The 71857-nt window shown below is 41.8% G+C and overlaps 3 protein-coding genes across 4 annotated transcripts in view; 1 reads left to right on the plus strand and 2 right to left on the minus strand.

Moving 5' to 3' along the window:
• Positions 1 to 1483, minus strand: part of NOP16 (NOP16 nucleolar protein) — an 8863-nt gene extending 7380 nt beyond the window's left edge. The window contains exons 1-2 of the mRNA XM_036748832.1: positions 1249 to 1483; positions 1044 to 1149 (exon numbers count right to left, since the gene is read on the minus strand). Of these exons, the coding sequence (XP_036604727.1) occupies positions 1044 to 1149; positions 1249 to 1355 (213 nt within the window). The 5' untranslated portion in view covers positions 1356 to 1483. The remainder of the gene's footprint in view (positions 1 to 1043; positions 1150 to 1248) is intronic.
• Positions 1484 to 1496: 13 nt separating this feature from the next.
• HIGD2A (HIG1 hypoxia inducible domain family member 2A) lies at positions 1497 to 3139 on the plus strand. Its single transcript, XM_036748833.1, has 2 exons — positions 1497 to 1883; positions 2756 to 3139. The coding sequence occupies exons 1-2, from the start codon at positions 1727 to 1729 to the stop codon at positions 2926 to 2928; spliced, it is 330 nt and encodes a 109-aa protein (XP_036604728.1). The 5' UTR covers positions 1497 to 1726; the 3' UTR covers positions 2929 to 3139.
• Positions 3140 to 5149: 2010 nt separating this feature from the next.
• Positions 5150 to 51740, minus strand: CLTB (clathrin light chain B). Of its 2 annotated transcripts, XM_036749472.1 has the most exons (6): positions 51275 to 51740; positions 35023 to 35069; positions 14806 to 14923; positions 14458 to 14569; positions 13461 to 13514; positions 5150 to 9491 (listed from the first exon to the last, which is right to left on the minus strand). In XM_036749472.1, exons 1-6 carry the CDS (start codon positions 51450 to 51452, stop codon positions 9320 to 9322), a joined length of 681 nt encoding a protein of 226 aa, XP_036605367.1. In that variant the 5' UTR covers positions 51453 to 51740; the 3' UTR covers positions 5150 to 9319. The 2 variants fall into 2 exon arrangements, with proteins under 2 accessions (XP_036605367.1, XP_036605368.1); XM_036749473.1 differs by lacking the exon at positions 13461 to 13514 and having other exon boundaries at positions 51275 to 51704.
• Positions 51741 to 71857: the final 20117 nt, after the last annotated feature.

Genomic DNA, 71857 nt, shown 5'->3' on the forward strand with positions numbered 1-71857 from the left:
CAACCTGATATTAGAGTTCAGCACTCAAGTCAATAAATAAGCAATTACTGAGTACCCACTATATGCTAGGCTCCCAGCTACAGTCCCTGCCCTCAAGGAACTTAACTTAGGAAATGACATATAGAAATAAGTAGGTACAAACAATACACAAAGTAAATACAAGATAATGGGGGGAGGCGATGACAGATGAGATGGACAGGAAAAGGCACTAGCAAATGGGGGAATCAGGAATGGCATTATGTATAGGTGATGGCATCTGAGTTACATTTTGAAAGAAATAATGGGTTCTAAGAAGCAAAGGTGAATAAACAGTTACAGGCATGGGGAATTGTGAAAAGGCTAGAAGATGGGAGATAGAATACCCTGTTTGAAGGACAGCAAATAGGTTAACTTGGCTGGAACTTAGGAGACTGCGAAGGGGATTAATGTGTAATAAATCTGAAATGCTAGACTGCAGCCAGACTGCAAAAGATTTCAAATAACAAAGGAGTTTGTATTTGATTCTATGGGGAAAAGGGAACCACTGAAGCTTCCTGAACAAGGGAGTGACATGATGACCAGACCTACGTTTTTAGAGTATCACTTTGGCAACTATTCAAGTAATGGGCTGGAAAGCGTAGAGAATGGAGTGGAGACTGGAAATAGGACACAAGTTAAGGAGGCTAACAGTCAAGGTCAGAGATGATGAGAGCCTGAACAAGGATAGTAGCTGTGTGAATAAAAAGGACACTCATTTGAAATATGCGGCGAAGGCAGACCAGAGAGCAGGAGACATTTTTGCCTTTCTCTCTATCTCCAGCCCTTAACACCATGCCTGGCACTTAATGAATGTTTGATGAATGACTGACTGGAAGGCTGGTATGGGAGAGGGACGGGGTCGATGACTCCTGGGTGGGTTGGGAATCTGGGTGGCCCACCAGCGGCGTCCTCGACAGGAGGAGGAAGAAAGGTGAGTTCTCCGCTGGGCTCCCGGCGCCTGAAGGATCTACCTGCTAGAGGCTCAGTTTTGGGGCCACGCGTGAGTGCCGGGGGCCGGGACATACCTTTCTCCGGAAGGGCACGGCCCTGTTGGGGTCCATGGCCAGGCCCATTTCCGCCAGGTTCTGCTGCACCGACTTGGAGCGGTCCCAGGCATGACGGATGTGAGAGCTGCGGAAGCAGAAGCAGGGCCATGAGCGGAGCCCGCCTCGCCTAGCCTCCCTCACGGCCCCACACGCCCTTACCCCAGCCCCCGGCCCTCGCGCTCACCACTCGATCTTCGGCGCGGCTTTCCTCCGCGCGTTACGGTTCAGCCGCTTCCGGTTAACATTATAACCGAATTTCCGCCGTCGATTCTTTCCCTTCGCCTTAGGCATCTTGGCGACTCCGGGCCCACCGGTTCCAACAGCTCACACGCGCCCAACAGAAGACACCGCTGGTCCGCGTGGAAACTGTCAGCTTCTTCCGCAGCCACCGACGCAGACGTAGACGTCACCGCCCTTTCTACGCATGTTCTTGCGCACGCTCAGTGGAGCGCCCCGGCCAGCCTCTTGGGAAAGGTAGTCCTCCGGGCCGGTGGGATCCTCCCCGCAATTTTCCACCGCGCATGTGCCGTCGAGGGCTCAGGTTTCCTCCCTCCGTTGCGGTGATTTGACCGCAAGCTTTTGGCAGCGGAAGGGGAAAGGGCGGGCAAAAGAGGTCCTGAGTGTGGAGCAATCTTCGGGCCGAAAGGTCGGCGTGAGCCGCGATGTCATCTCCGGGGTCGGTGGCTCAGGAGATGGCCTTTGACCCCGCGACGCCCCCAGTCATTGAGGGCTTCACCCCCAGCCCGCAGCGTTTGCGAGATGAGAGCGTCAAGGACAAATTTCAACGCAAGATCCGTGAGAACCCGGTGGTGCCCATAGGTGAGGGGGTACAAGGGGGGCGGCATTGGAGAACCAGGCCCAAGGAGGGGGCAGAGAGCGCATGCTGGCGGGGAGAACCACCAAGGTCACCCCGGCGCCATCTCCGTCTCCCCAAATCCTTTCCCATCCCCTCCCACTTCGAATTCACTAACTTCGTGTGTCTGGTGCCCCCCCCCCCCCCCCGCAGCTGGGTGCAACCCTCTTCGCCCGCCCCCCGCCTCCCACGCCCCTGGGGGCAGGGACTGTTTCGTTTTTTGTCTTTTGCTTAACGGGCGCCAGGCTCCAGGTCTGGAATACCAAAGGCGCCTAGTAAATGCTTGTTGGGTTTAATTGGTTAGGCGCCTGGACCAGAACCGAGGTCTGCTGCTTGCCGTAGCTGGGGCTTGTCAATTTAAGAGCACAGGAAAGGGCGTTGCAGGAAGGGAACCCCTTAAACTGGGAAAGGGGCCTAGAAAACACGGAGCTGGGACGGCTGGGGTAGGGGGAGAGGGAGGAATTAGAGATTTTTATTTATTTGTCTTCCATAAATAGCCTATCCCATGCTTCATAATGACTTGTTTTGCCTTTTATTCTTTGTGTGTATTAGTTACTCGTATATTACTACCTCTCCTTGCCCCCTCCTCAACAGGTTGTAAGTCTCTTGGGGCCATGGACTCCTCTCTGATTGAGAACTGAGTAGAGAGAGGAGACAAAGCTCCTTAGGTCTTTTAAAAATTGTATTTATCTTTATAAAGAACCCTTCAGGGCAAGGATGTTGTCGTTTTTGTCTTTGTATGACTGCACCTGACATGGAAGGTATTTAATAAATGCATGTTGGTTGACTTCAGATTGATGTTAAACTTTCTCCTTCCACCTGGCTTGTTCCCCTGTAGGTTGTCTGGCCACAGCTGGAGCTTTGTCTTATGGACTCTACTGCTTTCACCGGGGCAACAGCCAGAGATCCCAGATGATGATGCGGACCAGGATCTTGGCTCAGGGCTTCACAGTGATGGCCATTCTCGGGGGCTTGGTGGTCTCAGCCATGAAATCACCCAGGCATCACTGAGACCAATGGCCCATTACTTGAGAGAGTCAGTGACCATTTGCAGGAGACCCAAGCAGCTTTCCAGAGAGGCATTGGAGGAATTTCTTGGCCCCATGTTGAAGCCATATCTAATAGTACTGAGTGAGTCCTGTGTTTCACTCAGGCAGAACTGTTGATAATGTAATGGATTTTTTCATTAAAGAATGAAATGAGTTTGGGTTTGGGAACAGAACTTGTTTTCAATTTTGTTTTGCTGGCCCTTTTCCTGCTCCTCCCAGATAGTCCTCATTGTATCATCCATGCAGTATCTAATTAGATAAGTAATTCCTCACATTCCATGAGTGTTTACAGTACATTCTTCTCACAAGTACCCTGCAAAGTAGATAGTACAGATATCTCCATTTTACAGATGAGAAATCCAAGTCACAGAGAAGCTAAAGGGTAAGTGTCAGAATAGCAATCTCAAGCTTTTACTCCAAGTTAGACATTCTTTTTCTGTGCCATGTGCCCAGCCTGATTGACAGAGCTCTGTGAGTTTAAACTTAACCTCAGTTGTATAATAGAAAAACAGTATGTCACAGCTGGATCAAAACTTAAGAGACACATTTAGTTCTGTCCCCTTGTTTTACAAAGGAGACAAGTGGTCCAATGAATGGAGCAGTGGATTTAGAGTGTGAGGACTTAGATTTGAAACCCAGTTCTGCTCACTATCCTTGTTCCCCTACATAAGTCCTCTAAAATCCTCTGGGTCTCAGTTTTTCTCATCTGTAAAGTGCTAGACTAGATGACCCCTGAGGTCCTTTTCAGCTTTAAATCTATAAACCTACCAAAACAGGTTCAGAAAAGGAATTTGGTCCAGAGCATCCACCTCAAGAACGTGATAGTTTTCTCAGGGAAACTAGCTTAATCTCAAGGCTCTCTGAAGTCTTCCAAGTAAGAGAATTGGACTCAAAAGTTAGCAAACCTGGATTCTGGGCCTGACTCTACCACTTACTAGCTTTCTGACATAAGGTGCTTTCTGAACACCCATTTCCTCATCTATAAAATAAGCATAGATAATTCTTGCCCCACTTCCCTCACCCTATTTTCAGGTTCAAGGAAGAGAAGGTTTTTAGTGGATACCTATCATGAGGACTGGCCTAGGGTAAGTGCAGAGAGGCTTGATTCATAAAGGCTGGCCCACCAGCTGGTTTGTTTGTTTTTTTTTTGGCCAGAGTAACTCATGAAATGTTAAGAAATGAAGATGATTCAGTCTATATCAATGAACACCTAAAAAGGAGGAGGTTTTCCCCCTTGAAACTAGTTTGTTTCTCTTTCCTTGTAAATATGGTTCAGAACCAGTTAAAAGCTGCGCAAGATATTACTTATTTTTATCAAGGTAGTGAAGGAAGGCTAGGATGGAAGCTGGGCCCTGGATGGGTTTCCCAAAGAATTCTCTGACAGCTGCTATTGCTGTTCAAAAGGGAAAAGAGGAGAGCTTCATACAGGGTGTCCCTAAAGTCTGGAAACACAGGAAAAAATGCATATTTTGAAATATTTAGAATACTAACAGACCATAGCCCCCTTGACTTCTTTTTCTGGGGTATGCTAAAGGAGAAGGTGTGCTCGAAGAAAATCACAGATGCAACACACTTGATTGAACACATAAAGAGGAAAAGTGCTAAAATTGATGGCAATGTGGAGTTACTGCATTGAGTTCATGTGAATCTTGCAAAGCACATCAACCTTTGCATAACAAACCATGGAAATCGTATTGAAGATGTTATTTGTTAATATTCCAATTAAATGTTGAAAATTTCATTAATTTCATTTCTTGAAAATACGCATTTTTGCCTATGTGTCCAGACTTTAGGAACACCCTGTAAATATAAAGGGATTCTGGCAGTAGATGGGAAGGTGGACAAAGTGACATCTAAGGCTCCTCATTCTCAAATCCTGTAATTTCCCTGAAATTGTACAGTATAGGGAAAAGAAATTTGGACTTGGAGACAGGGACCCAAGTTTGAATCCTGGCATTGATACTAGCTGTGTAACCATGCACAAGTCACTTGACCTTTCTGAGCTTTTGCTTCCTCTGAAAAACGGCATAATATCTCTCTCACAGGACTGTGAGAAAGGTGCTTTGTAAACCTTTGAATACCTTTAAGCAGTGTTGTTACTGCCTACAGATCGGTGAGGGAGCTGCAAAGCAGAAATGACATAGGCAGAGCTGTAAGGTGAAAACATTTTACAAGCACTTTGATCTCACAAAAAAAGATTTTTAGAAAGAATTGTGTAGTGGAATATCACTGCTTAAAGAATGAAACAAAGGTGGGTTTGAAATCTGCTTTCCTTAGTTGTTATCCCAACCCCACCCCAGGAATCAGCAGCCTGAAAAAAAGCATGGTGAGATACAAAGGACATTAGACTTGGAATTTGAATAGTAACACTGACTCACATTTATATATGACCTTGCAGCTTATAAAGCACTTTTCTCAAGTTGCAGCTCCACTACTTAGGTGCTGTGTGACCTTGGGCATTCACTTCCCTTTTCTGGGCCTCAGTTTGCCTACCTATAAAATAATACTTTGTACTGCCTACCTCATGAGATCGTTGTGAGAATCAAATGAGATTGTGTAGACCACTTTGTAATCATAAAACACAAATCAAATACCACCTCAAGTCTTCTGAGTCTTGTCAGGGGAGTGACTTCCTGGGGACCTTATGTGGCACTCGGTACCTTTCTGATTGCCCTTGTCACTTAAGACTGTATTACAGTTGTCTGTTCTGTCTTTTCCTCTTACTAGTCTGCAAGGTGCTGGACCATGAGTTACCTAAACTATAACACTAACCCTACGTATAAGCTTCTGCACGTGGTATGTACTCAATAAATGTAGAAGGAATAAATCAAAGTGTTCTATAAATATGCATGATTATCATCTGACCTCTAACCTGAGTTTGGCTTAAGCCCCCACCTCTAAGCCTTTGTAACACCTAGCCATTTTGTATCTCAGTTTACTTAGTCTTCACGTCTATCTGTCTGCTGAGCACCAGGGAGATCAGAGTTGGGTGGAAGGACAGCCATAGCCAAGTACCCAGTGTGGACAAACATAGAACAACTGGCCTCCTGCCTGAACCACAAACAAGACAGTCCATCTCTTGGCTCTCCATGGGCATTGTCTCTGGTTGCCCCCCTTCCTAGAATCTGTTCCTCCCCAGTTCTACATACTTCTCTGGCTTTAAGTCCCAACTAAAATCTCATCTTTTACAGGAAGTCTTTTCCAACTTCTCTTAATTTTAGTGGCTGCCCTCTGTTAATTATTTTCTATTTATCCAGTATATAGCTCTTTTGTATATATGTATTTGTATATTGTCTCCCTTGTTGGACTGCCGTTTGCCCCTTCTTTTTGTATCCCCAGCTCTTAGCAGGATGCCTGGCCCTTAATGTTGATTCGTTAATTGACCTTGTTGTATGGGGGAAATACTTTGTTTCTTTCAGTGCTTCAATTCATTTTTTAATAGATTTGAAATAGGCTCACAGAGACAAAAGCCAGGCAATGATAGAACTCATTGAAATTGCCTTTCTCTATGATGTGTTTCTACTCATTCTGACCCAGCAGCTGCACAAGATATTGCTTATTTATATCAGGGTAGTAGAAGGTAGGCAAGGATGGGAGCTAGGGCCTGAATGAGTTTCCATCAGAAGCTTCTGACAGCTGCTAATGGCCATATGGTACAATTCCCTAAGAAGTTCATCACAGTGGATGACATTAGCATAGCGGGGATGTGGCCAGGTAGAACTAGAGGAGAGAAACCTTTGAACACTAGAAAATTACCAAAACACTAAAGGTCAGACTTGGAGGGAAAGGGCTGCCTCCAAAGATGACTCTTCAAATTCAGTCCAGCCTTCAAAGCTCAGTCATGTGTCATCAGCTTATATCTGAGGGTGATCTGCCCAGCATTAATCCCCAAAGTCTGGAAATCAAGGTTGCTGGATAGTCAAAGAAAGCCTCTTAAACTTCAGAAAAAAGGGAATGATGTCCACCACTGTGTCTGAGAAGTGTGAATGAGAGATGTGCTGAGCCCTGTGGCTGTCTCCATCCGTAGCTCGCCTTTCATCCCCTTAGCTGAGAAAGCTTGATTTTGATCTAGAAAATTTGATTTTATAAAAGTACTAAGTTTTACGCTGGCCGCTTCAGGAAGCCGTCCCTGTGTCCCTGGTTAATGACCTTCCTGCTTGCCCTCACATGCTAGATGTCACGGATTCTTGCTGTCTACATATGTGTTCTACCTTCCAAACTGTCGACTCCCCACATCCTTCAAATCTCTCCCAGCTTGAAGCAAGAGTTTACTCCACACATCCTTCAAATCTCTCCCAGCTTGAAGCAAGAGTTTACTCTACACAGCAGGTGCTTTTTAAAACACGTGATAAAGTGAATTGAGGTTGATTACACATTCCCTCTCCTCAAATAATCTCTATTCCAGCCAAACTAGCCTACTGGTACAGGACCTTCTATTTCCCACCCCTGAGCCTTTGCACAGACTGTACCCCATGAGGATTCTCTCCCTCTTCACTTCCTTCTCTCAGAAACCTCGGGCACTCTTCAAGGCTCAGCTCAGGTGTCTCTTCTGCCAAGGATCTTCCTGGTTCTCCCAGTTGTTAGCTCCATAATTACTTTGTATTAATTTTGTGTACATCCTGTATTTGTGTGTGTGTGAACATGCCGTTGCCCTGGTAGGATATAAGTTCTTTGAGGGCATGAGCTGTCTTTTGTCTTTGTGTCTCCAGCACCTAGCACAGTGCCTGGTTTACATAGATGCATAATAAATGCATGTTGATTGACTGGTTAACCAAGGAGAGGGATGGAGCTATGACCAAGGTAGAGGGTGAGGTTCTGCTCAGGCTGGAGACCTGGGCTCTTACCAAGAAGTCTGGGATTATGGCCAAGGAAAAGGCAAGGATGCCAGTTTTTGAGGAAACTGGTATTGTCACCTAGCTGGAGAGTGGCCAGTGACAATGGTCTTAGCTGGTAAATGAACAGAAAATATCAAGCCCAGAATAGACACCTTGACTCAAACATAGTCTAGGCTGTCAGAAAAAAAAATGGATGCTTTTCCTGGCCCTTCATGAGGAAAAGGGCTTAAAGGATGGACAGTGTAATGGGGAGCAGGGGCAGTGGTATGTGTAAATTGATGTCTAGTGAATATCCAGCATTGATCATTGTAGCTACCTCTTCCTATACAAAGCAATTGTAATCTTTCTCCCAGATGGTGACTTTTCTGGGAGGCCTGGGGGAGGCAGCTCTGAGTCAGGTTGGTAGGACCTGTAATTGCTCAGAATTTTTTACAGGACTAGGACCACCCTTTCTTTTTAGCCAAGCTCCAAAGAAAACCACCAATAGAGCATCCTGCTCTTGCCTCTTCTACCCCTTCTCTCCTTTGGATTCTTCCCACTTCCATTTCTTCGGCTTCACTTTCTCTCCAACCTCAAAGTGATTTTGCATTTATTTTGTATACATCCTGTATTTGCTTATCTGTGAACATGTCTTATCCCTCTAAAGGAATATAAGCTCTTTGAGGGCGAAGACTCATTTTGTATTTGTATCCCCAGAACCTAACATGGTGTCTAGCGCATAGTAGGAAATTAATAAATGCTTGTTGGTTGATTGATTCCTCACCCCACCTTGATTATTTCTCCATTTTTGCAAGATGGGTCTGAAAGAGTTAACATCATACATGATCCAGCATTTCCCATTAGAATGGCCTCTGACCATTTTGATGCTTGCAGGAGAACTGGAGACACTACAGCAGATGTCTGGGGATACCAGCAAGGGCTGGAGAAGGCTCTATTTTGGGGTCCCACGGATTTTAACTGGCATGTGCTCTTGGATTCTACTGTTCTTGAAGGTCATTGAGCTGGGCAAGACTAATATGATTTAGAGCAAGAAATGACCTTGAGGTCATCTAGTGAAACCCCTTCATCTTAACAAGTAAACTGAAGCCTAGAGAAAGGAAAGGACTTTGCAAAGGTCACATGGGTAGTAGGATGGGACCTAATACAAATGGCAGCCCGACATAGATTGTAGCTTACAAAGATACAAGAGTGATAATAAATAAGTGTAAAAAGAGTTAACAACACAACCTTTAAGCCAAGAAAAATAAAAGACCTGTGGGACTTGATGGTCATGATGTGGCAAACCAATGGTAGATGTGACACCTAAGGAGATGGGTTTGAGAAGGAAGGAAGAGGCCAGGGAGGGAGCTCCCTTTGCTCCAAAGGATGAGGGGGAACTGACTAAACATTTTGTGCTGTGGATATTGGAGTAGTGGCTTCCAGAGCAAACAAAGCTGTTTCTCCTTCCCTCCTCTCTTCTTTTTAGACCTCTGCCTCAGTCTCCTCACCCTCTGCTCTTTGGTAACCCTGGATGGGTGCCTAGCGGGACAGTGGGGTTTGTTTCAGGGAGATGAGCATAGAACGCATGCGGGATACATCCTTGCACTGCCTGCTGCTCTTGGGGTTGAAGTCACACAGCTGGGCCACCTTCTCCCACTCTGTGCCAGGTACCTCTTCCTTAGACTCCTTCAGAAAGGCCTCTTCTGATGCTCTGCAGGAAGGACAGACACAAGTATTATTACCTGCCCTAGAGTATGTAAAATCATCTTAGCTGACAGCCGTAGGATCACAAAATCAACAAATGTTAGAGCTGGAAAGGACCTTATAGACCATGTATTCCAACTCTCATTTCACATACGAGGAAACTGGGGTCCATAAAAGGGAAAGGATTTGTCCATGGTCACATAGCTAGTAAATGGAAGAGCCAGTATTCAAACCCCTGGGTTTGAAACCTCTGACATGTTGTGTGTCCTTATGTTGGTATCTGGCCTCTTCCCAGATGGATAATATCAGTTTCTCTTTTCATCTGATATTTCTAGCCTAAAACTCACAATGCAGAAATGGAATGAGCTGTTGTAGGAGGGAGTAGACCCTTCATCACTGGATGCCGTCAAGCTAGGCTAGATGACAATCCATCAGGACAGTAGTGTGGGTAATGGATACATGATTCTGGTGAGGGCTGGATTAGATGCCCTATAAGGTCATTTTCATTTTGGGATTTGGGGGCCTTCCTGCTGTAAAGAATCCCTATGAACTATAGTCTATCTAGGCCAAAGGTCTAGTGTCCCTATCTGGTGTCCCTTGCCTACTATGTCCACTGTGCTTTCTGGAACTCATGTTCTATTGTTGACAGAGTGCTCCTTATATTAGATCCAAGCCACATCCCTCCCATTAGTGTGTGAGAGTGTGAGAGTGTGTGTGTGTGTGTGTGTGTGTGTGAGAGAGAGAGAGAGAGAGAGAGAGAGAGAGAGAGAGAGAGAGAGAGAGAGAGAGAAAGATCCTGTGGCCTTTCCAGGTCAGGCTTTGCAGTTGGAAACATTTGGATTATGGTCCTGACCAGCTGTGTGAGCCTAGGCAAATCACTTCTATGTGCCACACTTTTCCCATTTGTAAAATGATAATAAAAATTTTCCTTGCCTTATCTCCCTCGTAGGACTGTTGGCTAGGACCTAAAGTTTGTGAACATCCTTTGAAAATTATAAAGCACTGTATAAGACAAAGGATGTTCAAGATCTGGGAAATGAAGTAAGCATGACCATTTGTCCCATCAGCAAAAACTGGGTCTACCTCTCCTAAATGGAAGACAAATCTGGAGATTGGCTTTCCTTGTCAGGAAATTTTCCCTAAACCCTGAAAAACATTTTTCTTTACTCAGCTGAAGCCTATTATCTATTTCATCCAGTTTATCACATCCTTCTCATCTGATGGTACTCTGCTTTCTACAACCGAGGGAAGGTTTCCCAGTCCCAAATCCGTTATTACTCATTTCATATATTCCTGGATTTCAGAGCTAGAAGGGGCCTCAGAAGGCACTGAATCCAACATGTACCTGAAAAAGAACCTCCTCTTTACTACACCTTTAAGTGGTCATCTATCCTCTTCTTGAAGACCACCAGAAATGGGAAACATCAGGCAGTCCATTCCACTTTTAGACAGCTCTACTTGTCAGAGGAATTTTTTCCTCACAGCCAGCCAACATCTTCCTCCCTACAGCTTCTACCCATTGCTTCTACTTCTGTCCCAAGACCAAGTAGAACAAGTATCCATATAACAGCCCTCCAAATTTTTGAAGGTGGAGATAATGTTCTCCTCTTCTCCTGGCTAAATATCTCCAATTTCTTCAACCAATTCTTATATATCTTGTTCTCCAATCTTCTCATCATCCTAGTACCCTGCCCTTCCCACCCAATGTGCTCCAATTTATCAATATTCTTTCTAAAATGAAGTACTTAGAATTGGATATAATACTCCAGATGTGATCTTACTGAAGCGACAGTGAGACTAGCATATCTACCTCATTCTAGACACTATCTATATTCCTTGATTCCCAAATCTAGTTATCTGGTCCTAACCTCTCTGATAATCTCCAGTCTCACATCTCCAACTGCCTATTGGACACCTTGAACTGAATGTCCTGTAGACATCTTAAACTCAACATGTCCAATATGGGATTCATTATTTCTCCCCCACCCCACCCCAAAGCTTCCCCTCTTCCTAACTTTCTTATTAGCATTGAAGGTACCAATATCCTCCCAGTCACCCAGGCTAGAAACCTGGGTGTTATCTTGTACTCTTTACACTCCATTATCCCCCATACCTAATTTGTTAACAAGAGCTATTGATTTTACCTTCAGAATCTCTCTCCCATATTCCTCCTTTTCTGATATTGCCACGAACCTTGGTGCAGGCCTTTATCACCTCACACCTGGACCACTGGAATAGCTTGCCGTTTAGTCTGCCTGTTCTGACACATCCACTCAGCCAAGTTGAAGTGATCTTCCAAAAGCCCAGGTCTGACCACGTCCACCTGCCACCTCTCTCCACTCCACCAACTCACCAAGTTCCAATGAGTCTCTACCACCTCCAGGAACAAATATAAAGCTCCCTGTTTGGCTTTTAAGGACCTTTATAATGTGCCCCTCTCACCTTTCCAGTCTTCTCACCCCTTACACCCCCACACATATGCTCTGCTGTTCAGTGACTGGCACTGGTTTCCTTGCTGTTCCTTGAACAAGAAACTCCGCCTCAAGGCATTTTCACTGGCTAGATCCATGTCTGGAATATTCTCCCTCCTCATCTCCACCTCCTGGTCTTCCTGGCATTCTTCAAGTGCCACCTAGAATCCTACCTTCTACAAGAAGCCTTCCCCAATCCCCCTTCATGCTCCCTGTGTCCATTATTTCCTAGATATCATGTATATCGTTTTTCTGTACATAGCTGTTTTCCTGGTGTCTCCCTCATTCCACTGCTAGCTCCTTGAGAACAGGGATTATTTTTTGCCTACCTTTCTGTCCCAACACTTAGCACAGTGCCTGCCTGATGACATATAGAGGCATTTAATAAATGTTTCTTGGCTGATTATTGACTATTAGCTGTCTTTTCAAGTTTTATATCATTTGCAGATTTGTTAAGCATTCCATCCATGCCTTTGTCCAGGTCATTGATAAAAATACTGAACATAACAGAGCCAAGAAGAGCCTTGTGGTGCTCTATCCCAGATCCTCCCCTACCTAGGTCAGCCTCTCCTGAGTTTGCTTTTTCCCCCTCTAGACCCAAACAAGAGTGTCATGCTGGGTTTCCCATGGAGCTGCACTTTGACTCTCATGGTTATCTGCTGTGCCAAAGAGTCCTCCCTGTTCCATCCTAGGGTTCCCCGAAGGTCATGGAACTTCAACCTGCCACACAGGGCCATTATAAGAAAAGCTGAAAGCACTTTGTAAACCTTAAAGTACTATGAAAAAGGAAACTACTATCAATATTTGTCATCATTTCCATCAGCATCACTGTTATAGAAGCAATGTGGTGTGGTGGGCAAAGCACTGACGCCAGAGCCAGGAAGACCCGGGTTTAACTCCCACTTCTTGATTAATAGTGACTGTGTGACCCTGGGCAGGTTACTTAACCTCTCAGTGTTCTAGGCAGTTGACTGCATGTTGCATAGAAGGTGCAGTGGATAGAACTCCAGGCCTGGAGCCAGGAAGACCTGATATCAAATCTGATATTTACTACCTGTGTGACCCTAGGCAAGTCGCTTAACCCTGTTTGTCTCAGTTTCCTTATCTGTAAAATGAGCTAGAGAAGGAAATGGCAATCTACTCTAGCATCTTTGCCAAGAAAACACCAGTGGGGTTATAAAGAGTCAGTCACGACTGAATAACAACAATAAATTTTTAGAGGGAGTTTCCTCCTCCAGCAGTTACTTGTGACAATAAAATCACGGGCACAGCCCCTATCCCTACTATTATGAGATTTCACCAGCTGTGAACAGAATGATACCTTCCCATACTGTTCCCAACCAAATCCACTAAGCCCAGCTATGTTTCTCTGCCCTTGCAGGCTCTGGAGCACAGGGAACCATCCGCCAGCTGTGGCCAGGAGATCATTCATCTATAGCTTCACCCAATACACTGCTCTCCACCCCAAGCTTCTCTTGGGACAGGTAAGCAAAGGAGACACGTACACGTAACCTATGATGTCGGCATCTGGTTGCTGGTAGAATGCTTTGTCAGCGATCCTTGAGGGGAAGGGTTAGACAAGGGAAGCCAGGATGACAGAAGAAAGAGGGGCAGGCAAAAAGGTTAAAGAGAAAGAAAGACAACATTAGTGTACTGAAGCCCAAGAGATGGTAGAAGCACCAGGACCATTTGGGAAGGCAGCAGGGCTACTCATAGCCCTTAATAGGCAGGAAGGAAAGAAGAAAAGAAGGGCGAGGGTTTCTCAAAGCATAGGTATAGAAAAAGAGACTCCAAAACGATGTGCCTGAGCTCCCCACAGGTGCAGCTTGGTCCAGTAGGGTCCTAGGCTGTCTCTAACTTTGCAATAGGGCAGGGCCTTTGGTCTCCAGGGACCATCACACAACCTTACTAACTTCCTAGGACCTCTTTTTTCCTTTTCTAGCAATAAGCAGTGGGCAGCTTCCAATTCCCCACTGGGCAGGGAAAGGGTGTACAATTGAATGTCTGGAAACAGCTGTGAGTGTCATCAAAGAGAGAAATAAGACCATTATAATATGGGTGAATGCTGGTGAAGGGCAGGGAGGCTGTTCTGATTAGGATTGAAAGCCACCTGTTTGGTTGGTCTTTCTCTGCCTTCCCAAATACCTTCTATCCTCCCAGAAATCCCCTTCTTCCCAAATATATTCTGCACTCCTACTCACACCCTTCTACATCACTCTTGAATACTCTTTTCCCCCTTGCCCTCACTTAAATACTCCCTACTCTCCCACCTCAATCCTCCCAATACCCCTTGCCCTTCCAGATGCCCCTGCTCCCTCCTACCCAGATTCCTCAAATACTTCCTGCTCCCCCAAACCCCTCTTTTTCTACCAACTTTGAGAGACCTCTCTGCCCACATATCCCCTTCCTCCATATACCCTTGCCCTTTCCCAAATCTTCCTCCACCCAAACATTCCCTGCTTCTCTAAGCCCTCTTCCCCAAATGTTTCTCATGCCTCATACCTGTTGCTGATTTTGTTTTTCTCCACCTGCTCATTCTGTCGCACATTCCATTCTTCCAGGTCCCTCTTTGCCTTCTCCCGCCACTCTTGCTCAGTCACCTTAGAAGCTGCATCTGGGGTCCAAACAGGGGATTAAGTGCATGGAGCAGCTGAAGGGTACCTGCTAAGGCCTGTCTTCCCTCTCCTACCCTCCTCCCTATGTTTTTTGCCCTCCCCCAATTTCCCAGCGCAGGTCAGTGAGCCACCCAGTATATCCAGCCCCCCCTCCCCATCCTCTCCAAGGGCCTCAGGGCTCCTGCCAGAGACAGGCAAAGCTGTCAGGCTCCCTCTGGTTTCCCCCTACCCTCACCCAGCTCTTGCAGCCGTTTCTTCTGCTCCTCTCTCCATTTTCTGATGCTCTCTGGTTCCTGACTGAGCCTGTCTGCCTGGGCTACAGCAGCATAGCCATCTGAAGGACCATTGGCTTCCTAGGAGAGATGTGCACACACACAAACACATATATCACAATATCACCATTTTATAATAAGGGGTCTTAGAGGTCAGCTCATCCAATCCCCTCATTTCATAGATGAGACAGCCTCAGACTCTCCATAGAGCTAATCTATAGGCTAATTCCTGGGATTAGGGACAAAGGTAGAGAGGCTTCCCTGATCTGGGGCTGCCCCATGGGAGCCCCCCAAAACAGGCTTCCCTCTCTTCCCCAAGCTTAGGGACTCCTAGAAAGAAGGAAGGAAGGAAAAATGGAAGAAAGGAGACATTAATTAAGTGCCTACTATGCGCTAAGTACTTTACAAATATTATTTCATTTGACCCTCAAAACAACTGTAGATAGTAGGTACTATTTTTATGTTCATGTTACAGTTGAGGATTTTGAGGCAGAGAGAGTTTAAATAATTTGCCCAGGGTCACACAGCTGGTAAATGACTAAGGCAGGATCTGAACTTAGGTCTTCCTGACTCTGGGACCAATGCTCTATCCATTGCACCACCTAGGGGCTTACAGTTTTACAGCTGTCAGCTGTCTGAAGCCCCTAGGCAAAAATGCTCAAGGGGTAGGGGACATTGCTCTTACCAGCGTACCTTAGGTCAGAATCATGCTGTCTGTATGCATTAGCCACTAAATCTACTCCTGCCCAGAATCAGGAAAACTGACAATCACAGGATCAAATAAGTAGGTTCCCTGCTGCTGTAGAATCTGATCACTACCTGTGCAGGTGGGTAGTGTCTGCCTCAGTTTCCTCAATTGTAAAGTAGGGATAATAACAACACTAGCCTTGTAGGGTTATTGTGAGACTCAAATGAGATGATATTTGTACTGAGAAGCAGCAAGTGCTATATAGATGCTTATTCCCCATCCCTCCTTGCCCTTTTAGGGAAGTTATGACAGAATGCATTTGGAACTATGTTCCCAAAGTTACTGTGTTTATGTGATTCCACTACAGGCCTTCACCCAAAGAGATCAGTGGACCCATATGGACAAAAATATTTTTAGCAGCTCTTTTGTGAGGCAAAAGAACTGGAAGCAAATAGCATAGTAATCAATTAGGGAATGGCTGAGCAAAATATGACCTACAAATGTAATGGAATGCTACTGTGCTGTAAGAAATTGATGGGGCGCTCTGGCCCCGGCCCCAAAATCACGTCTCTGGAAGCCTCCCAATTTCTCAGTAGACTCCTGTCCTGTGAGAAAATTTTCTCTTGTTGAAGAACACATTCTCTTATCAGAACAGACAGAAGGGTGCCTGGCCCAAGGATTTTTGGCCCTGGCTGGTGCAGGGAATCTCCCTCCCGCCAGATTCCCAAGGTCCATGCCTCTGTCATCTCCCTCAATGTCTGGTATACTCCCTACACTTTCCCATCCATAGCTGCCAAAGACACCTGCACCCCTAGATTACCTAATTAGCATCCCTGGCATTCCTTTCCCATACCCCTTTTCTATATAAACTTTAGATTCACCTCTATTAGGGTGCAAGTTCCTCAAAGGGACTTTGCCCGCTTCTATTGGCATTATAATAAACTGTCTCTTGACTGAAAGACTGCTTGAGTGTGTGAATTCATTTCAGGTGACTCTGCCTTGGCATTCTCTGGGTCCCAGCACCCCTAACCTCTATCCCAAACCTCTTTAAAATGATGAAAATGATGGCTTTGGAGAAACCTGGGAGTATTTGTAGGAACTGATATAGAGTTAAGTGGTCAGAACCAGAACATATTATACAATAACAGCATATCGTGAAGATTAACAACTTTAAAAGACTAAAGAATTATGATCAGTGCAATGGCCTACCATGATTTTGGAGGGCTTATGATGAAATATGCTCTCTATCTTTTGAGAGACAGGTGATAGATAACAGAGTGTGGAGTAAGACATATTTTTTGGTCATGACTATTATGGGAATTTGTTGATTGTATATTTTTTTACAAGGGTTTGGTATTGTTTTATTTTTTCCACGAGGGGTGAGAAGGAGTGAAATAGATTTTTATTATTTGAGAAAAGGAAAATTTTTAATTAAAAATAAGTTATCACAGAGTCGAATATCTGTGCATAAAAAATGGAGAATAGGAGATTTTGTGTGGGTCTGGTACCTAGAGAACTTCAGTCCCTTGTGGTTGGCCCAACCCTACCCTAATGTATGAATGTCCATTCCCCTTCTCTCTCCTTGGTGGTAACATCACTGCTCCAGGTGTTTTTGAGGGTGGCAGGAGAGGTTAAAAGGCTCCTCAGAAATGGCCAGGAAACCAACCAAAGGCAACGACCATTGATAGAAACCAGCCCCACATTAGATTCATTTCTAGTTCTGAGGCCACCTCTGTCTCTAATAGCAAGTGAGAGTTACCAGGAAGAATACAGACCCCTTCCCTAGTCAGTTTGCTCTAACATAAAATTTTCCATTTTTAGACAACATCCCATTTACATGTCTGCCAACCTGGGGTTAGTTCCTGGTCAGGGTGCAGTGAAGGAGACCAAGGGGCTACTTTTTGAGGTCACTACTAATCTCTGGTCATCCTTTGCACAAATCTCAGATGGATGGGCTATGTGTAACAACACAGTGCTCTCTCTGCTGACCTCCAATCTTGTATCTACAATTGCCTTTCAGACATCTCAGAATGGATGTCCAGTAGACATCTTAAATGCAATATGTCTGAAACAGAAGTCATTATTCCCCTCCCCGCAAAAACCCACCTTCTTCATCTTCTACCTTTTCTATTACTGTAGAGGGCAACACCATCCTCCCAGTCCCTCAGGCTCCTCACTATCTCTCACACCCTCTCCCCCCCACATCCAATCTGTTGCCAAGACGTATTGGTTTCACTTTTGCAACATCTCTTGAATACACCCCCACCTCCCCTCTGACACAGCCACCACTTTAGCATAAGCTGTCATCACCTCACATCTGGATTGCTACAACAGCCCTGCTGGTGGGTTTTCCTGCCTCGAGTCTCTCCCCACTCCAATCCATTCCCCATTCAGCCACTAAAGTGATTTTCCTAAAGTGCAGATCCAATCATGTCATCCCCCTACTCAGTAAACTCCAGTGGCTCCCTATTGTCTCCAAGATCAAATACAAAATGCTCTGTTTGGTGTTCAAAACCCTTCATAAGCTAAACCCCTCTTATTTTTCCAGTCTTCTTAGATCTTAATCCCTGATATATACTTTGATCCAGTGACACTGGCCTCCTGGCTGTTTCACAAAAGAGACAGTCCAGCTCTCTGGGCATTTTCTCCATCCCTGAAACACCCTTCCTCCTCTGCTCCAACTACTGCCCTGACTGGCTAAAATGCTACCTTCTACAGGAAGTCTTCCCCAACCCCTGGTAATTCCAGTGCCTTCTCTCTGTTACTATTTCCTATTTATCTTGTATGTATATATAGCTTGTTTTGTATATATTTGTTTACACTTGAGACACTCTCAAGGTCTCAAGAACTTTGGAATTGATTGTGTGACATGGGAGATGTTGGCACAGGACTGCTCAGCATGGCATTCCCGCATCAGAGAAGGTGCTGTGCTCTAAGAGCAAAGCAGAATTGAGACAGCTCAAAAGAAACGCAGGATGTGCAGATTTGAAGTATCCACCCCAAATATTCACACGGACTATGGTGGTAGGGCATTTCAAGCTCATATTGGTCTGATCAGCCACAGTCTGACACATTGAAACTTGACTCTAGCATAGTAATGTCATTTTGATCCTCTTTGAGAACAAAGGACCACAACCATTTGTGTGCGTGTTGCCTCCCCTATTAGATTGTAAACTCCTAGAGGGCAGGGACTGTCTTTTGCTTCTTTTTATTTCCCCAGAGCTTAGCATACATAGTGCCTGGAATACAGTAAGTGCTTAATAAATGTTTATTGATTGATTTCCTGGAAGCCAAACATAGAGAGTAGGTTTGCTTGAATACTAAGAAGGGATGTTTGAATTTAGGTGCTACTTCCACAGGGACCACCAATGGAGGCCAGGTCTTATCTTCTTTGGCCTTGGACTTGGCCTTATAGGTTGGGGGTATTTGCTTGGTTGGGAGGGTACGAAAGATTGGAAGAGGGTGTGAAGGGAAAGGTTGTGAATAAAGCTGAAAGCTTGTGAATCTAAACCTGGTTGTGAATGAAGTTTTTAAATGCCCTTCAAGGTACGCTTAAGCTCTATATTTCCAGGGCAACCCCCTCTGTTTTCTCTTGCCCATTGTAATGTAATACAAGGAAAATTAGGAACCCCTGAGAAACCCCTAGCTACTGACAAGCACCCCCAGAAAGAATGGACTCAGATATCTTTGGCATTTAGCAAACCCCCTGGGACTCCATGACTCCACCAAGGAATGTCAATAGATGGGACCATCCCACTGAAGGATAACCTGGCAGACCCTTTCTAGCAGATATCCCTGGAGCGACTCCACCAAGGAATGTAAATGATTATCCCACTAGTACGATAACCTGACTGAATCTTTTGATCAGCCAGGACCTTTGTTCCTGTTCCCCCCACCCTGTACCCACATATCCTACATAAGCCAAGCTGTCACCCCAACACACTGCCATTGATTTGTGGTGCCATACCCCAATGGCCGCCGGCTAATAAATTCTCCACTTAAAACTTATACTCTGTGGTGTGTCTCGCTCGCTTCTGGTACAACAGTAACTTTAGGCCTCAGATTACATAACCAATTCATTATTCAATCAATCAGCAAGTTGTTTTTTTTTTTAAAGACTGAGTCGCCATATGTACAAAATAGTCATAGCAGGGATGTGTGTGTGTGTGTGTGTGTGTGTGTGTGTGTGTGTGTATGGTGGCAAAGAATTGGAAACTGATGGGGATGCCCATCAATTGGGGAATGGCTGAACAAGTTGTGGTATATGATTGTTATGGAATACTATTGTGCTATAAGAAATGATAAAAGCGATGGTTTCAGAAAAATCTGGGAAGACTTGTATGAACTGATGCAAAGTTAAGTAAACAGAACCATGAGAACATCATGTATAGTAATAGCAATATTATAATAATAGCCACCTGTGGGAGACTTAGCTACTCTAGTCAGTACAATGATCCATGACAATTCCAAAGGACTCATGAGAAAAATGCTATCCACTTTCAGAGAGGGAACTGATAGAAGCATATTTTCTTTCAGTTTCTTTATTTTTCTTGCCTTTTTCCCCCTGCAATATAGCTAATGCGGAAATATCTTTCGTATGACTGTACATATAAGTAGAGGGAGAAAGACAATTTGGAACTGAAAATTTAAATAAAAACAAAAAATAAAGGCTAGGTATCCTTATCTTGTCAAGGCTAGAAATGCAGAAGCTAGCTACTCATGGCCACTGATTGGCATGGGAGCTGTTGCAATTGAAATTAAAGTAAACTGAGGCACAAAACTCTGAGTATGATCAATTTATTAGCAAAGCACAAATTTGTCAATAAATAGGGTCTCAGTCTCCTCAGCAAGCTAAGATGCCCAAATGACAGATCATTTTTACAGACAAAGGAGAAGCATCCAAAAACTAGAAGGCAGCATCATAGGTGAGGAAAACAATATGATTGGTTACAAAGTCTGAAGCATCATAATCATGGGGAATAATGATTGGCTGGAAATGGGAAATGTGGGACTAGCAACAACCTCTCACTAGGAAGGTTTGATTGATTCAGTCTACCTGTAAGGCCAGTTAATTGTATAGAGATAACAGACCAGACTTCTTTGAATTGATTAACAGAAAAATTGAACTTCTAAATTTAGTCTAGAGACAATGAAATATAACTTAAGCAATTTTACAAGATGTCAGTCGTTGGTACAGAATAGAATCAATTACAAAATAGAATCAAATTGATTTCCTCAGACCTCTGACTTACTGTTTCTAACCTGGGCTGGTTTGCCTTTCCTTAAGCAACCCGGTGGGCCCCTGTTCCCAGGAGTTTACTATATTAATGCCAAATTTAGTGTGGACACCCAATGAGTAGCCTGTCCCCAGCATCTGAGATTACAGATGTCTGTCAACTATACCACTTCTCAAAAATCATTTATTAAGCATCCACTTCAGCAGGTGTTAAGTACAGTAGATATACTGGGGATAAAGAGACAAAATTAAAAATGGTCCCTCTACTCTCAAGGACTTTCTTTTATAATCTACCCAAGGCAAACAATATGCACATACATACATGTATGTATAAAAGAAATAAAAAGTAATTGGGTGGAGGAGGGGAAAGACAGACACTAGCAGCTAGGAGGATCAGAAAACAGCCTCATACAGAAGGTAGTACTTGAGCTTACTCTAAAAGAAATTAAGAATGCTAAAAGATGACGAGAGACAGCTTTCAGACATGAGGCACAGCCAGTGCAAAGATATGGAGGCAGGAGATAGAGGGCCATGTATGAGGAACAGCAAAAAGGCCAGTTTGTCCACAGTGCTGTGTGTGTGTTGAAGGAAGTAATGTGCAAGTCACTTAACCTTTCACAGCCTCAGTTTTCTTATTTGAAAACTGGAGATAATAATAACATCTGTTAGGTGGCACAGTGGATGAAGTGCCAGGCCTGGAAGTCAGAAAGACTTATCTTCCTGAGTTTAAATCTGGCCTCAGACACTTACTAGCTGTGTGACCCTGGGCAAGTCACTTTACCCTCTTTTCCTCCATTTCTGCATCTGTAAAAATGAGCTGGAGAAGGAAATGGCAAACATGGGGACAATATCTCCCTCTCTCCCAGGGTTGTGGTAAAGATCAAATAAGAACGCACATTAAGCATTTTGCAAACCTTGAAGTACTATGGAAGTGTGACCAGTATCTCTGCCAAGAAAAGCCCAAAGTGGTCACAAATATGGACACAACTAACACAACTGAACCACAACAAGATGTAAAACTTAGGTATTATATAAATAATAGCTATTATCAGCAAATATATTTCATCTTGGAGGCTACAGGCAGCCTTGCATTATTTCCTGATGGATTAATGTTGGAAAGTTGAGTATATTCAAAGGGACCATAAATTTCCAAAGAATAGGCATTATATTTTGTTCTTCCTTCAAGTTAACTCAAGCACTACCTCCCACATGAACTCCCTCCCCAGACGCTAGTCCCTTCCACCCTCAAAAAATTGCCTTACACATATTCTGTATTTACTTTACATGTGCATATGTTGTTTCCCCTGATATAATGTAAGTTAATCGCAAGGAATGTTTCATTTGTGTTTGTATATCCCCAGCATATATTAGATAGTTTAATAAATGCTTGTTGATTGATATGCTTCTCTGTTGGGTATGCAATAGGCATTCAACAAATATTAAATTATTACTATTTTAATATGGTGTTTATAAAGGGCCTTGAACATTAATGTATCTGGTTAATTTAACTTAACAGATGCTTATAAAGTACTTTCTTATGTGTAAGTCTGGACACTTCCCATTGGGGGAGAAAATTACTATTCCCATTTTAAAGAGGAAGTATCTGAACCATAGACTATAGATTCAGAGCCAGAAGGCCCATTAAAGGTCATCTGGCCAAAGCTTCTTGTTTTAAAGTGAGGATACTTGCTCACCAAGGTACTAAGTTACAGGCCAGGGATTTAATGCAACATCCTCTTCTCTTTCCAATACGCCACCCTTCCCCTGATACCCCAAGATGACAAGTGACTTTTCAGAGGTCATTCACTCATCTCAGACGTGGTGGGGTTGAGATTCAATACACAGGAAACTGGAAATGGTGGTTAAAAGTCACAAATGCCCGTTTTGTATTATAATCTACCCCAGGTCAGTATTTTTCTTCTGCTTGTTCTTCAGTCAGAAGGCCCAATTATGTTATCTGTGGATCTTGTTCATATCACTTGACTTCCCTGTTTCCTCATTGATAGAAGGAGGGCATTGACCTAAGTGATCTCTAAATTCCCTTTCATCTTCTAATTCTTATTCCTATGGAGTGAGGTTTCTTGGTGGTACAGTGGATAAAATGCTGGATTTGGAGTCAGGAAGATCTGAGTTCAGATTCTGCCTTGGATATTTTCTAGCTGTGTGACATTGGGCATGTCATTTAACCTATCATTGTGTCGGTTTACTTATCTGTAAAATGGGGACAATATCTCCGTCTCTCCCAGGGTTGTGGTAAAGATCAAATAAGAACGCACATTAAGCATTTTGCAAACCTTGAAGTACTATGGAAGTGTGAGCTGTAATTATCTGATAAACCTTCTTCTAGTCCACAGATGGGCCTCTGGTCCACAGCAAGTTGTTACCAGTCTGTAAAACTTTGAAAAACACTTTCTCCTCTTCATCCTTTGTTCTCCCCACATCCTACTGCTCCCATCCTTCTTTTCCCAGGCTCTGAGTCTCTGCCCCCATATTAAATTATAGAACCTTCAAGTATTTTTTGTGAGAAAATTTGTCTCTCCTTGACACATAGATATTAAAATGGATAGACACTTGTCAGGGAGGTCATAGGGGAAATTTGTGATGCCAGCGGGGCTTAGACTAAAGAACTCTTACTATTACAGAACCTATTACTTTGGGGGGGGGGCGGGGCAAGGCAATCAGTGTTACATGGCTTGCTGCCCAAAGGTCACACAGATAGGAAGTGTCTGAGACTAGATTTGAACTCAGTACCACCTAACTACCCCATAACCTCTTACTTTCAGAGCTGTCCTACTTCCCTATGATTCTTCCAGCCTCTTATTTGAAGACTCCAGGGATAAGAAGCTTACTAAGTCAAGAGAAAACTAATTCCACTTTTGCAGAGCTGTAATTGTTCTATTGTTTTACTATGTTTTACTATGCAGTACTAGGCCCTGGAGGTACAAAGCAAAAATACAACAGTGGCTCCCAAGGAGCTTACTATTAATCAGGGAAATAACGTGTAAACTTTTAAGAATCCATCTGTCTTAAACACAAAGTAATTTTGAGAGGAAGGCACTAATTTCTGGAGATACTATTGATGGGGTGGTTGGGCCCCGGCCCTAAGATCATGTCTCTGGAAGCCTCCCAATTTCTCAGTAGACTCCTGTCCTGTGTCAAAATTTTCTCTTGTTGCAGAACACATTCTCTTATCAGAACAGACAGAGGAGTGCCTGGCCCAAGGACGTTCCCTCCCACCAGATCCCCAAGGTCCATGCCTCTGACATCTCCCTCAGCGTCTGGTACACTCCCTACACTTCCCCACCCATAGTTCCCAAAGACACATGGACCCCTAAATTACCTAATTAGCATCCCTGACATTCCTTTCCCATGCCCCTTTTCCACATACGCCCCAGCACCATTCTCAGTCTCTCCCAGGTTCCCTTAAGGACCTTGCCCTCTTTTACTAAAGCATTGCAATAAACTTTTTGCCGCTTGACTAAGAGAATGCTTGAGTGCGTGAATTCATTCCAGGCAACCCTTCCTTGGCATTCTCGAGGTCCCAGCACCCCCAAACCTCTTCATTATGAAAGGCCTCATGTAGAAGGTAGAATTTGAACTGAACTTTGAAGGAAATGAAGAATTCTTAAGAGGCAGAGGGGAGGAATATATTCAAGGCTTTGGGAATAGCCAGCATATTTACAAAAGCACGGAGACAGAATGTCAAGTGTAAGGAACAAAAAGATCATTTGATGAAATAAATATATGTAAGGAGGATTTTGTTATCCTTTTAGAGTTTAGTTTCTCTGGATCCATGGTCACGGCAATGTCTAGTTTCCAGGTGTTAGATAATAACTCCCAGAACAGTCTCAAGGATCCTAGATAGTAATTCTTAGAATCATAGTGACAGACAGTCCTACTGAGGCTATGCCACGAGATACAGGGGTGACATAATTGATATTTACTACACTTGTGCCAAATGACAATATTGCTAAAGTTAACTTGTGAGCTTAATGTTGGCAAGATGCCTTCTTTGTCTGTTGCCCTATAAAATAGTTGGGCATTGGTCAGTGAGCTGGGGAATCCACAGGGAACCCACAGGGGAATCCATGGGTAATGCATAGAGGAATGCACATACCTGCCTCAATTGGCCCCCATTGAGGTTTGAGGAGATTTAGGGGGATGCACAAGTTGTGCTTGTCTCAACTGACCCCATCAAGACGTAAGGGTAGTTGCCTCTCCTTCTTTGCCAGTCCTTCAAGAAGGGTGATTAGGGAATGCTGTAGGAGTTTGTGCTTATTATCAGCAATACTGTGTTAGAGAAACTAGACTAGAATAAAGCTTATTAATAACCCCTCTGAAGTTCTCTTCTTGTCTGCCCAGATCAAGAGTGAACCTGTTAGAGGCTGGGGTCCAGAACCTCCAGTGCCTCTTGTGTGTTATCTGTGAAACAATAATGTATAATAATATTGGAAAGGTGGTGCACAGACAGATTTTGCAGGCTTGAAATTCCAAAAAGTGGAGTGCATACTTGATCCTCACAGTATTAGCGAGTCACTAGAATTTCAAGGGAGTGACATTGTTAGACCTGAGCTTTAGTAATAGACTTTGGCAGCTGTTTGGAGGGCAGATGAAGGGATTAATTAGTTATGGCAATAAACCAAGTGATAAATGATGAAGGTGTGAACTAGGTCCATTTTCATATGGCCAAGAGTAGTGAGAAGGGAATAGATGCCAAAGATGGTGTGGAGGTAGACTTGACAAGACTTCCTGACTTTGGATATGTGCGGCGAGAGGTGTGGGAAGCCAAGGATGACTCCAAGGTTGAGATCTTGGATTCCTGGAAGGATGGTGGTGCCCTTAACAGAAATCCAACAACCAGGAGAAATGTTTGTTTGTTGTTCGGTCGTTTCAGTCATATCTGACTCTTCATGACACCATTTGGGGTTTTCTTGGCAAAGATTCTGCATTGGTTTGTCATTTCCTTCTCCAGCTCAAACTGAGGCAGACAGGATTAAGTGACTTGCCCAGGGTCACACAGCTAGTAAGTGTCTGAGGTCACATCTGAACTCAGGAAGATAGCTTCCTGACTCCAGGCCCAGCTCTCTGCGCACTGTGGCGCCATCTAGTGTCACTCAAGAGAAACTGCTGCTGCTGTTTGACCTTCGTTCTGGAAGAGGACTGTGACATCAGGGAGATGATGCCATGACATGCACATGAATGAGATTTAAGTGAGGGAGGGCTGTGCAAAGTCATCAGCCTCACTTTCTTCTATTGAGCTATCTGGGTCCAGTGGCAAGATATGGATCAGGATAAACGGAGATGGCCCAGGATGCAGTGGGGGGACCTTGGCCTTTTCAAGCTAAGTGAAAAAAGTGAGGCTTGTGACTTTGCACAGCCCTTCCTCACTTAAATCCAATTCACTTGCGTGTCATGGCATCACCTCCCTTATGTCATGGTCCTATTCCAGAACCAAGGACAAACTGCAATTTCTGTGAGTAGAGAAGGAGCTACCCACTAGGGGCCAAACTTCCAGTTGGATATCATGTCTTTCTTTCTCTTTCTTTCTTCCTTCCTTCCTTCTTTCCTTCCTTCCTTTCTCCACATAGGGTATCATACCCTTACCTGCTGGTGCTCTACCCAAAGGGAATGTAAATTTAAATCTCTGAAAATTTTTTGGTTTTTTTTTCTCTTAAAGACTAGCCTTAACCCCAAATCAGTCTGGGCCCAGACCAAGCCCTACTTCTGTGCAACTCCTTTCTGGCCTTCCCCTAGGAAGGAATTGTTTTCAGTTTTGCCCCCCGGGGCCCACATGGAGGCAGGCCCTCTAAAGAGGAGGCTTGTCATGGTACCTGGTATCATGGTAGATTCAGAGTCAGAAGACCAGTTACATCAAGCCTTTGTCACTTACTAGTTATGTGACTTTTTTTTTCATTTTTTAAATTCTAAAGTTAACAAATGTCAACTAAAATGAACACTTTTGAATACACCTAATAGAACAGAAAGAGAGGGTTATATATGAAATTGCAAGCCTCTGTTTTGTACAGTTTACTTTTCAAGTATATAATAGATTCAACCTATTCATTTCAAAGCTGTGCTATTTATCCATGATTCCTTCTGTTCTATGCATTTCAGAAACATGTGTCAATGACTTTCTTTTAAAATGTATGATTTGGAGCAAGTCTCTGAACCTCTCTAAGTTTTAATTTTATTTCCCCATGTCTGTGGAATTCACTATACTATGCTCCGGACTGGCTCTGAACATCCCTTCAAGTTTAGTCCAGTGAAGTCTTTTAGCAACATTAACCGTTGAAAACTGAGATGGACTGGTTCTCCTAGAAAGTTTAAAGGAAGATGGAAAATTGAAAGCCCAAGCAGTATGATGATGTTAAAGGGCTTATGACTTTCATGAGAGCCTGGCAGCAGAAGGAGGGTACTAGACTCTCTATGCATAGGCATAGAAAGGCCTCTAAGGCCTCCGGCAACTCGTAAATGGGACCCAGAAAGTAAGAATCTCCAAGGAGAATGGATGCTCAGGATGGAGCCTAAGAGATTTCCACAGCAACCTCAGTAACTCCTGGGCAGATGATATGTGTAGCTAACTCTGAACTAAAGTAAGGTCGCCCCTTAGTCTGAGGCCAAATCTTCCTTTCTATTATGTTTGGGCTTCCAAAAGAAGATGGCAGTGACATTCGCATGGTCAAGTCCAAGGGGCGAGGAGTGTAAGTTGGGTAAAGGAAGCAGAATTCTATAGTGGAGACCTAACTTTTGATGCTGGCTCTGCTGCTAAGCAACCTTGGGTAAATTACTTCTCTTCTATGGAACTCAGTGTCCTTATCTGTATAATGAGGATAAGACCTCTGCCTAGCCTCAAGGAGCTAACAGCTAAGGGGTGAGAGAATGGGCGGCAGTAAAACCCTAGGTGAGAGGCAGAAAAGCATTCTTATTATTAAGGACTCAAGCTCAGGCAATCAAGTGTATTAGCAAGCTGTTTACTAGCCTACTAATGAATGACATACTGAAGCCATAATGTTCCCAGGTAGTACCCCTGACAATGGTTAGTCTCTGATGGCTATGTATTCAACTCAATTCAGTTCAACAGACACACAGTGAATGCCTATCATGTTCAAGACAAAATGCACCAGTGGGTAGAATTCTAGCCTTGGAGTCAGGAAGAGCTGGGTTCCAGTTTAGCCCCTGATGCATGCCATGAGCAAATCACCTTACCTTTCAGTGCCCCAAACAACTTTCTATGACTATACATTTTTAGATAAGTTGCCAATCTGCTTTGGTGAAGAAAATTTTACCTACTCTAGAAACCCCCTACATTGACAAAATTATAAATCTAAAAAAATATATGCCAAGTATTGAACTATGTGCTGGGGATACAACAAAAAAACGCCCTGCCCCCTAAGGAGCACACATTCTCTTAGAGAAACATTTCATATACAGTCTATCTAAAAATGGTAAGAAGGTTTATTGAGTCATGAAAGTTATAACAGTACTTTCTGAAGATGCTATTATTTCCTTCCTTGAAAAGGAAAACCCTTACTTCATTGACTTCACAGGCCTGTGTTATAGACTTCAAAAAATTTATTCACCTCTTTTATTTTTATATCACCTACAATTGTGGCTATATCCTTCTCCCCATCCCTCCCAGAGAGTCATACCTTATAATAAGGAATTTTTTTAAGTAGAAGAAAGGAAAAAAAAGTTTTGGAAAACTAACCAATGTCAAAAAAGACTGACATATTATACAGTATCTTATACCTATGAACCCTCACCTCTGCCAAGAAGCAGGAGGAGGAGGCTCATATTTCTTCTTTGAGGCAATGCAAAATATTGGATAGAGGGTTAGACTTGGAATCAAGTAGACTTGGGATTAAGTCCTTCCTACTAGATGTATAAGTATTATAACTGATACATATATTATATGTGTATATATATATATGTATATATGTATGTATAACAGAGGTTCCCAAAGTGGGCAATACCACCCCATGGGGGGCGCTGGAATGATCCAGGGGGGCAGTAGTAGCCTCAACTACAATTGGGAGGCATTGAATAAAAATAAGGGGATGGTAGAAGCATAAGGAGAGAAAAGAAGAAAATTCTGAAAAACCATTCATACATGTTTCATCTGTTGTGTAGCAGAGTTAAAATTGTAGTAATTACAATATTTTCCAATTAAACACACAAAATGCAAGTTATAACCAATCAGTGGTCAAGTCCACTGACAGCTCTTAACAAGTAAGTGTTGGCAGGCGAGCCTGTCAAGTATTGTCAGGAGGTCCAGCATGCATTGGCAGGAATATGTGCCTGGAATGACTTGTTTACAATATGACACTACATATAAAGCAGTTACACAACGCAATATTGTGTCATCACAATTTCAATGCAAGGGGAAAAACCCACAAATTTATAACAAATTATTAAAATTAAGATGTGTCATTTAAAAATATTTTATACATTTTTGAATGATTTACATTTTTTTGAAAATTAAAAAAAAATTAAAGGGTTGAAGAAAGTAGATTTCCAGGAGGGCACTGAGTAATTTTTTTTGAAAAGGGAGAAGTAGGCCAAATAAGTTTGGGGACCTCTGACATATACCATGGGCAAGCCATGGGGGCCAAGATGGTAGAGAAGCAGGAAGAAATACAGCCAAGCTCTCCACTACCAATCCACCAACCGGCTCTACAAAACATACCAGACCAAGTTCTGATTCAAGAAAAAAATCATAGTGATTCATTTTCCTAGCAGAGGGCAGCAAAGACAGACAAAGACACAGGGGACAGGGTCTAATTGGGAATGGTTGTATAGTCTTCTGTGGAGAGGCTGAGAGTCAGGGAAAGCAGACATCCTAGACATGCACAAAGGAGCCTTTTCTTAGGCAGGATGAAGGAACAAACACCAACTGGTAGCTCTGTTACTCACTACCCAGTGCTGGTTCACAGATCCAGGGCAGGCTGAGTCAGGGACCTAGCCTGGGGATGGCATTCAGGGTGAGGAGCAGTTATCAGTGCTATGAGTGCCAGGCTATGTACTGACTGAGCAAAGATCGAGTTCATATGCAAGTAGCAACTATGAGGCTCTAACTCTAGAGGCAGAAGTAGGTCTCAATTCTAGCTTCCAATCTAGTAGAATATAGTAGAATAAACAGGGCTTGAACCTCAGAACAAATGAGAGCCTGAAGTTCTGTCACTCTGAACCAGCAGACCTTTTCAGCTGGCTGATAGTGGCTGAGTCCAGCAGCAATTTCCTAGAATTCCAACCAGGGGCAAAACCACAGGTGTGTTCCTCAGACCCAAGGCCAGGACCTAGAAGAGCTTAGACCAGAAGAACAGTGATTTACCATGGGTAAGACCACTTTGGCCGTAATGAAATCTTTCAGATCCCCAGCCTAAGCTATCCCTGAAAATTCTGGAATAACACTATACTCAATACCCAAAGAAAGCAGTAGTGATTTTGAAGAGGACAAAATCTCAGCTCAGATATTTCCCCCAGAAGTACTCAGGCCATGGCCCTAACTTGAAGCTTAAAGTCAATTAGAGAGTAGGTTGGAAGAATGAGCAAACAACAACAAAAAAATCCCATCATAAAAAGCTATCAGGGTGATAGGGACACTCAAGATACAACCGAAAACAGCTTGGGCAAAAATTCAATTAGAATTCCTGAAAGAACTGAAGCAAGAGGTTTTTTTAAAAAAGATTTTAAAATGTTTTTATAAATGAAATGAGTGTGCTTCAAGAAAAATTGGAAAGAAAACAAGAGCTATGGAAGAAGGAATTGGAAAGGGAATTAACAGCTTGGCACAAGATACATAAAATCTTGTCCAAGCAACAAACTCCCTGGAAATTTGAATGGACCAGATAAAAGCTCCATGAGATAACATGAAATAGTAAAGCAAAGTCAAAAGACTGAAAATACAGCAAAGAAATTTAAGGTATCTTGTAACAAAAACAACTGACTTCGAAAACAAATCAAAGAGAAAAAATGTAAGAATCATTGATTCTCTGAACGCTATGACTAAAAAAATAGCATGGACATCCTATTTTAAGAAATTGTAATAGAAAAGTGCCTAGATCTCTTAGAACTAGAGAGTAACTGCAAACATCTAGAAAGGAAGAATTCAAGAACTATACAGACACAATCACATATGATTTAGCAGTCACCACTATAAAGGAGCAGAGAACTCAGAATACAATGAAGGCAAAGGACATGTAATCTTATAGACAAGAATTAACTTACTCAGAAAAATTGATTATAATTGAAAAAAATTGATCTTTAATAAATTAGAGGACTTCTAAGCATTCCTGATGAGAAGACAAGGGATGCATAGAAATTCTGAAGTGCAAACTTCAAAAGTTGAAAGACATAAAAAGGTAAACATGAGCAAACAATAATAAGGGACCAAAGAAAGACAAACTATTTCTACCCTAAGGGCAGTTAGATGGCTCAGTGTATAGAGCGCCGCCAGGCTTGGAGCCAGGAAGACCTGAGTTCAAATGTGACCTCAGACACTCACTAGCTGTGTGACCCCAGGCAAGTCACTTAACTCTGTTTTTCTCAGTTTGCTCATCTGTAAAATGAGCTGAGGAAGGAAATGGCAAACCACTCTACTATCTTTGCCAAGAAAACCCCAAAATGGGTTATGAAGAGTCAGACATAACTGAAAAATGACTAAACAACAACAATGAATTTATATTCTAATATGGGGAGATGATACATATATCCCCTCTGAATCTTATCATCATCATCATCATCATGGATAGAAGAAATCTAATTAGTCAGATGGCCTAAGAGTGATTCTGTGATGTTTTGATGACCAAAAAGAAGAATGAAAAGGGAAAGGAAGAGGAATACACTAAAGGGGGAAAGGAAAAAGAAGGGGAAACATTCTCACACCATCGGGATGTGCAAATAAAAGTCTATACAAAAAAGGAGGAAGGAATGTGAGGAGTGGGTGACACAAGCCTCATGCTCATCAAAAGGGAGAACGTGCACACGCAGCCAGGCACAAAAATCTGTTTCATTCAATGGGGAAATATAGAAAAAGGAGAAGGGAGAGGTGAGGAACAAGAGAGAGGGGTGATTAAGGGAGATTAACCCTGAACAAAACAAATTCTGAGAACGTACAAAAAATGTTGAAAGCGGCTCTTTCTGTGGTGACAAAGCGCTGGAAACTGAAGGTGATGACTATCAGCTGGGGAATGGAGGAACAAATTAAGGCATATGAATGCAATTATGGTGTAATGGTATTGTAATACCCTGTTCCCACTTGCGCATTTGTGTCTGTCCTATCCAGTGCTGTAGCTCTGGATGTATCTCCATCACATGAAGGGACTGGTTTCAGAGGGAGACTTGTATGAACACTTGCAGAAGCGAGCTTAACAAAGAGAAATATTTATACAATTACAAAAGGGTAAAGACAGAATTTGAAAGACATAGCAACTCTGATTGTGACCAAACATTATTCCAGGGGACACATGATGGACACAGAGTTCAGATGGAAACATTTTTTGGAGATGATCAATGCAGAAATTTGACTATACAAGTAACAAAGGTTTTGTTTCTCTTGTTTGTTCAGTGGTGCGGGAGAGGGGAGGTAGCAGGGAGAAAGGGCAGATTTTCGTTGATTAAAAAAATAAAATTTAATTCTAAAAAAGAGTAAGTCATTTAATCTGTCAGTGCCCCTAAACAATTCTCTGAGGCAAGGGTTCTTAACCTGAGGTACATGAATTTCAAGAGGAAGGGAGGTCTGTCAACTTGGATGGAAAAAAAAATGTTATCTTTATTTTCACTAACTTCTAACTGAAATGTAGCACAGGAACAAATATCATTCTGAGAAGGGGTCCATAGGCTTCACCAGACTGCCAAAGGAGTCCATCACAAAAAAATTAAGAACCCCTCATCTAAGGCTAAAAGTAATTGAAAAATTGATGGTCTATATTGCTGGAGGGACTTTCCACATCAGGAGTTCCTCACACTTAAGAAATCACAGGTCTGAACAAAAAAAATATAATGCCCCTCAGATAGCATGAAGACATACAGAAATTGATAAGTCTAGAACTAGGGGAATAGAGATGTAGTGGATAAAATGAATGATAGAGTATCTTTATATTTTGCAATATGATATATTTATGTATGTGTTTAATCAGGGTTTTTTTTGGGGGGTAAGGATATTCTCTCTCTTTCTCTCTCTCTCTCTCTCTCTCTCTCTGTCTCTCTCTTTCCCTCCCTCCCTCCCTTCCCCCTACCCCTGCTTCTTATTTTAGAAGGGGTGATTTTACGTTAATGATTTCTCTTTCTCTTTCTTTTTTTGCCCTCTCTGGCTTGGAAATGAGACCAGAGAGCACCTAAGTAACCGCAGGTCTCATTGAGAGGCAGCACGGTCTTGTGGAAAAAGAACTAGACTTGAAGTCTGGAAGACTAGAGTTCAGCTCATGTCTCATACACTTAATGCCTATGTGGACCTGGGTGAGTCACTTAACTTGTCTCAGCCTCAATTTCTCCATCTGTAAAATGGAGATTATAGTATTTGTAGCACTTAATTCACAGGGTTATTTGAAACCCAAATGGGGTTATATTATATATATAGCACTTTTCAAATTTCGAAGTGTCATATCAATACAGTTTTCATTATTCTTATTAAGGATGTCCCATACTATTCTGGGTTTTAATGCAATCAGTTCAATGTCATCTACAAATGGCAGGGTTTGGGGGACATTACCATCTATAGAACTACTTCGGCCTTATCATGGGGCATTCCCCATGCCACTGATTTATATCCTTGATGAACATTCACCTTCCTGTTAAGTGACTTGCTAGAAGGAAGAGAATCACTGAACCAAGTTTTCTATAAGTGCGCCTGTTAGGTGAATCTCATGGAATCTTAACATGTAAATGAGAGCTGAGCACCTCAGCCCATTTTACAGAGAGACTCAAAAGGGTTAAGTGACTAGCCCAAGGTGACACAGTCTGTATGTAGCAACATCCAGAAATGAACCCCAGAAAAGAACAGCTGATCTAGATTACCATAGAAAATGGTTTCTAGGGTCTTAGACCTAAAATTCCAGACTCTGATTTTGAGGGCTATGGCCCAACAAAATTTCTCTTCTTTTCTTTTTTTTTTTAATTCTTTTTTTTTTTGGACAGGGCAGTTGGGGTTAAGCAACTTGCCCAAGGTCACACAGCTAGTACATGTGTTAAGTGTCTGAGGCCACATTTGAACTCAGGTCCTCCTGACTCCAGAGCTGGTGCCCTACTCACTGCGCCACCTAGCTGCCCCCCCAACAAAATTTCTAACAGCTCCTCTAATAATCCTTTACCTTTTCCCTAGATTATTGCCATAGCTTCTTCATCAGTCTCCTTGCCTCAAGCTTCTATCTTCTCTAACTTATCCTCTGTAGGTCTGCCAAAGTGATTTTCCTAAAGTCCCCTACTCAATAAACTCCAGCGGCTTCCTATTACCTCTACAATCAAATATTAACTCCTCTGTTTTGCACTTAAAACTCTTTACAATCTGATCCCAACCTAGCTTAATAGCCTTATTACGAATTACTCCTATTCACGTACTCTTCACTCTAGCCAAACTGGTCTTCTTGTAGTTTGTCATGTGTGACGTTACATCATGCTTTTGTATAAGCTGTCTTCCAAGTCTAGAATGCATTCTTCTCATCTCAGCCTCTGAAAATGCTTAGTTTTCTTCAATGCTCAGCCTAAGTGCAGCTTCTGTATGAAGCCTCTCTCAGTCCCCTAACTTCTAGTGCCTACCTTCCCAAATGACCCTTGTATTTATTTATTCGTTTTGTATATGGTTTATACACATACATATTCCTATCCACCTCACAGAAATATAACTTCTTTGAGGACAAGGACTGTTTCATTTTTGTATCTGTATCCTCAATGCCTAGAACAATGCTTGGCGCTGAGTAGGTCTGTTGACTGATTGATTGATGGGATCCCCACTGGTTTGTGGGTGTCTATAGGGGTCAAAAGGTTGTCAAAGCAGGTCAGGTCATGGAAGTGGTAGCCATTGAGGACAACTGGGCACAGACTAAGATGACTAGACATATTCCTAATTATGTGGTTTGGGGACATCGCTCTCCCAACCATTTGATTTTTATTAGTGAGTGAGAGCTACTGAGGAAGGAGCTCCTCCCACTCCTTAAAACAAGAACTTATAGAGACCAATGAATAGACTCAAAAGAGATGCTTGAACCCAAGCCACCAGCACCCAGGAAACTTTCTCTATGCCTAGGATGGCAATTTACTTACCTGGAACATGTCTCCATTGACTGTAGTCCCAGTGTCTTCAATACCAGCTAGAAAGGGAAAGAGAATACACAATTACATAATTGAGCACTTTTTGCTGTTCAGGATGGTAAACTCATATTTTGCCCAATTATATGCCAATAAATCTGACAATGTAAGCAAAATGGAAGAATATTTACAAAAATGTATATTGCCCAGATTAACAGAAGAGGAAACAGAATACTTAAATAATCCCATCTTAGAAAAAGAAATTGAACAAGCCATCAAAGAACTCCCTAATAAAAAATCCCCAGGGTCAGATGGATTCACAAGTGAATTCTACCAAACATTTAAAGAACAATTAATTCCAATACCATATGAACGATTTGGGAAAATAGGCAAAGAAGGAATCCCACCAAATCCCTTTTATGACACAAATATGGTGCTGATACCTAAACCAGGATGTGCAGAAACAGAGTAAGAAAACTATAGACCATTTTCGCTAATGAATATTGATGCAGAATTGTAAGCTCAGCCTGTTCTAGCATTTTATAGTGCAGTGGTTGCCAAACTGTGAGCCAAAGACCACTGAGAGCTATGGAATTGCAGTAAGGGATCCATGAATTCACATACATACCAAATGTTTTTTTGATTTTTATTTAGCTCCCACAAAATATGAGGTGTGACATCATAATAAATAAGGAAATAAACCTTCTATAGACAATAAACACCATGTTAGACTCACCACTCTGAACTTAATGGCTGTGTGACTATGGGCAAGTCTCTTAATGTCTCTGAAAATAAGTTTTCCCATCATATAGATGGGGACAGTCACCTAATGGTCCTATCACCTAACGGTCCCTTTAGTCAATCAATCAATCAATCAAGAAACAGATGTTAAGCATCTACGGTATAAAGAGCAGGGAAGACATATAAAGTTAGATAAGGCATGTTTCCTCTCCTCCCAATATAACAGAAATTCTTTGAAGGCAGGGATATTTAATATTTTTGGTCATTGTATCCAGAGACTTGCTGGAGCCAATTAAATTTTCAGTATGAACATTTATACCTTGGAAATCGTAAATTATATAAATCAGGGCTTGATTTTTTTAAAAAGTGATTTGAGAAAATAATGGAGAAAATGTTACCAATGCAGATTAAATTCAAAAGTGTATCAGGTAAAAAATAATAAAAAATAAAAAAACATATCATGAATATATAATACATTTTTTTCAGAGAGCTGGTTGTTAAACATTTACCAACATGCCCCTGATTGTATCCCTAGTGCCTAAGTCACAGGGGTGGGGAACCTGTGGCCTCAAAGCTGCATGTGGTCCTTGGGTGCAGTTTTTTGACTGGAGTCCAAGTTTTATAGAACAAATCCTTTTTTTAAGGGGATTTGTTCTGTGAAGTTTGGATTCAGTCAAAGGGCTACCCTTGAGGACCTAGAGGGGCCACATGTGGCCTCGAGGCCGCAGGTTCCCCAACCCGGGCCTAAGAGGTAGTGTGTCATGGTAGATGCCTGACCTTGTTAGGAAGACCTTAATTCAAGTCCTGCCTTGGATACATACTAGCCATATGTTCCTAAGCCAGACATTTAATCTCTAAATGCCCCAGGTAGATCTCTGAGACTGCAAGTTACAGAAAAGTTGCGGAGTTGCATTAGTAGAGGTTGTTTTTATACTAGGAATTCCATACACCAGTGAAATCACAGGTTCGGACCCTTTCTTCCCTCCAGCACTTAGTACCATTCCTAACCATGCACTCAATTAATGTTTGAAATTGAAGGAGTTTATAATCTAATAGGGAGGTAAGACTTCAAAAGAGGCACATAATACTGAATGAATGAATGAAAGGAATTTATTAAGAACTTACTATGGAAAAAAAACAACCACAGAGAAGCCAGTTGATGCAGTGGATAGAGCACTGGCCTTGGAGTCAGGGAGACCTGAGTTCAAATCTGGACTCAGACACTTACTAGCTGTGTGACCCTGGGCACGTCACATAACCTTAATTGTCTTTAAAATGTGTGTGTGTGTGTGTGTGTGTGTGTGTACACATGTATATGGGCTAAGCACTTACAAATAGGAAACAAAAAACCCAAATACAAATGAGACAATCTGTTCTCTCAAGGAGCTCACATTCTAATTGCAGGATCCAATGGAGATGTATGAAAAGGCCCAGTGATCCTAAAGATTCAACTATAGGGTGGATGGCAAGTCTAGGGGTAGATGAGTAGATCAGATAGATGGCAGTGCCTGGTGATCTGGAGAGCATAGCACCAGGGCAGATAGTAAGGTCCAGTGGTCCTCCATCTTACAGGAAGGATTTTAGTTGGTGACTTCCTACTCAACCAACTAGTGTTAACAGCATGTCTGTCAGGCAAGGTGGAGGGTGGGGTGGAGGCTCCTGACCTACCAACATTATAAGGTGCTAAAGTAATAGTAGCAAGTAGTCGTTATTATGATGGTGATGATGAATGATAACAGAGGACCAAGAGGTCAGCTTTGTTCCCAAGCAGCAAATTTAATCGCCAATATCAAGACACTTTCTAGTTGTGTGATTCTAGACAAGTCGCTTAATCTTGTTTGCCTCAGTTTCCTCATATGCAAAATGAGCTGGAGAAGAAAATGGCAAATACTCCAGTATCTTTGCAAGAACACCCCAAATGGGGCCACAAAGAGTCAGACATAGCTAAAATGACTGAGTCAAGAGGAAGAATTCAGATTCTCCCTCTAGAATATGCACACTGATGCACAGGCATATTTGGAGTATGAATTGCATGTGCTGGCATACACTCTGTATGACAGTCATCATGGGAAGCAGTCCTGCTCTGGTTGCCCTGAGTAATCAGTCAAAAGGGGTGGAAAGAGTTGAGTAATTGCAAAATACTCTAGTCCAGGATCAATGTATGTTTACTCATTAAGTTTGTTCATTACTTGAGGAGTGTAGGCTGACTCATGACTGAACAAACTCCTACCAATTGTCATATCAATTGTCCCAGGAAGTGACATGGGAGGGGCAGCATTCCTAGGATCCTGGCAGCAGCAAACAGGCAATTAGCAAGGGGGTGGGGTAGAATGGGGGCATCAAGAAATATGGATGTAGGCAGAAGAATAATCAAAGGAACTCTTTCAGGAAGGGTTGAGCTATGCTTGTATTCCTGCTGGAGGCACCCAGCCATTGAATTATAAACTCAAGCCTCTCCTTCAGGAAGCTGAGGAATGATTCTCAGTGCTTGACTTTAATTAAAGAAAGTGAAGAGTTCTCAGGCAGGATGGAAGAATCTATGAAAACCAGGGCCAAGAGGCTAACAAGCCAAATACACACACATGCATATATACATATGTGTGTATACATATATACACACACACACAAATATATGTGTACACACACACATACACAGGCAACTAGGTGGTGTCATAGGGCGCTGGGCCTGGAGTCAGGAAAATTCATCTTCCTGAGTTCAAATATGGCCTCAGACACTTACTAGCTGTGTGACCCTGGGCAAGTCATTTTACCCTGTTGGCCTCAGTTTCCTCATCTGGAAAATGAGCTAGAGAAGGAAACAGCAAACCACTCCAGCATCTTTGCCAAGAAAACCCCAAATAGGGTCATGAAGAGTTGGACACAACTGAAAATTACTAGACAAATATACATATAGACATGTATAGACATAGATATGTGTATGTGTATTTTGTGTTGTTTGGTCATTTTATGTATGTGCATGTATGTATATATGCATGTATGCATGTGTGTTTATATGCAATCTGAAAATGTGTAAGAAACTGTGAGCTATCAGGGTAACAGAATAAGTATGAGGTTTTCTTCTACAGAGTTTTCTGAAGAATCAGTTGGTACTCCCTGTTTCATAGATGTTCCCAAGTAGAACTAAACCTGCAGTCAGTTCCAGGAGGAAGAGACACAATAGGTGGTCACTGACTCCCTGCTGAGAGATACAAAGGCATCCAGATGGAACTTTTACATGGCCAGTTAGGAAGTTTATTGTTTTGCCAGAGTGTTTTCCAAGGTATAACAAATCTACAACTATTTTCCAATTTAATAACCATTCTCCTTGACAGAAAAGGTCACTTTCTCCTCAGGATTCTATCATTACCACTTCACTTAGGAGCTCTTTCTTGTTCCACAGTCTTGTCTCCTGGGGATGCCACATACAATGGAAAAACAAAGTGGATGAAAAATACATGTTGCCCAGGTTATGCCATGAGATCAGATGGACAGCCTTTTGAGTTATTCCATCATTGTATGTATACATCCACCTCCACACACATATATACACCTTGTCATTTAGAATTTCTACACATGGATTTTTGATTATTATGACTGGTAAGAAATGGGGTGATTGGGAATAGTCAGACATGTACCTTTTAGTAAAGTAGACCTCAAAAGGTTCAGAGAAATGATGGCTAAGAGCCCATGTGCAGAGATTCTATGTGAGAGGGTAGGACAAGAAGGGGGATTTTCAAAAACTAAATTCTGACAATACAGGAATTATCTCAATGAGGCAGAACAGGCATTCAGGGGCCTCAGATTTAAAATAGTCATATATAAAGGAGTGGAATAATACCATGGAGCAGAGTCAGGAAAGCAGGATTCCAGAATGAACTATTCTACTCTGTATTAATTAATATAAGTCTTTCCAAATTACCCTGTATTCTTCATAGTTTGCCATTTATTTAACTACATATATAAAATATTTTACATCTATTATATTATTTGATTCCCACAGCAATCCAGTGAAGGCAGGCTACCTAGGTGATGCTCTACAGAGCACTAGACCTGGGGTCAGGAAGACTTGAGTTCATATCCAGACACTTACTAGCTAGGTGACCCTGGGCAAGTCACATAATCTCTGTCTGCCTCAGTTTTCTTAACTGTAAAATAGGGATGATAATAATAACACCTACCTCCCAAGGTTGTTGTGAGGTTCAAATGAGATAATAGTAAAGCACTTAGCACAGTGCCTGGCACACAGGAAGCACTTTATAAATGTTGGTTATTATGATTATGATTATTGAACTAAGAGATTTATCTGTGGCGGGGGTGGGGAACCTGTGACCCAATGTTCTATGGAGTTTGGATTCAGTCAAAGGGCTGCACTTGAGGACCTAGAGGGCCACATGTGGCCTGGAGGCTGCAGGTTCCCCACCCCTGGCCTATGGTCATATATCTCAGAGAGGAGGAGCTGATATTCAAAACCAGAAGGAATTGAAATTCAAGTTAGGTGAGAAAAGGAGTACCAACATATTCTAAATGAGTTCACATTAGCAAGCCCAGACAAATGAAATCCCAGGGTGCTGAAAGAACTTGCAGATGTGAACACAGAACTGCTATTGGGGATTGCTGAGGGATCATAGAGAATGGGAAAGGGCCTGGTTTTCAAAGGCTGGTGAGGGAGGGGAGGAGATGCAGTCCAGAAACCATAGACTGATGAATTTGATGTTGAGCTTAAGCAAAATTGTGGAACAAATGATCAAGCGGATTGTTTGCAAATATACCATGAGAGGAGAATTCCCTGGGAGTCAGCATGAGTTTACTAAGAACAAGTCATGCCAGACTCATTTTCTTTTTTAAATTCTTATGTAGTAAATGGCATAAAAAGGTATTTTTCAGGAATTGCATGATCAGGAAGGGAGGTAGCCTGCTCATTTAGCAGAGGATAATGACATCTCAAATACTACACTGGTGCCTTCAAAATGTTAAAAGACCTAGAGGAGTACAGACTTCAGAGATGTGATAGATCAAATGAGGTAATGTACATAAAGCACTTTGCTCCCCTAAAAAATCAGCTTAGGGAGCATTCTTCAGGACTTGAGTGGATCACTTATGAGGGATTTAGAAGAGATTATGGACAAGAATCACATGGAGTGAGAGCAGGGATGGGTAGCCATCTGGACCACTGCATATCAGTGAGGTCACAGGTTTAATGAATTTTAAAATGACTACTGTGTCTGAAGCATTATAGTTTGAGGACAGTGACTGTACTGGTGGGGACAAGTCCAAATACACAGAGTATCTTGATTTTAGCAAGGCATTAGACAAAGTTTCTCAAGTCATCCTTGTGGACAAGATGAAGAGTTATGAATGAAAACATAAACAGCGAGATTCTGAACTAGTTGAATGACTAGACCCCAAAAGCGGTGATTGATGAATTAATGTCACCGCAGAGGGAGGTGTTAAACATTTCCATCAGTGACTTGGATAAAAACCTGAGTGCCATGGTAATCCAATTTGGGGAATACACAGCAATATGGACAACAGATAAAAGCTTCTTGACAATCTAATATAAGGGCATGAGTCTCACAAGATGAAAATGAATCTCTACTAATGTAAAATCCTACATGTGAGTACTTCTAAGATCTACAATTCTATTAGTGTGGGTATTTGCCACTGGTGCAGATCGAAAGGCCCCTGTGACTTGATACGTTATCTTTGAGAATTGTTATAGTTTCAAAAAAATCATCATTGCAGTCAATTCAGGGACAAGCTTCTCAGAACTTGGCTAGGCTGGTTCTTGAGACTATAGTCTTGCTGTTCCTTCATACAAAACCTTTCCAATGCGATAGGACCTGTCAGACCTTGTGTCCCATCTACATAGCCTGCAAGGTGCCAGAGTCACCCACTATGATGAGGCATCAGAGCCGGATCTTAGTGAAAAGAAAATCCATCTAAAATTGTACACAAAAAAGTGGCTTTGCAGAATGTTTTTTTTTTCCTTTTCTCTTTAAAACAGATCTTTGTTACAAGGAAATGCTTGCTTGAGAAATGAAGGTGACCTAAAATCAAAATGTATCAATAAAAAGTCATATGCTAAGATTTTAAAAATCAGCTACATTAGATGGAAGAGGCACAGGTAGGCCACAGTTCATGTGAAAGATATCTAAGGATTTTAGCAGACTGCAAGCTCGGAATGAGTCAACAGTGTGACACGGCCCCCAATAAATCTAATGTGATCTTAGGTTGCATAAATAGAAGGACCGTGTCTAGAACAAAGTAAGTGATCAGGTGTGCGCTATTGCTGGAGGGTTGTGTTTGGTGCTGGGTGACCCATTTTAAACAAGCTGGAATTGTGTCCAGAGGCAGGTGATCAAAATGGGTCAAAGGTCTGGAGACCAACGTATGGCATTTGAAAAATCTCTCAGGATCTCCTTGTGGACAAGGTAGAGAAATGTGGGCACAAGGAGGTGGATTTAGGGTGAGCTGAATGACTTCATCTGAAAAGCAGTGATTAATGGATCACTATCAGCCTGGAAGGAGGTCTCTAGTGGTGGCTACTACACATGTCCTTGTCCAACTAATCCAAGATCATGAAAAAACTGGAGATATCTAGCCCAGAAAAGAAAACACCAGATCTGGGAGATGTTCATGGTCCCTGTCTTCAAACATTTGAAGGGCTGTCATGTGGTGGCAGCTAGCTGACAGCGAAAGTGAACAGAATGCTATTTCTGCAGTCAGAGAGAGCTGAATGTGAATCTTGCCCTAGACATTTACTAGCTGCCTATCACTAGGTAAGTCATTTAACCACTGCTTGCCTCAGTTTCCTCATCTGTAAAATGGGGAGGGTAATAATAGCACCCACCTCCCAGGGTTGTTGTGAGTCTCACATGAGATGTAAAATAATGCATAAAAGAGCTCTGCAAATATTAAAGTGCTATGTAAATATTATCTATGACGCGGTAGATAGGAGAGACTTCTTTGTGCCTACAGAGAGCAAAACTAGGAATGCTCTTTGGAAGTTGCAGGGAAAAGTTTAGCTCAGGGGTGGGGAACCTGCAGCCTTGAGGCCACATGTGGCCTTCTAAGTCCTTGGGTGAAGCCTTTTGACTGAGTCCAAATTTTACAGAACAAATCCTTTTATTAAGGGGATTTGTTCTGTGAAGTTTGGACTCAGTCAAAGGGCCACACTCGAGGAGCTAAAGGGGCCACATGTGGCCTCGAAGCCACAGGTTCCCCACCCCTGGTTTAGCTCAACATAAGGAATAACTTCTCAACAATTAGAACTGTTGAAACATGAAATCAGCTTCCTCATGAGAAAGTGGTTCCCTTATCACCTGTAGTGTTCAAAAAGCAGCTAAATGACCACCTGTCAGGGTTGCTATATAAAAGGGGACTAAGACACTGAGTAAAAAGTTGCATTTGATGCCCTCCACGAGGCCTTTTAGTTCTACCAGTTAACGCTATCTATTAAAACTCCTTCTTCACGGCACAGACCAACTATCGGAATCCTAGAACTCTAGAATTAAAAGAGTCTCCATGGCCATCTTGTCCTTCTAGCTCTGAATTTTTTGTTTAGAAAATGTTTGCAAAAAAAAAATGTTTGCAGTATTGTATGCCTTCAAGGGAATGATGGTGTGGCGGCAAGAAATCTGCTGTTGATGGCACACAGCACACAAAGAGTCCCACTCAGGCTCTTGCAGAATGCCACTACCCATAATGTGGATGTGATGCCCACCAGCACCCTTAATTAACTCTAGGAGGTAGGTAGTGTCAGTATTACCCTCGCCTTACAGAAGAGAAAACTATGACTCAGAGAGGAAAAGAGATTCACATATAGTCATACAGCTAGTGTTAGAGTCAGGATTTGGTCTCCAATCTTCCAACTTCAGCCAAGGAGAGGAAAGGGAGTATATGCAACTGGGTTTCATTGCTTGGAAGGCTCCTCTTGCTACCCAGTGAGACTGGCATTTGGTTCAGGTCTTAGGATTGAGGGCTAGAAGGGGCTTTAGAAATTTTGTTGTTGTTCAGTCCTGTCTGACTCTTCATGACCCCAATTGGGGTTTTCTTGACAGAGTGACAGATAAGGAAATTGAGGCAAACAGGGTTACTTGCTCAGGGTCACACAGCTATTAAATGTCTGAGGCTGAATTTGAACCCAGGTTTCCCTGACTCCATGCCTGGCACTCTATCCGCTGTGCCACCTAACTGCCCTAAAGTACCACCTCCCCGTAGGGATTATCTAGTCCAAATCCTTCATTTGACAGAGGAGGAAACAAAGTCCTAGAGAAACTTGCCAAAGTCACCCAGGTAGCAGAAGCAGGATTTGAACCTAGTTTCTCTGATTCCAAAAACAATGTTTTTTTTTTTTTTATCAATTCTATTCCATGTAGTTTAGCTCATTTCAATTCAGTCTCGATTCAAATCAATTCAACGCAATGCAATTCAGTTCAAGGAGCTTCAGGTCTACTAGGGAAGACAGCACAGAGAGCCGGGGTGGTACAGCGCAAAGAGGGCTGCGTTTAAAGTCAGGAGACCTGAGTTCCACGCCATCCCCATCGCTTGTACGAACTTGGGCAAATTATCTAATCCTCCTCCATAAAAAGAAGGGGTTGAACTAGATGATTTTCTAAGGTCCTTTCCAGTTCGAAACATATGATCCTATGAGTTTGATTTAACTTAATTCATCACGATGTAGGGGAAAGAGTCAGAGGCAGATTTCAAGTAGGACGTCCTAAGTTCAAATCTTGACTTTGCTACTTACACTCCATCAGTCGCTTCATGATTTGAGGCTTTAGTTTCCTCATCTATAAAACAAGAGGGTTGACCGGATGGTGTCTGTAATGTTAATATGTTAAGGGGGGTGGTGGTTAAGATCTTCCCCACCCATCATTAATAGGCCTCTTGTGGAGGCCATTAAGGGAAGCTTGCTTATAGGAAGGCTTGCACACCTTTTGTTAATAAGCTCATTAGGCAATGAGTTGAGTTGTGATACCTTCTGGCTCTGAGCCTATTAGCTGGAAGAGTATACATTGTGAGAGGGGAGCTTTTGCTTTGGGGGCTTACTTATGAGAAAGATGTTGTGATTGCTTGGTTGAGACTCTGAGGGACCGTATGTTCAGAGCTTCCCCACTCCTCAGAGATAAAGGCTCTTTCGATTCAGTGGTGGATGTAAAACTTTGATTCAGGCAATAGAGCCCTGTCTATTGGTCTTTATTCCTCTTCTCTTATTTTTTCTGTTTAATTACAGAAGATTGTTGACCCCTTAAACAGCTCTCTTTCCTTAGTAAAGCAGATAAAAGAACCTGCACTAGCAGCCACCCTGGGTATGCCAGTGTGGTTGCCGTTACAGTGTCTTAGAGCCCTTCAAATTTTAATAATTCAGTTCAGTTCAAATTCACTTTAGTTCTATTTAATTGGATCCAATTCAACAAACACTGATTACCTAATATATGTTAAAGTCTATGCTGGATGCGAGGGAAATACAAAGTTTACATCATAAGACATAGTCCCTGCCTTCCTTAAACCCATATTCTCCTTAGCCCATCAGGAGGCCACGGAGCAGACAACATTGTCCTGCGCATCTCAGTAGAAGTGCCATCACTCAGAGCTTGGAATTGTTTAGGCTCTAGACCCATGGGGGAGAAAGAAGGGGAAGGACACTTTCCTGGGTCATTATGGTCCAAATAAACCAAATGGCCACAAACCAACTCATCAAGTGAGGGACAAACAAAGGCATCTAGGAATCTAGGCTCTAACTGAGTCAAGGTTAGCCAGTGGAGCCTGGCCCAAAGCTGATATAAAACTGGAGGATGGGAAATAGAATGGCCTCACCAACCTCTAGTCTAAATTCCGAAAGATGACATCAATTTGGTGTTTGTTAGGCTGAGGATCAAACTAGACACTCCTAACCCCATCTTTCTAACCACAATGGCTAGGCACAGTAGGGTCCAGGGCTCTGACTTCCTGGGCTTATGACACAAAGAGAATATAAGCTTACATTTGTGTGGCACTTCAAGGTTGGCAAAGGATCTTCTTTTACAATGACTCTGGGAGGCGAGGAATAAAAGAAACCTTTTCCTCATTTCATAGATTAGGGAGTGGGTATTCAGAGAGGGTATGTGATTGGTTTGGGATCATGCTGTGAGCATGAGTTAGAGCTAGGTTCCTAAACCAATTTCTTAACTACAAGTCTCTTGGTTTTGGTTTTCAAGGAAGGGCATGAGCAGTTGGGGCAATTAGGAAATGGTTTGTGTAGGAAGTAAACAAAAGCATAAGTACACATACCTATACATACTTACATATATACATAACATATTATATGTTTGTATAGGAAGTCAACAAAAGCATAAATATATCACATATGTACATAAATATACACATATATTATATATAAAATTCATATCTAATACATATATAGATACATATGTACTATATATTTATGCTTTTGTTGACTTCCTATACAAGTATATAACCTATATGTTGTCTTCTTGGATAGAAAGTAAGCTCCTTTTTCTTTTTTACTTTGCATCCCTAGCAAAGTCAGCATACAGCAGATGCTTAATGAATGCATGCTGACTGATGGAGTGATCTGATTCAGCACAATATTGCTTGTCTGAATTGTGTTAACTTCTTAACTTCTTCCAGTTCCTGAAAATACCTGGGAGTAAGGTGGTTCATACAAATAGTACCATGCCCTTTTTGCAAATGGAGAAACTCCTCTTTTTTTTTTTTGAAGGGGGAGGGCAGGGCAATTGGGGTTAAGTGACTTGCCCAAGGTCACACAGCTAGTAAGTATGTCAAGTATCTGAGGCTGCATTTGAACTCAGGTCCTTCTGACTCCAGGGCCAGTGCTCTACTCACTGCGCCACCTAGCTGCCCCTGGGAAACTCCTCTTAAGTCCTCTTCTGGTGCTTCCTCATGGTATGTGGGTGATCTTTGGTTCTCAATGGTTTGAACACAAGTTCTAGCAGATCCTACCAAGTTGGAAGGGTGTCACTTTGGAGTCAAGGCAATTCATTATCAGGTCGCCCAACAGGTGAGGAATTTTTTCAGCAACAGTAACAATCTAATACCACCTCCTAAGTTGTAAGGGGGGTTAAGTCTGGCAATGCAGGGAATAACACACATGCATCAAATCATGGATACCTGAAGTACCGAAGCAGAGATGAGAAGCAGAAACTGAGGGCTAGAGGGGTGAACTGAGGGGCTAATTCAAGTTGGAGTCAGGATTCTTAATCAAGTCTTGACCCCTTCTGAAAACTTCCTATGAGGTAACTAGTGAAAGTATCATTATTCTCCATCTATAGAAAAGAAATTCTTGACTTCAAGTTCAGTGATTTTTCCGTGCATCACAGCTGCCTCTCAACAAATTCCTTTCTAGCTCTATCTTCCCTGTACTCTACTTGATGGTCTCTCTCAGGGGCTATATTCCATGTCCTAGAGCCCATTCTAGCTCTAATCTTCTATGCCACCAGCCATCCAATACAACTAGAGGCTTCTGAATCTAAGAAAAGTCCATTTCAGAGATAAAGGATTGTTTTCTATGCTGTCAAAGGAAGGTTATCTGGACAAATAGGGGCAGAGGGAGGCCCAGGCCCAACCTCTACCCAGCCTTCAACCTCCTATGACTTTCAAACTCTCTGTTTAACTTTCAGTTTTCCTACAGAATGCACATCTTCCCTCCCCAGCCCCCAGCATCTTCAGCAGCCTGAGTAATTGGCCTGCAGTAATTTATATTTGATCCACACCCTTCTTCCCACACCCAGCCTGCTGACTCCTTGGTTGGGTGGGTCTGACAGCATTTGCTGCCCTTCCTGCAACACCTCTCTGCCTACAGCCATTCTCCTGCCCCACTTAAAACAGCTGAGACAGCTAAAAGGGGTAGGGGTGTGTGTGTGTGTCTGTGTCTGTGTGTGTCTGTGTCTGTGTGTGTGTGTCTGTGTGTGTGTCTGTGTGTGTTTGTGTCTGTGTAAGGCTTTCTCCCTGCCTTCCTCCCTCACTTCTTCCCTTAGCCCCAAACTCCTCATCATGGCTGGACTTTTCTGATAGCCTATCTGGACTCCCTACTTGTATTCATCTTGAAATCAAAGAATATGAAAGTGGGAAGGAATGTCAGAAGGGGTATAATGCTGACGAAGGAATCCCTCTCAAATATCTCTGACACATGGTCATCCATCCACTGCTTGCCGATCTCCACTGATTGGGAATTCACTATGTCCCAAGGCAGCCCATTCTGCTTTGGGGCAGCTCTCTGCTTGTTAATGAGTTTTCCTTATATCTTCAAAATCTGCTTCTCAGAAACATCACTCTCCTCATTCTGCCCTCTGGGGACAAACAGGACAAGCCCTGTTATTGCTCAACATGACTGACCTTCAGATACCTGAAGACAGGTTTCATCTCTAGTTCCTCCAGCTGATTCCTATGTGGTATCATTGCAAATCCCACAATCAACCTAACTGCCCTCCTTGGAACACTTATTCCTTGTCCCTTTCTGCCTTGCAGCTTTGCCATCTCCTGAATTGTGTTAAAATGTGAAGTCCTATCAGAGAGGGAATGCACCAACCAAATGGTTGACTTTTGCCCAAGTCAGGGACACTCATAGGACCCAGCTTTCTCACACTTACTACCTCTTCCCTGAGAACTGAATGTCTCTTTAGCAATGCCCTTCCCAGCTCGGAGGAACTGTGAAAAGGGACAGACATGAGAAGGAGGAGCAGGAAAAAAGGGGACTGAAGAATCAAAAGGGTGGAGCCAAAGCTTCTTCCTCTGCTTTTGTTTAAGAGTCAGAGTCCATGGGTTATTATTAACTACTATTCGCTCATGCATTTCCCATGTTTCCAAACTGCTCAGTGGAATGGACTTACCCTCCCACCTCTTATCTCTGATGAAAGAAGTCCCTCCCTTCCTCCAAGAGGAGGGCCACCTCCTCCAAGAAGCCCTTCCCACCCCTTAACAGAAGGTGATCTCTTCTTCCTCAAGTTCCTCCTAGTACTTTTCCTAGGCCTCTCTTGTGCCTATTTTATTCTCTTGTTTCATAGCTGTCAGTGTACTCATCCTTGCCTTATTAGATTGTAAACTATCTAAGGACAATATCATATATACACACATATATACATTATCTATATTATATATACACACACATGTATGTATGTATATGTATACACACACACATACATACACAATACATACATATATATGCTCAGCACTCAACCTTGAATGCAGGTGTTTGCAAATGTTTGTTAAATTGACTTATTTCCCTGGTAGTAGTGACCAGTAGTGTGAAGATGGCCCAGTGTAGCTGGTTTTAAACTTACTTACCTCTCAGACCATTTGGGTGATGAGAAACATTCTCCATAACACTCTCCCTTAACCACATGCTGCCACCACAAAACCCCATCAAAATAAAAAGGAAGAAAGCAACAATTGAGATACCAATATCCATAAGGCAGTGTCTGGTTTTGATTAAGCATCATAAGCACATTTTTCCTTCATACCAAAAATAAAAGCAGAGAGAGACCTCATTGTCTTATAAATATTCATACTATGGAGACTTTCGCTTCGCAGATTACCAAGTCTTGAAGGGATCACAGAACACAGAATGTGAGATCACAGAACACAGAATGCAGGGTCAGAGCTGGAAGGGAGTTTGTTGGGAGGCAGCTGTGGCCTGGGGATCATGGGGATTTAGAATTTAAAAATCTGGGTTCAAATCCTAAACTAGTGATTTGATCTCAGGCCATTTGCTTTCCTTCTCTGGGCCTCAGAGTATTCAACTTAGAATCGAGAGAGAAGGGTGTTAAAACTTGTTAGCTGAGTAACTATGAACAAGATACTTTACCCTCTGAGCCTCAATTCCCCCATCTGTAAAAGGAGGAATAATAATAATACTTTTGCCACCTACCTCACAGGAGCATAGAATGTCAGAACTAGAAAGGAACTTAAAACACAGAATTTCTGAGATAAAAATACCTTGAAACAACATACCCAGAACCTTAGAACAGGAAGGAACCTTAGGTAGAGACCATATATTCCAATCTTGTAATTTTACAGTTAGGCCCAAATGGGGAAGTAATCAGAGCCATAACTACCACAACGAGGATGGGGTTCTAGGGTGCCAAAATGGGGTTGGGGGGAGCAGGAACTGGTAAAATCTATTGCTATCCTCTGGGAAGTAAGGGGTCCAGCTGCCCCTGGCCACTATCCTCAGGTTTCCATCACCAGGACAACACTCTCCAAAGGGTCAGGGCCCACTACCTGCTGATCTCTATGGGAGCAAGGACCAGGACTCTCTGTGGGACCCTAAGTGGGACTGTCTCATGCACTACCATGCTACCTTTCCCCCAACTAAATTTGCCCCAGGCACAATTTTGGCTACTTATTTTGGAAGCCCCTTGTGAAAGGTCCTAGCAATTTAGTGACAATGTTAGAAATCCTTGGACTCCCCTCCCAAGACTACCAAGGGTCTCTCACATTACTCTTGGAGAACCAGTAGGATACTGTAAGCTTATGGCAGGCAAGATAACCTGTCTAGCGCTACTTTGTATCCCCCACATAACGTCTGAACACAGGGTTACTTATGTATAAGGGATAGAGCACTGAATGTGGAGGTGAGAATTGGGCTCAAAACCTAGCTCTGGTGCTTACTGGGACTGGCTCTGAGTCTCAGTTTCCTCATCTGTAAAATTGTGTCAATAATCTTGGTTCTGGGGTATTGTGAAGAAAGCATTTAGTAAAATTTAAAGAGCTATATAAATGTTAATTAATATTTTCTGGTGCTCCGTAAATGCTTGTTTTGATCTGATCACAGAAACACAGAATGTCTGAGCTGAAAACAAACCTCTCATTAAGCAGATGAGATAGAGGCACATAGAGAAATGAATTGCCCAAGGTCACACAGCAAGTTAGAAACAGGGGATCTGCACCCCACCTCATGCCCCACCCCAATACAAACACCTTCTGAGGGCACTGCACCTGAGGAGGGTTATATTTCCTCCTGCACCAGGGCCACACAAGCTCCCAGCCTCAATTGATAACAGTTGACCTATTCACACTCATTAGGGTAGGAGGAAAACGGAATGAACCTTGGCTTATTCTCTATGTTGAGCTGACGTTTGATTTTAGTAGCCTGGAATGGTTATGCCCCTTCCTCTGGAATCCTTGAGTTGGCCGGATCAGACCATTCTCTCCTTATGTTGTGCCTTCAAGTTCCCTGGTCTAGGAACTACAGATGGCTGGCTGTCAGATGCACCTTCTCCCTGTGTGCCTGCCCTTCACCTAGACCTAGCCACCGCTGGGCTTCTTCTTGACTCCCCCTCCCACTCCTACCGTCAGTCACCAGATTGGCCTGTCATTTGGCAGAGATCCTGGCCTCTGGAATTACAGACAGGGCCTTAGCGGGGGCTCAGGTGTCCAGCAGAGTTTCAAGCTCTCCCACTGCCCTCTATCGCCTCTCCCCGCCTCCCCCAACGTCTGAGCCCATTTCAAACTAGACATCACCCCTGGCTATTGCCCACAGCTTCTCAATCACCAGACTACTTACTTCCATTTTCCGCTGCCGGTTGCTGCAGGGCTCCTTCAACGCCACCAAAACCCTCATCATCGTTTTCAATGCCAGCGATCTCACTCTCCTGCTGGGCCAGGAAGGCAGCCGCTGGGTCCTCCTCCGCTGGCCCTGGGGCCCCGCTGCCGGAGGAGAACAAGCCGAAGTCATCAGCCATGGTTTACCAGACTGTATTCACACCGTCCACCTCTGCCTCGCTGAATGTGTGCCCAGCCCTAGTGCCTACTCCTCTGCCCACCCCTCCACCCCACCCCCTAGCGCACAGGACACAGCAGTAGCTCCCGTAACCCGATACTGCCAGCGGAGCTGAGCCCGCCTGGGAGGGGAGGGGAGGGCAGAAGAAGGCCAGAGCTGGGCCCAGCACCGCAAAGAGATCGCTTCCTATCGGGGCTCAGCTGTCACTGCGGCTGAAGGAAGCGCCGGGGGGAGGAGCCTGTCCAAAAGCAGGGAATTTGGTGATGTCAACAGTTACAGGCGGACAGGAGCAAGAGTGGGAGGATCCCAGAGAGCCCCGGTTCAAAATCTCCAACGCAAAAATGCAGGAAAAGAGCTCAGGAGGTAGATAATAGGTCAAGATAAATGGGCTTACAAGCTCCATGTAAATCATTAAGGGGGGCATAGTTGTCTAGAAAATAGGAGGCAATAGTCCAGCTGTCCTCTGGTCTGGTACCATCTGGAGTAGTGACTCTAGTTCTGCCTGGTAGTATGATGTAGCTGGGTTTGATTTTTAGCTGGGCCATTTACCAGCAGTGTGATCTTGGCCGAGTCATTTCACATTTCAGAGCCTTAGTTTCCTCAGGTAGAAAGTGGGGGAAAAGGGCAGGTAGGTGGTGCAGTGAGTAGAGCACGGCCCTGAAGTCAGGAGGACCTGAGTTCAAATATGGCCTCAGATACATGACACACTTATTAGCTGTGTGACCGTAGGGATGCCACTTAACCCCAATTGCCCTGCCTTCCCCCCTGCAACAAAAAAGAAGAAAGTGGGGGAAGGGGGAGAGTTGATGTAGCTTCCAGGTCACAAAATGTTTTCTTCGAAAAAGGATTAGATTTAATCTGCTTGGACCCTGAGGTAAGAACTAGAAAAAAATGGGGAGTAAGAGGTGGGTGCGGAGTTTGAGAGGAGGGGAAGTTTCAGAGGGGGGAGTATTTTCACTTCAATATAAGGAAAAAGTCCTAAATATTAGAAAAGCCCAATCTTGGAATCTACTGCCTCTAGAGATAATAATAAATAATAATAGCCGGTATAGTGCCTACTATGTGCCCCTTATTATGCTAAGTGCTTTACACTCATCTCATCTGATCCTCACAACAATCCTGGGAGATTTTACAGCTGAGGAAATGAGGTAAACAGGTAAAATGACTTGCTCAAAGTCTCACAGCTAGTACCTGAGGATAAATTTGAACTCAGGTCTTCCTCACTCCAGGCTTAGCACTCTATCTATTGAGTCACCTAGCTGTCTATTCTCACTTTTAGAGAAGGGTGGGGGGGAAGGGAAGGGCTTCATTTTTTCTTTTTTAAAAAATGTATTAAATTTTTTTAGTTCTAAATTTCCTCCCTCCCTCCACCCCCTCCCCATCATATTGAGAAGGCAAGAAATACAATACCCTTCCCCCCTCCAAATAAATAAATAATTTTTTAAAAAGTGGCAGCTAGGTGGCGCGGTGAGTAGAGCACGGCCCTGGAGTCAGGAGCACCTGAGTTCAAATCGGGCCACACGCTTGACACACTAGATGTGTGACCTTGGGCAAATCACTTAACCCCAATTGCCTTTCCTTGCGCCCCCCCCCCCACTTCCAAAATAAATAAATAAATTTAAGAAATACAATGCCCATTATACAAATGAAGTCACGCAAAACTCATTTCTACATTAGCCATGTTCCAAGAAGGGAGGAAAAAAAACAAGAAAAAAAGAAAGAGGAAAAGAGATGCTTTAGTCTTCACTCTGAGTCCATCAGTTCTCTGTCTGGAGGTGGACAGCATTTTTCACCATGGAACTGTGGTGTATCATTGTATTGATCAGACTTACTAAGTCTTTCACAATTATGTTTTCAACATTGTTGTTTCTGTGTAAATTACTCTCCTAATTTTGGTTACTTCACTTTGCATCAATTCATATGAATCTTACAAGGTTTTTCTGGAACTATTCTCTTTATTATTTCTTATAGAACAATAGTATTTCATCACATTCATATACAATAACTTGTCCAGTCATTCCCCAATAAACAGGCATACCCTTGGTTTCCATTTCTTTGCCAATACAAAAAGAGCTGCCATAAATAGTTTAATGGATACTTTTCCTTTTTCTTTGATGTCTTTAGGGTGTGGACCTCCTAGCAGTATTTCAAGGTCAAAGGTTTATAGCTTTTGGGGTGTAGTTCCAAACTGCTCACCAGAATGGTTGGACTAGTCCACCAAAAAGGGATTAGCATGCCTACTTTCATACATCCCCTCCAGCATTTGTCCTTTCCTTTTCTGTCTTGTTAGCCATTCTGAAAGGGGTGAGGTAGTATCTCAGAGTTGTTTAAATTTGGATTTCTCTAATGATTGGTGATTTAGGGCATTTTTTCATATGACTTGATAGCTTTGAGTTTTTCCTCTGAAAACTGCTTGTTCATATCCTTTGATCTTTTGTCAATTGGGGAATGGCTCTTATTCTTATAAATTTGTCTTAGTTCCCTATACATGAGAAATGAGACATTTATTAGAGAAGCTTGCTGTAAAATTTTGTTCCCAACTTCTTGCTTTCCTTCTAATTTTGGCTTTGAGTTTGTTTGTGCAAAAACTTTTTAATTTTTATGTACTGAAAATTATCCATTTTACCTCATATGAACTTCTCTATTTCTTGGTTCGTCATGAATCCTTTGCTTATCCATAAATCTGAAAGGCAATCTTGTCCATGCGGCCTTAATTTGCTTTTGCTATCTTTTTTATGTTTAAATCATATACTCATTTTAAGCTTATCTTTGTATACAGTGTGAGATATTGGTTTATGCCCAATTTCTGCCAGACCACTCTTCAGGTTTCCTAGTGGTTTTTGTCAAATAATGAGTTCTCGCCCAAATAGTTGGGATCCTTTGGGTCTATCAAACACTAGGTTACTGTGCTCATTTGCTTCTGTATATTGTGTCAGGAATCTGTTCCATTGATTTACTCTTTTTCTTGTCTGGTACCAAATTGTTTTGATGATTACAGCTTTTTGCTATAGTTTGAGCTCTGGTATCACTAGGCTTCCTTCCTTCACATTTTTTCTTCATTGATTCCCTTGATATTCTTGATCTTTTGTTCTTCCAGATTAATTTTGTTATTATTTTTCTAACTCTATAAAGTAATTTTTTGTTAGTTTAATGTGGCATTGAAGGAGCAATTTAGGTAGTATTCTAATTTTTATTAGGTTGGTTTAGCCTTCCCATGAACAATGAATAATTCTCCAGTTATTTAGATCTGTCTTTATTTGTGTGGAGTGGGTGGTGGTCCTGAGGTGAGAAGGAGCGCTGGTGTGGCAGAGCTGGTGGTGGCTGTGGAGACTGAGTCCTCCTAGAAGTTCCAAGGCAGAAAAGAGTGCTTGAGATCACTCAGAGACTAGAGCACAGGCCACTGGAGGAATAAACACCTCTCCTTGGATCACACCATCTCAGAAGAACTGAAAATTCACAGGTGCCTACAAGTAGCTCGGAAAAGGCGCAAAACCCCTGAAGCTTGGGACAGAGCACTCTCCACTCTGGAAACAGAGTCATATCTTGACAAAGAGCTCAAAAGTCAAGTAATTGGTTGGGAAAATGAGCAGACAGTGTACAAAAGCTCAGACAATAGAATATTACTTTGGTGACAAAGAAGATCAAAACATACAGCTAGAAGAAGACAACAAAGTCAAAGCTCCTACATCAAAAGCCTCCAAGAAAAATATGAATTGGTTGCAGACTTTGGAAGAGCGCAAAAAGGATTTTGAAAATCAAGTAAGAGAAGTACAGGAAAAAATGGGAAAATAAATGAGTGTGATGCAAGAAGTCATGTAAAATGCATCAAGAGCTTGCTAAAGGAGACACAAAAAAATACAGAAGAAAATCACATGTTAAAAAATAGACTAACCCAAATAGCAAAAGAGGTCCAAAAAGCCAATGAGGAGAAGAATGCCTTAAAAAACAGAATTGGCCAAATGGAAAAGGAGGTCCAAAAGCTCACTGAAGAAAATAATTACCGACTTCATGAAAAATCAAGAAATTATGAAACAAAACCAAAAGAATGAAAAAATAGAAGACAACATGAAATATCTCAATGGAAAAACAGCTGACCTGGAAAATAGATCCAGGAGAGATAATTTAAAAATTATTGGATTACCTAAGAACCATGATCAAAAAAGAGCCTAGATATCATCTTTTAAGAAATTATCAAGGACAACTGCCCTGATATTCTATAACCAGAGGGTAAAATAGAAATGGAAAGAATCCACCAAATGCCTCTTGAAAAAGATCCCAAAAGGAAAACTCCTAGGAATATTGTAGCAAAATTCCAGAGTTACCAGGTAAAAGGGAAAATACTGCAAGCAGCCAGAAAGAAATAATTCGAGTACTGTGGAAACACAATCAGGATAATACAAGATCTAGTAGCTTCTACATTAAGGGATGGAAGGGCTCAGCATATGATATTCCAGAGATCAAAGGAGCAAGGATTAAAACCAAGAATCACTTACCCAGCAAAACTGAGTATAATACTTCAAGGGAAAAATGGATTTTCAATGAAGGCTTTCAAGCCTTCTTGATGAAAAGACCAGAGCTGAATAGAAAATTTAACTTTCAAATACAAGAATCAAGAGAAGCATGGAAAGGTAAACAGGAAAGAGAAATCATAAGGGACTTATTAAAGTTGAACTGTTTGCATTCCAACATAGAAAGATGAGATTTGTAACTCATGAGTACTTTCTCAGTATTAGGGTAGTTTAAGGGAACATACATACATACATACATACATACATACAAATATGTGTGTGCATGTATATTATATATGTATATATTATATATATACATATATATATAGAGAGAGAGGGCACAGGGTGAGTTGAACATGAAGAGATGATATCTAAAAAATAAAATTAAGGGGTGTGTGAAGAATATATTGGGAGAAGGAGAAAGGGAGAGATAGAGTGGGATAAATTATCTCACATGAAAGAGGCAAGAAAAAAGCTGTTATAACGAAAGGGAAGAGGGGGGAGGTGAAAGGGAATGAGTGAACCTTACTCTCATCGGATTTGGCTTAAGGAGGGAATAACATACACACTCAATTGGGTCTCTTACGCTACAGGAAAGTAGCGGGGAAAGGGATAAGAGGGGGCAAGATGATAGAAGGGAGGACAGATTGGGGGAGGGGGTAGTCAAAAGCAAACACTTTTGAAAAGGGACAGGGTCAAGGGAGAAAATTGAATAATTGGGGGACAGGATAGGATGGAGGGAAATATAGTTAGTCTTTCACAACATGACTATTATGAAAGTGTTTTACATGTATAACCTATATTGAATTGCTTTCCTTCTCAAGGAGGGTGGGTGGAGAGGGAAGAAGGGAGAGAATTTGGAACTCAAAGTTCTAACAAAAAATGTTAAAAACTGTTTTTACATTCAACTGGGAAATAAGATAAATAGGCAATGGAGTACAGAAATCTATCTTGCCCTACAAGAAAATAAGGGGAAAGGGGATAAGGGGGTGAGGTGATAGGAGGGAGGGCAGATTGGAGAAGGGGGCAATCAGAATACATGCCATCTTGGGGTGGGGGGGAGGGGAGAGGTGGGGAGAAAATTTGTAGCCGAAAATCTTGTGGAAATGAATGCTGAAAACTAAAAATAAATAGATTAATTAAAAAAATTTTTGTAAGTAAAAAAAAAAAAAGCTGAGGTCAATAGTGTTAAATGACCTGCCTAGGGTCACATAGCGAGTAGTGTCTGAGGCCAGATTTGAATTCAGGAAGATGAATCTTCCTGATTCCAAGCCCAGTTCTCTATCTACTTGCCACTTAGAGGCTCAGAGACATTAAATATCTTGCTTAGGATTGAACAATTAGTAAATGGCAGGACTAGTATCTGAACTTAGATTTTCTAACTCCAAGTCCTTTTTCAGGAGTTGTTGAGATTGGTTGATAAAGAAAGAGAAGGAAGCAAGATATAATCTGGTGGATGCCTTAAATTTGTGGAGAGCAATCAGTCAATAAGCATTTATTAAGGACCTACTATGTGCCAGACCTTGTGCTAAATGCAGAGGACAGAAATAAAAGCAAAAAAAAATATTACTTGTTCTAAAGGAGCTCACAGTCCAATGGGGAGACAATGTGAAAACAACTATGTACAAACAAGGTATACACAGCTCAAACTGACATAATCAACAGAGAGAAGGAACTATATTAAAGAGGACCAGGAAAGTTGATTTCAAGACATTCAGAGAAAGGATAAGTAAGATTCAATGTCTTATTATTTTATAAGCAAGTTTTATCCAAGAAAATGAGAAGCTCTCGATCAAAATCCAAAAGATCTAAGCAGAAATTATTGCAATAAGGAAAAGGGGAAGCTGCCTAAGAGGACCTATATCACTATACAGGGAACTCACAGACTCACTTAGATTTGAAAAAGACATATCTAGAAAATGGAGGCAAATAGTTTGGTACAGGGGAAAGAACACTGGATTTGGAGACAAAGAACTATATGTAAATCTTAGATCTGCCACTTACTACTTGTGTGATTTATTGTGACTTTGGACAATTCACTGAACCTTGTTGGGCTTTAATTTCCTTAATTTAAAATAAGAGTTAATGTCTAAACAAGAGATAGAGAGGATTGTGGGAAGTAAAATACATAATTTTGATTACATGAAATTAAAAAGCTTTTCCACAAACAAAATGAATGCAGCCAAAATTAGAATGAAAACAGGAAACTGGGGGAAAATATTTTACATCAAGTTTCTCTGATAAAGGCCTCATTTCTCAAATATGTAGGGAACTGAGTTAAATTTATAAGAATACAGGTCATCCCCCTGCTGATAAATGGTCAAAGATATGAATAGGAAATTTTCAGAAGAAGAAATCAAAGCTATCTATAATCATATGAAAAAATGCTCCAAATCGCTATTGATTAGCAAAATGCAAATTAAAACAACTCTGAGATACCACCTCATACTTATCAGATTAGCTAACATGACACAAAAGGAAAATGACAAACGCTGGAGGGGATGTAGAAAAGTTGGGACACTAATGCATTGTTGGTAGAACTGTGAACTGATCCAACAATTGTGGAGAACAATTTGGAACTATGCCCAAAAGGCTTTAAAATTGTGCATGCCCTTTAACCCAATAATACCTCTACTACTCTTATCCCAAAGAGATCAAAGAGAAGGGAAAAGGACCTATTTGTAGAAAAACATTTATAATTTTATAAGCTTTTTTTTGTGGTGGCAAATAATTAGAAATCAAGAGGATACCCATCAGTTGGGGAATGGTTGAACAAGTTGTGCTTTATGATTGTGAAGGAATACTATTGTGCTATAAGAAATGATGAGCAGGATAGTTTTAGAAAAACCTGGGAAGACTTATATGAACTCATGTAAAGTGATGTGAGCAGAACCAGGAAAATATTGTACACAGAAACAGCAATACCCTAATGATTATCAACAGCAAAAGAGTTAGTTCTCCAGAACAATTCCAAAACCCCAGGATGAAAAATGCTGTCCGCCTCCAGAGAGAGAACTTATGAACTCTGAATGCAGATTGAAGCATGCTTTTTTTCCTTTCTTTATTTTTATTGCTTTATTTTACATTTTCTTTTGCAACATGGATAATATGGAAATGTGTTTTGCATCACTTCACATGTATAAACAAAAATCAAATTGCCTGACTTCTCAAGGAGGAAGGGAGGAGTAGGAGAGAGGGAGAAAATTTCAAACTTGAAATTTTAAAAAAAAATTGTTAAATTTTTATATGTGATTGGGAAATGTTTCATGAAGTTAATAAAAATAATTTTAAAATATTTTCTTATCTTTAAAATAGGGGACTATGTATAAGAATATTAAAATGTTATAAACAAATGCAGAATTGAAATATCAAATATATCCTTTACTAACTACAAGGCTATAAAAATTATTTTCAACAAGGGATATTGAATAAAGGATTAAAACTTAATCCCAAGAAATTGGTGGGCCAAAGAACAAATCATAGAAACAATAGACAATTTAATCAGAGAAATTGACAACAATGACACTGCATACCATAATTTGTGGAATTAGACAAAAGAGTTTATAGGGGAAATCTTTATCTCTAAACACTTTCACCCATAAAAGAGAAAATGAGCAAATCAATTAACTGAGCATAAAACTAAATTAGGAAACCAACAGATGTTAAACCTTTAATTAAAATCCAAAATAGAAATTCTGAAAAATCAAAGAACAAATTAGTGAAATTTAAAGCAACAATCCACAACATAAAAACAATAAATAAAACTATGAACTCATTTTAAAGGGAAAATAATAAAAAATAAAATAGACCTTTATTCAATTGAGTATGCATATTATTTCCTCTTTGAGCTAATTCTGATGAGAGGAAGGTTCGCTCACTCCCTCTCTCCTCCCCTCTCCTCTCTTCCCTGCCACTGTAAAAGCTTTTTCTTGCCTCTTTTATGTTAGATAATTTACCTCATTCTTCCTCTCCCTTTCTCTTTCTCCCAATACATTTCTCTCTCTCACTCCTTAGTTTTACTTTTTAGATATCATCCCTTTATATCCAGCTCACACCTGTGCCCTCTATCTATATATAATCCTTCTAACTACCCTAATAATGAGAAAGTTCTTATGAGTTACAAATATCATCTTCCCATATAGGAATGTAAACAGTTTAACCCTATTAAGTCCCTTATGATTTCCCTTTCCTGTTTACCTTTTTATGATTCTCTTGAGTCTTTTATCTGAAAGTCAAATTTCCCATTCAGCTCTGGTCTTTTCATCAAGAATGTTTGAAAGTCCTCTATCTCATTGAATCCTAGCTCCATTGAATATCGGTAGGTGATGCTTGGTTTTAATCTTACCTCCTTCAGCCTTCAGAATATCATATTCCAAGTCCTCTGATCCTTTAATGTAGAAGCTGCTAAATCTTGTGTTACTTTGACTGTAGCTCCACCACACTTGAATTGTTTCTTTCTGGCTGCCTGAAATATTTTCTCCTTGACCTGGCAATTCTGGAATTTGGCTATAATATTCCTGGGAGTTTTCATTTTGGGATCTCTTTCAGGAGGTGATCAGTGGATTCTTTCAATTTCTATTTTACCCTCTGGTTCTAGAATATAAGGTCAGTTTTCCTTGATAATTTCTTGAAAGATGATGTCTAGGCTCTTTTTTTGATCATGGCTTTCAGGTGGTCCAATAATTTTTAAATTATTTCTCCTGGATCTATTTTCCAGGTCACTTGTTTTCTTTTTTCTTTTCTTTTTAGTGTTTATTTAGTATTTAATTTTTCCTCAGTTACATGTAAGCAACAATTTTTAACATCTGTTTTTTAAAACTTTGAGTTCAAAATTCTCTCCCTTACTTCCCCCCTCCATTGAGAAGGTAAGCAATTCCATATAGATTATATATGTGTAGTCATGCAATACATATGCATAATAGTCATATCATGAAAGAAAACATAAATTTAAAAAAACTTCAAGAAAAATAAAGTGAAAAAACCTCAAAAGGTGCTTTAATCTGTATTTAGGCACCATCAGTTCTTTCTGTGGGGAAGGATAGCATTTTTCATCATAAGTCCTTCAGACCTGTCATGGATTGTGGCATTGCTGAGACTAGCTAAGTCATTCACAGCTGATCATCCTACAATATTGCTGTTATTTTGTACCCATTACATTTCACTTTGCATCAACCCATGTAAGTCTTTCTAGGTTTTTCTGAAAACATCCTGCTCATCATTTCTTATGCTACAATAGTATTTCATCACAATTACATACCAGAACTTGCTCAGCCATTCGCCAATTGATGGGCATCCCCTCAATTTCTAATTCTTTGCCCCTAGAAAAGAGCTGCTATACATATTTTTTGTACATATAGGTCCTTTTCCTTTTTGTTTTTTATCTCTTTTGGGATATAGACCTATTAGTAGTATTGCTATGTCAAAGGGTATGCATGGTTTATAGCCCTTTGGGCCTAGTTCCAAAATTGCTCTATAGAATGGTTTAATCAATTCACAGCTCTGACAATGGTACATCGATGTCTCATTTTTCCCACATCCCCTGCAACATCTGTCATTTATGTTTTCTGTCCTATTATCTAATCTAATAGGTATAAGGTAGTACCCCAAAATTGTTTTAACTTGCATTTCTCCAATCAGTACTGAGTTAGAATATTTTTTCATATGGCTATAGAACACTTTAATTACTTCATCTGAAAACTGATTATATCTTTTGATCATTTATCAATCGAGGAATGGCTCTTATTTTTATAAATTTGACACAGTTCTCAATATGATGGATAAATGAGGCCTTTATCAGAGAAACTTCAAAATTTTTTTTCCACAGTTACTATTGCTAACTGTATTTGACCTCCATCCTATTCACCCTGCCCTCATTTATTCTATTCTCTCTTTTCTTTCACTCTGTCCCTCCTCAAAAATGTTTTGCTTCTGATTACCTGATCCCCCATTCTGCCCTACTTTTTATCATCCCCCTCCTTCTCTTATCCCCATTCTCCTTCTACTGTCCTGTAGGATTAGATAGATTTCTATACTCCATTGCCTGTGTATCTTATTTCCCAGTTACATGTAAAAACAATTTTTAACATTCGTTTTTAAAACTTTGAGTTCCAAATTCTCACCCTTCCTCCCTCCTCACCCACCCTCATAGAGAAGGCAAACAATTCTACATAGGTTATATACGTGTAGTCACGTAAAACACTTTCATAATAGTCATGTTATGAAAGACTATATTTCCCTCCATCCTATCCTGCCCCCTGTTTATTCTACTCTCTCCTTTCATCCTGTCCTTCCTCAAAAGTGTTTGCTTCTGATTATCCCCTCCCCAAATCTACCCTGCCTTCTATCACTCCCTCCTATTATGCCTTTCCCCTCTACTTTCCTGTAGGGTAAGGCAGATTTCTATGCCCAATTGAGTGTATATGTTATTCCCTCCTTAAGCCAGTTCTGATGAGAGTAAGGCTCACTCATTTCCTTTCACCTCTCCCCTATTTCCCTCTACTGTAAAAGCTTTGTCTTTCCCCTTTTATGTGAGATTAATTTACTTCATTATACCTCTCCCTTTATCCTTCTTCTAGTCCATTCCTCTCTCACTTTTTTTAAAATTTTTTTTCACTTCTTAATTTTATTTTTTGATATCATCCTTTCATATTCAAGTCACCTAGTGCCCTCTGTCTACAATAATTCCTTCCAACTACCCTAATAATGAGAAAGGTCTCATGAGTTACAGATATCATCTTTCCATGGAGGAATGTAAACAGTTTAACCTTAGTAAGTCCCTTATGATTTCTCTTTCCTGTTTACCTTTTCATGCTTCTCTTGAGTCTTCTATTTGAAAGTCAAATTTTCTATTTAGCTCTAGTCTTTTCTCAAGAATGCATCGACTTCCTCCTTGTCATTATATATCAATTTTTTCCCCCTCAATGATTACACTCGATTTTGCTGGGTAGGTGATACTTGGTTTTAATCTTACCTCCTTCAGCCTTCAGAATATCATATTCCAAGCCCTGTGATCCTTTAATGTAGAAGCTGCTAAATCTTGTGTTTTCCTGATTGTGGTTCCACAATGCTTGAATTGCTTCTTTCTGGCTGCTTGCAATATTTTCTCCTTGACCTGTCAATTCTGGAATTTGGTTATAATATTCCTGGGAGTTTTCATTTTGGGATCTCTTTCAGGAGGTGATCAGTGGATTCTTTCAATTTCTATTTTACCCTCTGGTTCTAGAATATAAGGTCAGTTTTCCTTGATAATTTCTTGAAAGATGATGTCTAGGCTCTTTTTTTGATCATGGCCTTCAGGTAATCCAATAATTTTAAAATTATCTCTCCTGGATCTATTTTCCAGGTCAACTATTTTTCCAATGAGATATTTCACATTGTCTTCTATTTTTTCATTCTTTTGGTTTTGTTTTATAATTTCTTGATTTCTCATAAAGTCAGTAATTATTTTCTTCAGTGAGCTTTTGGACCTCCTTTTCCATTTGACCAATTCTGTTTTTTAAGGCATTCTTCTCCTCATTGGCTTTTTGGACCTCTTTTACCATTTGGCCTAGTCTGTTTTTAAGGTGTTATTTTCTTCAGTATTGTGTGTGTGTGTGTGTGTGTGTGTGTGTGTGTGTGTGTGTGTGAGTGTGTGTGTGTGTGTGTGTATTTTATCAAGCTGTAGACTCGTTTTTCATGATTTTCTTGCATTACTCTTATTTCTCCTCCCAATTTTTCCTCTACCTCTCTGACTTGATTTTCAAAATCCTTTTTGAGCTCTTCCATGGCCTGAAACCAATTCATATTTTTTCTTGGAAGCTCTGGTGTAGGAGCTTTGACTTTGTTGTCTCCTTTTGAGTGTGTATTTTGATCTTCCTCGTCACCATAGTAACTTTCTGTAGTCAGAGATTTTTTTCTGTTGTTTGCCCGTTTTCCCAGCCTATTTCTTGACTTAACTCTTTGTCATAGTAGGGTTCTGCTTCCAGTGTGGAGGGAATACTGTCCCAAATTTCAGGGGTTTTGTGCAGCTGTTTTCAGAGATACTTTTAGGGACCTGTAAGTTTTCAGTGCTTCCACGGTGGTACGATATAAGGAGATTCTATTCTATACTATTCTCCTGTCCTGTGCTCTGGTCTGTGAGTGGCCACAAGCACTCTTTTCTGCCCTGGAACAGTGATGAGGGTCCTGCCCCACCTCCACTGTGGCTACAAGCTCTGCTGTGCTAGTGCTCCTTCTCACCCTGGGACTGCCACACATGGATCTGGATCGTCTGTGGGCTGAGAGCTCTGGAAGCAGGTGCTGCCACTGCTGCTGCTGATTCAGTCGCTCCCAAAACCTGCTCCTGGTTTGCTGTGGCTGGGGCTGTGCTGACGTAGCCTGCGCTGGACTGAGCTCCCTTCTTACCCAAATGCGACAGACCTTTCCTGCTGACTTTCTCAGTTGTCTTTGGAGTCTGTGGACTGAGATGTCTGGAAACTACCACTGCTGCCAGTGATTCAGGCACCCCAAGGTCTACTCCTGGTTTACTGGGGCTGGTCTGTGCTGGCAGGGCCTGCAGTAGACTGTGCTCCTCTCTCACCCTGATGTAACAGTCCTTTCCTGCAGAACTTCAAAGTTTTCTTGGGTGGGAAATTTGTTTTACTTTGTCTTTTTGTGGGTTTTACTGCTCTAGAATTTGTTTAGAGTAATTTTTAAAAGGTATTTGGAGGGTTTCAGGGGAGAGCTCAAGCGAGTTCCTGCCTTTACTCTGCCATTTTGGCTCCCAAACTCAATATTTCAACAGTGTGCCGTGACAACCAAAAAACCTAATGCTATTTTTGGTTGCTTTAAAAGAGAGATATAGTTCCCAGACCAAAGGCAATAATAGCTCTACTATATTTTCCCTTTGTCAGACCACATCTGCAGCACTGTGTTCAGTTCTCGGCACCACATTTTAGGAGACACAAAAATTCGATCTCCAGGATCAAATACAAAATCCTCTGGTGTTCAAAGCTCTTTATAACTTAGTCCCACCTCCCACTTCACCCCACCTTTCCAGTAGTCTTACACCTCATACTACCTCCTCCATGTTCCCTTCAATTCGGTGGCCTCCTTGCTGTTCTTTGAACAAGACACTCCATCTCCCTAGCTCTGGGCTTTTTCTCTTATGCCAGAAGCTTTCTCTCTCTTCTCACTCACCCCCAAAATCCCACTACATCCTTAGCTTCCTTCAAGTCCCAACTAAAATTCCATTTTCTACAGGTAGCCTTTCCCAATTCCTCTTAATTCTAGTGCCTTTCCTCTCAATTATTTCCTATTTATCCTGTAAATATCTTGTTTGTACATATTTGTTTGCCTTTTGTCTCCCCCATCAGATTGTGAATTGTTGCCTCTTTTTGTGTCCCTAGAATTTAACATGGTGCCTGGCACATAGTAGGCACTCAATAAATGTTTATTGACTGACTGTCTGACAAATTAGAGCTGGCTCACTTCACTCTGCATGAGTTTATGTAAGTCTTTCCAGGTTTTTCTGAAAGCACCCTGCTTGTCATTTCTTAGAGTACAATAGTATTCCGTCACAATCATATAACAAACTTGTTCAGCCATTCCCCAATTGATGTGCAACTCCTCAATTTCCAATTCTTTGCCACCACAAAAAAGCTTCTATAAATATTTTTGTATTCTTTTTTCTTTGATCTCTTTGGGATACAGGCCTAGTGGTGGTATTGCTGGGTCAAAGAATATGCACAGTTTTGTTTTGTTTTTGATGGGGGGAAGGCAGGGCAATTGGGGTTAAGTGACTTGCCCAAGGTCACACAGCTAGTAAGTGTGTCAAGTATCTGAGGCCAGTTTTGAACTCAGGTCCTCCTGACTCCAGGGCCGGTGCTCTATTCACTGTCCCACCTAGCTGCCCCATCACTCTGTTTCTTAGCCAGGACCAAATAATTTTGATGACTGCTGCTTTGTAATATAGTTTTAGATCCAGTACGGCTACGCCATCTTCCTTTGCATTTTTTTCATTAATTTCCTTGATATTCTTGACCTTTTGTTCTTCTAGATGAATTTTATTCTTATTTTTTCTAGCTCTATAAGATTACTTTTTGGTAGTGTGATTGCCATAGCACTGAATTAAGTAAGTTAATTTGGGTGGAAGACGAGAGATTTTGTAAAGCCATTTTGTCTTTAGTTTGGCAAAACTAAAAAAAAAATGCTGCTTGGTGTTGAGGAGAGGGTACTAGATTTAGAGTGAGAGGACTTAGATTTGAGTCCTAGCTCTGCTACCATGGGAGGTCCTTTAATCTTCTTTTTTCTAGACTAACTATCCTGAGTTCTCCTGTGGCATGGGCTTGATGCTTTACACTGTCCTGGATTCCCTCCTCTGTCAATGCTCCAGCTGGAAGCCATTCTCTCCCCCGCTATTCCTAGCTCTCCCCTCCCAGGACAAACAGAACAAGTGGGATTCTTCTTTAATTACTTAAAGACATCCATCATAGCCACATAAGGTTGTCTATTCTTCAGGCTAAACATCCTTATTAACTTCAGCCATTTTCTTCAACTATTTTCATGGCATGTCTGCAGTCTCCTACATATCAGTTACCTTTCTTCATATCCTGTATCTTGCCCTTCCCAAAATATGGAACAGAACTGAACATTATATTCCAGACCTGTTCTTAACAAATTTGACCTCAATGGGACTATAAGTACTCTCCTTCTAGATACTATGTTTCTTTTAATGGATCCTAAGATGTTAGACAATTTAACTGTCATGTAGCATTATGACTCATATTGAACTTCCAGTTTTATTTCACTCAAACCATTGTCTAGTAAAGAGAGCTTTCCTCATACTCTACTACTGCAGCTGATTTTTTTTGGGGGGGGGAGAGGCAAATATACCACTTTGTGTTTATCCGTGGTCCAGTTTCATTGTTCCTCAGCTCCTTCATCTGCAAAATAATAGGGCTCGACTACAAGTCTCTTGTATCTGTGTCTGAGGGGCATCGCAGTCCCTACACTTTTCTAGATCCTTCTTGAACTTTCTGTAGCACATGATACTGTTAACTACCCTCTTCTGGAAACTTTCTTTTCTCTGGGCTGTCATGATATTTCTCTCTCCTGATTTTCCTCCCACCAGTCTGACCACTCCTTCTCAGTCTCCTTTGCTGATTCATCATTCATTTCATCTTCCCACTTCTCCTTTCCTCCTCTCCCCTCCCAAGGCTCTGTCCTGGGTCCTGTTCTTTTTCCTCTCTACATTCTTTCACTTGGGGACCTCATCAGCCCCCACTGCCTTATTTATCTTATCTGTACAGATGATTCCCAGATTTATATATTTAGCTGGTTCCTCCTGAACTTTAGTTCCACAAACCTAGTGGCCTATTAGACATTTCATATTGGATGCCCCACAGACATTTCCATCATCAATCTGTTCAAAAGAGAGCTATTTTTTTTCCCCCAGACCCAACTCACTTCTAAATTTCTATATTTCTATTGAAGGTACCACCATCCTTCTGGTCTCCCAGGTTTACAACCTCAGTATTATCCTCAATTCTTCAGTCTGTCTTATCCCATGTATCTAATTAATATGCAAAGCTTATTTCTGCCTCCACAGTAGATATTTCTTTTTCAGCATCTTCTCACTACATACATGGCCCGGCCACTACTCTCATTTAGGCTCCCATCACCTCTCACTTACACTTCTGCAATAGCCTACTAATTACTTTCCTCACCTCAAATGTCTCCCTACTTAACAAGCTGTTACAGTTATTTTCCTTAAGTGCAAGTTTGCCTGCATGATTCTCTTGCACAATAAACTCTAGGAGCTTCTTATAGGATAAGATATAAATTCCTCTGTTTGGCATTTAAAACCCTTCATACCTGCCCTCAAACTCCCTTACCATTATTATATTTTGCTTCCCTTCTTAGGGAGGTAGCTAGGTGACATAGATAGTGGATAGAACCTAGGCCTGAAGTCTTCCTGACTCATTTACTCATTTAGCATCTGTTTGTCTCAGTTTCATCAACTGAAAATGGAGTTAATAACAGCACTTACTTTGCAGGGTTGCCTTGAGGCTCTCAAATGAGATATTTGAAAAATGCTTAAAGCATAAAGCATGATACATAGTAAGCATTATATAAATGTTTATTCCTTTCTCCTCCCCTTCTTGCATGCCAGAGTTCAGCCAAACTGGCCTTTTTGCTGCTTTTCACGCATGACTGTACATCTCCCATATCTTTTGTCTTTGCTCTGGCTACCTCCTTTCTTACCTGAACCTGGAATGCACCTCTGTCTCAAATCTCATGTTTCCTTGAGGACTCAACTCAGTTGAGACTTTCTACATGATGTTTTCCTTCATCTCTCCAACTATTAATACCCCTTCTCACAAAGCTACTTTTTATTTATTTTGCATATACATATATACACATATGTACGTGTGTGTGTGTGTGTGTGCATGCAAGGATGCATCCTAGTAGCAAACATTGTCATTTAATAGACTATGTCATTGTAAGGAGAAGAGGCAGACAGAATGTATGAGTGACTAAGGTGATGTGTGGGGCAGAAGGCTGGACTCATCCTCTCCAAGCTAAACATTCACATACAACAAAAGCAGGGGCCACAAGGCAAGATGACTACCAGAAGACTTAATGTCACCAGATTAGAGTGCTTCTCCTACCATGAACAGTTCATCGCTGGAGAGAAAGCTGAAATAACACATAGTTGGCAACTGTAGAGCAGAAAAGGAATGTGCAGATTTCAGAGATTTGGTGCACAGCACCATATTTACTCAACTGGGCTAGAACACTTGCAAGCATCAAGACTGGTATGATGAAAACGATGAGGAAATTCAGAAACAGCGAAATGAAGAAACAAGAACTCTACAGAGTTTACCAGCAGGATGGTTCATCCTTCTTTAAGAAGGCAGCATTTAACTCCATCAAAAGTAAAGTACAAGTGAAACTTAGAGAAATGCAGGATTCTTGGCTCAATAACAAGGCAAATGAAACAATCCAACGTACATTTAAGATGCCTCAAAGGCTATTTATGAGTCAAAGTCTTATGGGGCATCTCAACTACTCCATGCAGATGGAGCCACATTGATTTGTGATAAGGATATGATCCTGGACAAATGAGCTGAACACTTCCATTGTGGTCTCAACAGACCATCACCAATCAATGTTGAAACCATTCACCATGTACCTCAGGCTGAAGTCAATTTCTCTCTAGCCAAACTTCCAACTGAAGAAGAGATTTTGAATGTCATCAGGCTCTTCTTGTGTGGCAAAATGCCCGGTGCTAATTCTATTCCAGCTGAGATTTACAAGGCAGGGGGTCCACTGGTCATATAAAAACTGACTGAAATTTTCCAGATTATACGGCAAGAGGAGGTTATCCCCCAGGAATTCAAGGATGCCTCCACTGTCCATCTCTATAAAGGAAAAGGAAATAGATTGTCTTGTGACAATCACAGGGGAGTTTCTTTCTTAGTTACTGCTGGCAAAATCCTACACAGAGGCCTCCTTAATAAGCCAATCCTTCACCTGGAAGATGGTTATTTACCTGAGAGCCAGTGTGACTTCAGAAAGGGCCAAGGAAAAGTTGATGTAGTGTTTGCTGCCTGACAACTCCAGAAGAAATGCCAGGTGCAGAACAGATGTCTGCATACAATATTCATTGATCTGCCTTTGATACTGTCAGTCATGAGGGCTCACAGAAAATTATGGCAAATTTTGGTTGCCTGAAGTTCATCAGTATTGTATGTCAGTTTCACGAGAGCATGTTTGCCTGGGTTCTAGATAATGGACGATGCTCTCAAGCTTTCTCGGTCACCAATGGAGTAAAGCAGGGCTGTGTGGTTGCTCCCCTGCTTTTTAGCATGATGTCGTTGGATGCCTTCCATGGGGACAAAAATGGCATTAAGGTCAGCTATTACATTGACAGTAAATTATTCGACTTCAAAAGGCTACAAGCCAAGACTAAGGCAGAGGGAGAGTTGGTGCATGACTTTTTATTTGCAGATGATTGCCCACTCAATACAACCTCTGAGACTGATATGTAACAAAGTATGAATCAATTCTCTGTTGCTTGCATTAATTTTGGCCCAGCAATTAATACCAAGAAAACAGAGGCTCTCCACCAGCCAGCACCACACCATCCATATGTGGAACCATTGGCTACAGCAAACGGAGAAACTTTGAATACTACAGATAAGTTCACTTACCTTGGCAGTATACTTTCTAGGGCTGTCCACATAAATGATGTTGACACATGCATTGTCAGAGTGAGCTCAGTGTTTAGGAGGCTCTGAAAAAAAGTGTGAGAGACAGTGTATTATACTGCCTACCAAACTGAAAGTCTACAGAGCCATTGTGCTGACCTCATGGTTGTATGCCTATGAAACTTGGACAGTATACTAGTGCCATGCCAGGAAACTGAATCGCTTCCATTTGAACTGTCTTAGGAAGATTCTGAAGATCATCTGGCAAGATAAAGTACTGGATACTGAGGTCCTTTCTCAAGATGAACTGCAAAGCATTCAAACTCTACCACAGATAGTACAACTACGATGGTGGCCATGTTGTTCAAATGCCAAATGTACATTTACCTAAAAGACTATATTCTACAGAGAACTCACACAAAGCAAGTGCTCATACAGGTCAGAAGAAGAGACATGTCCACTCCAAATATTCATATGGACTATTTGTGCCCAACCTGTAGTAGAGCCTTCCAAGCTCATATTGCTCTGATCAGCCAGTCAGACCCCAACATGGTGATGTCATTTTGGTCCTCTTCAAGGACAAAGGACAACAACCACTCCAAATACACACACACACACACACACACACACATACACACACACACACACGTACATACATACATACACATTCATGTTGTTCTGCCCCCTCTCTAGCCAGATGGCTCTGGAGGAGAAAGTGAGCCTGGTAACTTTGCACAGCCCTCCCTCACTTAAATCCAATTCACTGGCAATTCATGACATCACTTTCTTGATATCATGGTCTTCTTCAAAAACTAAGGACAAACAATAGTCTGTGATTAATCTGACCTGCTGCCCCACTAGGAATCCAAATGGCCAGTTTCGGTTGGGCAACACAACTCCTTCCTTCCTTTCTTCCTTCCTCCGTTTCCTTTCCCTTTCTTGCCCTGCCCTTCCCTGTCCTTCCCTCTCCTCCCTTCCTTGACCTTCCTTTCCCTTCTTCCTCTTCCTCTGTCCACATAGCATATCATACTCTTACTTGGGGGTACTCTGAAACCTAGCATGATATCTTGGGGTTTTCAGGCTAGATTTCTTTCTTAAAAACCATGCCTTAAACCCAATTTACTCTGGTTTTCACTGATTGGCCAACAGTAGTTCCCAGCCCAAGCCCCATTTAGTGGTCATTGTTTGGGCCCTGATGACTCAGAGTGAATATAAATAGTCATTGTTTCCATTTTGGCCAGAAACTCTGAGGGTCTTCCCCTCCCAGATTTAATTTTTTTCATTAGGTAAAAGGAGTCATTCCTTGGCTCATTTCTTACCTAGCCTTAATCACTGAATGGGCATTGTCTCAGTCAAAGTGAGAACTCAGAAAGACCTTAACTTAAAAAGGCCAAAGTCTCCTCCTGCATCCAGGGCCATCTCCAGTCATCCTGATCTATATCTTGCCATTGGTCCCAGATGGCTCCAAAGGAGAAAGTGAGGCTGGTGATTTTGCACTGCCCTCTCTCACTTAAGTCCAATTCACTTGCAAGTCATGGCATCAGCTTCCTGATGTCATGATCTTCTTTGAGAAGGAAGGACAAACAACAACTATGTGTCAGGCACTCTGCTAAGTTCTGGGGATATAAAAAGAGGCAAAACCCAGTCCTCATCCTCAAGGGGCTCATAATTTAATGGAAGAGATATAA

The sequence above is a fragment of the Trichosurus vulpecula genome, chromosome 3 (assembly GCF_011100635.1).
Source record: "Trichosurus vulpecula isolate mTriVul1 chromosome 3, mTriVul1.pri, whole genome shotgun sequence".
Lineage (NCBI taxonomy): Eukaryota > Metazoa > Chordata > Mammalia > Diprotodontia > Phalangeridae > Trichosurus > Trichosurus vulpecula.

What these genes read in the sequence shown, in the direction of transcription:
- HIGD2A (XM_036748833.1), top strand. Translation starts at nt 1,727, where the DNA reads ATGTCATCTCCGGGGTCGGTGGCTCAGGAGATGGCCTTTGACCCCGCG. An exon ending in GAACCCGGTGGTGCCCATAG is followed by an intron (nt 1,884 to 2,755) that starts GTGAGGGGGTAC and finishes GTTCCCCTGTAG; the next exon opens with GTTGTCTGGCCACAGCTGGA.
- CLTB (XM_036749472.1), bottom strand. Translation starts at nt 51,452, where the DNA reads ATGGCTGATGACTTCGGCTTGTTCTCCTCCGGCAGCGGGGCCCCAGGG. An exon ending in ACCGGCAGCGGAAAATGGAA is followed by an intron (nt 35,070 to 51,274) that starts GTAAGTAGTCTG and finishes TTCCCTTTCTAG; the next exon opens with CTGGTATTGAAGACACTGGG. An exon ending in GAAACGGCTGCAAGAGCTGG is followed by an intron (nt 14,570 to 14,805) that starts GTGAGGGTAGGG and finishes TTTGGACCCCAG; the next exon opens with ATGCAGCTTCTAAGGTGACT.